Raw genomic sequence first — 72,089 nt, forward strand, 5'->3', positions numbered from 1 at the left:
TAATTTGGAGCAGGCCCAGAACATGTGACCTAGTGAGGCTGGGGCTTTTGCAGCGTTCACAGGTTGGATCATGCCCTGGAAACATTTTGAGAGTTTTAGTCGAGACAGATGTGCTCGATATATAATTTTGAGTTGTATAATTGTATGCTTTGCACATATGGAGCTCGAGTGAATTCTCTGCATTGCTACTTTCCACTCCTTTTCTGATATATTAATTGAGAGGTCATTTTCCCAGTGTCCTCTTGGATCTTTGAAAGGAAGGGATTGTAAAAGGATTTTATATATTGTAGAGATGGAGTCTAACTCCTTGAAATTGAGCAATAATTTTTCCAGCGTGGATGAGGGTGCAAGATGAGGAAAATCTGGAAGGTTCTGTTTAACAAAGTTCCTGATTTGAAGATAGTGAAAGAAATTTGTAGCTGGAATGTTAAATTTGGAATGTAATTGTTCATAGGATGCAAAGACGTTGTCTATATAAAGATCTCTAAGCAAGTTAATTCCAAATTTTTCCAGATATTAAAACTGCATATGTTTGTGAGGGTTGAAAGAGGTGGTTCTTTTGCAGGGTGCCACAGAAAGAAGCTTCTCCGTCTTAAAATGCTTTCTACATTGGTTCCAGATTCTAAGTGAGTGGAGCACAATTGGGTTATTAGTGTATTGCCGATAACGTGTGTTTATTGGAGCACAAAGCAAGGAATACAAAGAAGTACTGCAGGATTTTACTTCTATTGCGGTCCATGCCTGTGTATGTTCTTCTATTTGTGTCCAGGTTCTTATCGACTGTATATTTGCCGCCCAGTAATAAAACTGGAGAGTCTTCTGCCTTTTGTCTTTGTAGGGTCGCTCTTTTGATGCGTGGATGTTTAGAATTCCAAATAAATGAGGTTATTGTTGAATCTAATTGCTTAAAGAACGATTTATTAATGTATATTGGTATGTTTTGAAATAAAAAGGAGCTTAGGAAGAATATTCATCTTAACAGTGTTAATTCTTCCAGCTAGTGTGAGATGAAGGGTTGACCATCTATGCAAGTCTTGTTTAATTTTTTCCATGCAGACGACGAAATTTTGTTGATAAAGAGCTTTATGTTTACTTGTGATGTTTACCCCGAGGTATTTAAACTGTTCTGCAATGATAAAAGGAAGGGTGTCTAATCTAATATTATATGCTTGAATTCACCGGAAAGAGTACACTTTTATTCAGATTAATTCTGAGACCAGAGAGCTTTTGAAATTCTGTGAGTGCTGCTAAGACTGCAGGCACAGAATTTTCTGGGTCCGATATATACAGTACCATGTCATCTGCATATAATGAGATTTTCTGTTCCAGTCCTTCTCTGCTAATCCCCTTTATCTGATCAGTATTTCGACAATGTATTGCCAGTGGTTCAATGGCAATTGCAAACAGCAGTGGTGACAAAGGGCATCCTTGTCTTGTGCCACGTTCTAGTTTAAAGTAGTCTGAGCAAATGTTATTGATGCAAACTGAAGCTTCTGGGTTAGTATACAGTAATTTAATCCATGCACAAATGTTCGGGCCAAACCCAAACTTCTCCAAAATAGTAAAAAGGTATTTCCATTCAATCATGTCGAATGCTTTTTCTGCATCCAATGATAATAATATTTCTGGGGTGTTTGATTTAGTTGGTGAGTATATTACATTAAACAGGCGTCGAAGATTTGAAGATAAGTGTCGGCCCCTAATAAATCCAGTTTGGTCTTGTGATATTACTGAGGGGAGCACTTTCTCCATCCTTCTAGCTATGATTTTAGAGAGTATTTTAACGTCGTTATTCAGAAGTGAAATTGGTCTGTATGATGCACATTGTAATAAGTCCTTATTTTGTTTTGGAAAGACAGTGATTAGTGCTTGGCGAAAGGTTTGTGGAAGAGATTGGTTATCTCTGGCTTCTGTAAATGTTGCTAATAGGAGGGAGCTAGCTGAGCGGAGAATTTCTTGTAAAACTCTGCAGGGTAGCCATCAGGGCCTGCTGCTTTTCCACCTTGGAGTGACTTTATAGCATCCAGTAATTCTGATAATGACAGAGGTTTATCGAGCTCCTCCACACTAATAGCGTCAATTTGTGGTATCTGTAATTTATCCAGAAATGCATTAGATTGTATATTGTCTTCTTTAAACTCAGTAGTATATAGGGATTTATAGTAGTCTCTAAAAGTGTACATTATATTTTTGTGTTCGATGATTTTATCTCCATTCGTGTTAGTAATTACCGAGATTGCGTTGCATACATCTTGCTTGTGAATTTGTTGCGCTAAAAGCTTATTAGCTTTCTCTCCATGTTCATAATAATGATGTCTGGATTTGTAAATTAGTTGTTCGGTTTCTTTAGTTGTCAAGAGGTTTAATTCTGAATGTAGAGCCTGCCTCCTCTTATGTAGAGTCTCGCTTGGTAGTCTGGCATGTTCTTCATCTATTTTAGTAATTTCGCTTTTATCTCTGCTACTTTCTTCGCTTCGGATTTATTTCTGTGGGAAAGATATGAGATAATCTGTCCTCTTAAGAAGGCCTTAAGAGTTTCCCAGAGTATTCCTGCAGAGATCTCAGGGGATGTATTTGTCTCTAGAAAGAATTCAATTTGTTTGGATATAAATTCAGTACAATTCTCGTCAGCTAATAGAAGCGGATTGAGACGCCATCTGCGGGTGAGTGTATGGGGCTTAGTAATTTCAGCTCCAAGATCATCGGAGCATGGTCTGAAATAACAATAGCATCGTATTTACAAGATTTAATCTTAGGCAAGAAGTTATTATCTATAAAGAAGTAATCAATCCTTGAGTAGCAATGATGTACTGGTGAGTAGAAAGAATATGTTCTTGAATTTGGGTTTAAAAACCTCCAGGGATCTGATAAGTTGTGATCAGTTATAAACTTTGTAATTATCTTTGCGGTGTTAGTTGCCGTTCCCCCTGTGGAGGAAGTCTTATCTAAAAGTGGATTTAGAACACAATTAAAGTCCCCAGCCATTATAAGTTTATGAGTGTTCAGATTGGGAATGGATGCAAATAAATTTTGTATAAATTCCTTATCATCAACATTAGGTGCATAAACATTTATCAAAATCATTTTACAGTTAGATAAGTCTCCCATGACCATCACATATCTCCCTTCAGGATCCAATACTACATCTGATGCTACAAATGGTACTGTTCTATGTATGAGAATTCCCACCCCTCTAGTTTTCTTTGTAAAACTAGAATGGAACATTTGGCCAGTCCAGTCTTTTGCAGCCGGAACTGATCCTTACTTAGTAAGTGGGTTTCCTGTAAAAATACTATTTTAGCATTTAGACCTGTTAGGTGAGAAAGTACTTTCTTTCTCTTTAATTCGTGATTCAGGCCTTTAACATTCCAGCTTACGAAGTTAACTGTCCCATCATGGAGACACTGATTCTGAGTTTTTGGTGTCATATTATAGTCTTAACTGGAAGTGAAATAGTTTAGGTCTTAATTTCCTATTCCCCCAAGAGTTGTTGCCATGCAGCTTATTATTACGTTGATAGTTATAATTATAAAGATTGAGATGATAGATTAGATATAGATCAAGCCTGCTCTCTTTCTCTTCCCCCCTTAACCCCCCACCCTCCCTTTTTGCCTCCCCAGGTGAGGCTAAAACCCACTTCATGCAGTCCCAGTCCTCTGACATACCCAGAGACAGAGAACGCCCAAAGCACATCAAGCCCCCATGCAGTGGCGCTTTAAGGTTAAAAGATAGAGATATCTGTTACCAATATAGTCTTTAAAAGAGGAAAAAGAAAAAAAAGAAAAGAATTTTGCTTAATATATATATATATATATATATATATATATATATATATATATATATATATATATATATATATACATATATACATACATACATACATATACATATAATCTTCATCAATTTTAGTGCATTAAGATGATATCCCCAGATAATAAACCCAGGTGATGGTGTTAAAGATGTGTCCAAAACAAGCATAACAAGTCTTAATGCAGTAATAGCAATAACAGCAAACCAAGGGTATGATATTGAACAGTCTCATTTAGGGTACACATGAAATAATTAGAAAAGAAAAAAGAGGAGGAAAACGTAATTAAGCACAATAAAACATAAACATTTAGCCCTAGTAATACTAAGTAATGATAAGTAATAAGTAAGTAATAATAATATAAGAATATGAGAATATATGCTGATAAAAACCCGTATTTTAAAACAAATAGATCAGACAGTAGATTATTAATCCTAGCTTTATCATTTACCGCCATGACTCACAATTATGTATCAGAATAGTCCAGGATCAGCTTTCTTAACTCATTTTCTGCCTCCTCCTTGCTAGCGAAAACATAGAAATGACCCTGCCATTCCACTTTCAGTTTTGCCGGATACAGGAGGCCGATTTGACATTGGCTTGCCGTAGCCGCTGTTTAATATTATAGAAGGCGGCGTTTGATAGCTGTTGCTGGAGAGAAGTCAGGGAAGACGCGAATGTGGCAATCTTCATATATAATATCTCCCTTTTTTTCCTGAGGAGTTCCATCACCTCTAACTTAAATGATAATCGTTCAAAACGAACTATAAAAGATCTTGGTCGGGTCTGACGGTGTTTGATCAGCGTGACGCTGTAAGCCGCTGCTATCTCAGATTCTGCTTTAAAGTCGCCCCGATTATTTTAGAAAAAAGTTCAGTTGCGAATTTCACCGGGTTTAAACTTTCTCGATTCTCCGGCAGGCCTTCAATTCTGACATTATACCTTCTATTCCCATCTTCTAAAGCAGCCAGTCTGTCTCCAAGTTTTTCTCCGAGTTTTTACATTCAACTGACATTTACTGCTCTTTCCTCGGCACTGGCAGCTAGATGTTCGGCTATTTCGATCCGATTCGTGAATGTCTCACTAAGATGCTCCAATCGATCAGCAAGCGTGCTCAGTTTACGAGTTTTTCTCAATGCGCTCTTCAATTTTACCCAGCACCTGTCGAAGTTCAAGTTGTACCTCTTGACGCAGCCTTTCATTTGCCTGTTGGATTCCTGTCGCAGCCTTTCATTTGCCTGTTGGATTTCCTGTTTTAATTCCTGTTTCAGTCTCTCAAGTGCCTTTGCCGTTGCTTTCTCATTAGCCTTCTCGCTTTTCTTTATATCTTGCCTGAGCTCAGCGAGCAACACTTTCAGTTCAGATAGCTCAAATGTGCCTTCTTGTACCGTAGATGAAGCAGCAGACTCTGCTGAAGCGGTGTCCCGCTGCTCCAGTCCCGCGATTGCGTAACTGAAGCCGCGGACCTCCCGCCTTTTCCAGTTTCAGGTAATCCTCTCCAATCGGCGAGCTATCCACATCTGCACTCACGATCGCACCTTCGCTCCCCTTTTCGCTCTCAGCCGGCGACGATGTAGCGGACCGTGGTCCCGAGGAGTCTGTACTTTCGCCCATCTGATCCAGGTCTGCCTCTGAGAGGCCGTATCTCGAACTAGGGCTTGCTGATCGCAGCTTGGATGTAGCTTTAGTCTTCGATTCTTTCGGACCCCACTTCTTGTTGGCCATGTTTATATGTGTTTACATATACTGTAGCGGTCCCTCTCGGGTTGAATAAATACAGGATATCTCAGAATAATAAGCAAATAATATGAAAAATAGCACCACTGCTAGCGGAGCTCCACTTCAGACGTCCATCTCTCGCATCGGACGAGACCAATCTCGTGATATATATTTAGATGTGCTTATATTTAAAATCCGCGATAGAGTGAAGCCGCGAAAGTCGAAGCGCGATATAGCGAGGGATTACTGTATATGTTAAAATCTTAAAATGCAGCGTAAAGTAGTAATGGCATATATAACTGCTGTCAATACAGAATACATTTTTCAAACAGCATTTCTAATTTTTTAATGAATTAACACATGTACTTGAATACTAGATTGTGTTTGAACATTTGTCTGACTTTCCCTTTTTGTGAGATGTTGTCAATGGTATGACTGAGACAGCACTTAGAATGCAGGTACTGCTCATCTGTCTCACCAAGAATTTCAAGACACAGTTTGACATCTTCAGAGCACAAATAGTGCTTTTCTATCCAAAACATTTTTTTTCTATTGCTGCAATCCGAATGTGCAAACCTGAAGACAAGACTGTATTGCTGTGTTTCGATGAGATGTTCTTTCAACAGGAGATGATTCAGTTATGGATCAACAACAAGATCTAAGCTAAGTTCAAAGAAGAGGAACTGTGCAACTAATTGTAAAAAACTTGCCACTTACATATTGATTATGTTTGAAAATGTGTTAGACATGATTTTCAATGATGAATCTCCTTAAAGGTGAATTGATAATACTATTTGGCCATACGTGAGTGTGAGTATGGGTGAATCCATTCATGGAGATTGCAATGGACTGGCTCCTTTTTGGGGCTCTTTCTGCTTTGAGCTTGCGGCTACTGGGATTGGTTCCTTTAACTTTGGACTTTGGGAGAAATAGTTTGCTTTGATTACTAAATTGGAAGAAGTGCTTGCATTTGTAGCTATAGAGGCATTAAAAATGTGTTCAGAGGTTGAGGAGCAGCCTAATTTTAATCGGGTAATACACCCAAATGAAGGGATACCTAAAACTTAATTTCTTTGAGGTGTAACAGTTTTGCGTCTCATTGCTTACTACATTTTACATATCAGCTCAAAACTAATGTGTAAGGTACTTTAGCTACTTTCTTGACTTTTACTTTATCATGGAAGGTGATGATGTGTTGCATGTTTTCCCCCACAAGATCATGAAAGGGAGGCAATTAGGGCAGACAGGGTGCACCAAGAGATAAATGTTAAACAAGAATAACAAGCCAAAGTGAAAATCAGAAAGTCAAATAAGCTTTCAACAAAACTAGACCACAAAATTGTCAACAAAAAACTGTAGGAAATCAGTAACCTGAGATTTTTTATTTAATAACCACATACACAATCTCATAAAAGTTATTCACAATGTTGGACATCGGCTATCATGTAGCACCAGCTTAAAAGGTGTCAAAAATGTATGGTCAAGCGTTGCAAATTCTGGGAACCATACCCCCAGCAACTGAACTTTGCTTACTGCCAACAGAGCCACAAAATGGCGGCAGCCATGAAAAGCAAAATGATGACACAGTATGCACAAAACATAAAAAAGTTATGTTTATTCTTAGAAGATAATTTTCAATGAAAACTAACAGAGAAATTAGATTCTTTGAAGTTCAGATCCTATAGGAAGCTGATTCTGAGATTTAGAAAATGTTTATTACAACAGCAGAAAAACATTACAAGTATCAAAAATCACAATGGCATGTGGGGTGCAAATTCAAGTAACTTGTCAATTGTACCCTGTATTTGTGACACTACTATTACTACTTTCTTAATATATTTTCCATCAAAGCTAATAATAATAAAATTAATTTCATGTTTTTCATTTGCAATGAAAGGGAGGCCATGACAATGAAGTACAACATACAGTGTGGTCCCCGGCCGGGACGCCCAGGAGGACGAGAGGAGGGCTTGTGCCTCCTCCAGACCGCGAGGGGGCGTCCGTCCTGGTTATGTTGGGGGCCTCGGGTAGAGGGCTTGAAAGCCCAGCCCTGTAGGGACCCGTGGCCACCGCCAGGTGGCGCCTCGATGCCGGTTTATCCCGTGTGGTCCTCGGCCAGGGCTGAAGCCCAGCTGGGACGCCTTGGAGGACCAGAGGAGGGCGTGTGCCTCCTCCAGACCGAGAGGGGGCGTCCGTCCTGGTTATGCAGGAGGCCTCGGGTAGGGGGCTTGGAAGCCCAGCCCTGTAGAGACCCGTGGCCGCCACCACCAGGCGGCGCCCCAGTGCCTATTTATCCTGGGAGCCCGGCACTTCCGCCACACCAGGAAGTGCCGGGGGGAAGACGACAGGGGACACCCGGACGGCTTCCGGGTGCGCAGCCGGCACTTCTGCCACACATGGGTGTGGCTAAGTTTAATTGCCGGGAAGCAGCTGGAGCCCATCCAGGTTCCTATAAGAGCGGCCGCCTCCCTCCAGTCATTAGCGGAAGTCGGGTGGAAGAGGACGGAGCTAGCGGAAGGACTGGGGGCGGCCAGGAAGAGAAGGCACAGAGACTGTGAGCCCTAGCCTTTGGGGGAATCGGTGCAAGAGGCACTGGGGTTGATGCACTACAAACTTGTAAATATTGTAAATAAATGGTGTGTTGGGTGAACTTAAGATGTCCGTCTGTGTGTGTCCGGGCCAGCGTTCACAACAGGTATAGTATTTCCTCCATTTTCAGCAACATACAGCAGAGCATCCACATATTGTACACCCAGTCAACATTCTCTAAACTGAATAATTTAACATGTCCAACACAACATTAAGCAACAAAAGACTAATTTAACAAGGCATTTCTACTAAACTTTTTATTTCCTTTTCACCTACTTTATTATGTACTTGGAAGTTTTAAGTGCCTTAGAACAAACATGTTTTATCATTTCTTTTTTCCCAACTAAAACTCCCAAATAAAATTAGCCCATCAACCATAACAGAGGAATCTTAACAATTCAGTGATAAAAGGCTGTCATACACCATTATCCAGATCTCATCACACCTCCCTCATATGCTTTATGTCTCTCACATATTCAGAGGAATACAAATTATCTGATACAAGAGTTGTGAGTTTAGGGACAATTCTGTTTTAAAATGGTCATAAATTAATATCTCTTTTATTTCAAAACTGTAAAATTGTATATTTCAAACTGTAAATTCAATTTTTATTGTGATGGCAATTCAGTTTCTGCTATTATTTCATTTTCAGAGTGTCTTTTTAATAGCAACAGGACTATAATAAAAATGAAATAAAAAAGATTTCCAGTATGAGTAAAGGAATTCTCCGCCCAAAAAAAATATTTTAATTTGTTGCAATTGTGAAGACAAATTGTTGATCTCATGTTCCAATAAAGAATGAAGAAAGGAAATGTACTGATACAATTGGCAGCAACAGGAATCGACAGTGAACATCAACAATCAATATTAATATGTCCATAAAAAAGCTTACTCGTGATGCTTCTTATGAATAATTAAATCATAACTGAAGAAGACTGTAGTAACTATTCAATCCCATTCTCCATTTCTTCAACTAATCCTTTTCAAAATTCCATCCGGGTAACAGAATATCTGAGTTGGCTACTAACCATTCAAAAAAGGTGTGTGTGTGGTTGGACCAAGGAGTCACCCATATTCTACAGTTCATAGACTCACTATGGGATGACAATGTATTGCAGGAGTGCTTCTCAGATTTTATTGTTTCCTCATTTATGATAAAAGCTGAAAGGAAATTTGCTGGAGTTGTCACCTCCTGCATGATTTAGTTTGTACAGATTATTTAAGTATCAGGACATATTAAAAATAAATGTTAACATTGTTTATAACATTATTTAACTTTGCATTTGAAATTAAAATAAAAAATGTACATCTTGTAACTAGTGATAGCTTTTTGTTGTTTAATAACCTGTACTTAAATCTAAATATATACATGCATTATATGAATGTGTGTGTATGTGTGTGATGTAAACATTATTAACAACTCTCCATATCAAGTTTATCCATCCTCTGTATGGTTTCTTGAAAGAAGAACTGAATACTGCTAGGAGATATATATCATTCATAGGGTACCAGTCTCAGAGTAACTGGAGAGCACTTCATAATGGTGCACCTCAATGTACGCCCTCTGTTGTGGTACCACTAGGATCCAAAAATACAATCATAAGTTCATAGCAAATATAATTTTTTTTGTAATAAATTTTTAAACCCCTCAGAATGGCAGGTTTCACTGGAAACCCGTGTCTTCTCACAGACCAGAAAACGATTCCCAGTCTCCCAGAAATCCATCCTGGAATCCCCAAGGGTGCCCATCAGGTTGGAAATCCCAAATGCCCCACCCCCACCAAGGATGCCAATGGGAATGGAAACCCCAAGGGGGATAACAACCCTGCTCACATCCTCAGTCCCTTTTCTAGATGCATATCCCTGCTCCAAACTTCCCTGAAATTAATTCTGCAAGGCTGGGATGCCTGCATGCATCATAAATCAAACACAAGACAGATTTACACCACCTCATAGCATACAGGGTCTGTCTGCCTGTCTTTTAAAATAGTATGTATAGTTATTGGGCGACATATAAGTTTTGGAAATGCTGAGCAGTATATATAAAGAAATAGAGTTTAATGCCTGATATGGTTACCTCAGCACAAATGATCTTTGAAAAAGACTAATTAGGTACCAGCTTGAACTTATAATAATTAATATATGTATGAATTCACACAAAATGAGACAAATATATAATTTGCATTAGTAATACACCTACATCTGTTCATTTTGTTTTTGTTTTGATATCCATTGTACGGGATTGTAAAGCAAGCTAAGTAGCATCTCTATGAAAAATTGAAAACAATTAAATTATATCATATTAGGTCACTGTTTAAAGCAATACATGAACAGGAATTTATAATAATGCTTTCACTATCACAGCAACTTTACTTTATTAGCTATCCATTTAATGGGTTATTGAAGCGAAGCATTTGAGGTTTATAGGCTGTTTTCTTTGTAGAACAAAAATGGCAATATTCTAAACATATATTGTGCTATTACACATTTTACCTTAAATGACAGGATAAAATATGAATTTAATTATATATTGAAACAGGTTAGAAGCATTATTTCCAATCTTAAGTAATATGCTAAGTCTGAATTCTTTACAACTATTAACCTATGTTGCTATAACAACAGGAATTACAATATTTTGTCTTTTTTTATATGTGCATAAATAAATCAATGTCTTAAATTATACAACTCACATTGCTATAAACAATAGTTGTGTAAGAACAAGTAACCTGTTTATTGGCTATTTATAACTAGTTTAACTGTTTATCTTTGCTCCAAATTGCACATAACTAATTTAGAATCACCAACTAAGCTAACAAGCACATATTTCGAGATCAGAGTGGAAAATGACAAACAGAAATAAGAACATGTAAACTGGCTGATGTCTTGGCACAGGACTTGAACCTTGGACACAAATATCTACTACCTAAATTCAGTTCATCATTTCAACGTTGTCTTGCATAGTGCTGCTTGCTAGAGTACAAGTTTTTAATGCTTGTGCATATTTATAACTAGGATGTGACAACATTAAATTATTAAGCCACTCAACATTTACATACATAATCTCACTAAGTTAAACAGAGGGTTCAACAATAATGAATAATAGTGATAACATAACTAAATTAACATAATGTGCTATTAGTACAGTATAATATCTAGGATATAACCAGCTGACAATTTAAATGCAGAAAACAAAATCTTCTGTTTCTTATTATACAAATACATTTTTATTTTGTTATTTTTGAGTTATTACATGTCATATTTTTATGTATTTTATAGTATGTCTATTATTATGTACTGGCCTTTTGAATGTGCCAATGTTCCTTGTTCTTTGTGAGTGGCTCCTCAGGAGGTGGGGCCACTCTATCATTAAAGTAGCTGGGACCTTCTAACTTTATATTCCAGCAAGAAACAACATTTAGCAGTAGTGCATTTTAATTATTGTTGAAGTTTGAGTTTTGCCTGTTTTTTGTGAGTTTTATTGTTTGGATTTAAGGGTTTCCTGACTATTTCTTGGTTTGTATTAAGGCTGATTACTAGATTTAATTTTCGGGCTTTGTTTGTTTAACATTGCCTTTTAGACAACTCCTATGTTCCTCTTTTGTCTCGTTCCTTTATTTATTTATTTTTGCTATTTTATTTTTTCCCTATTAGTCAAAGCTGAAGATTGATAGTTATCCTTCATCCTGTGGGGCTTTTGCTATATTTTTGTGATATTTATTCTGTAGGTGTTTTTCCAGCTCCCATTTTTGTACATCCATCCATCCATCCATTATCCAACCCTCTATATCCTAACTACAGGGTCACGGAGGTATGCTGGAACCAATCACAGTCAACATAGGACGCAAGGCAGGAAACAAACCCCAGGCAGGGTGCCAGCCCACCACAGCATTTTTGTACATGCACCAGGTAAAACCAGCAGGTAGTATTTGAGGCCTAGCTGGTTTAATATAAGGCTTTGCTGGACAGAACAAGGTTTTCACCAGCTTAATGAGTTTTTTGGAGGCCTCACACACCCGTTTGCCTTGTTTGGAAATCCAAATCATAACACACTTATAATCCTATCACTTCACATTCCCCAAATATGAGATGCAGGCCCCTCAAAAATCAGTCTTGCCCTCATCATAGATCAGAATACACTGAATATATCTCAACTTTGGAAGCCTAACTATAAACTCAAAAGGCATGGTTTTGACCTGTACAGACTAAGACTTTTAAACAGCAAAATTTCAAAAGGCCCAGAAATCAAGGAAAGGGAGAACATCTGGTCCAAGGACACACAGAGAGATCTCCTTTAAATTAAAAGATTTGTTTTTAAAAAGTCAAAAATTGCCTGGCAAAACTTAAACCTTAATTCAAAACTTTACAAGCAAAAGCAGGGATAAAAGCCAGCAAAAAGTGGCACAAAACAAAAATCAATAAACAAGCAAAGCACTTACATATTCCTATACTGCTGTAGGCAGTCTCCCAGATAACCACTAGGTAGCCCTTAGACTCCATATGAAAGAGGCAGTGTGAAAAACAGAGGAAACTAAAACAAATTACTCAAAAATGCAAAATAATTATTAAAAAAGTAATATTAAACAATATATAGGAAGAAAAACACCAAAAAATGTAATCAGTAGCACAATCCATCCATCCATTATCCAACCCACAGGGCGCAAGGCAGGAAACAAACCCCGGGAAGGACGCCAGCCCACCGCAGCAGTAGAACAATATATAAAGTAATAATTAAAAGATAACCAGAAGATCAAACAAAGAAAACTTATGTTTAAGCCAGGATTGAAAATCTGGCAGAAACAAAATGCTTACAGTGTTCTGGGAAAAAAATAAATCTCTGGTTGGTCCACAGCCAGCAATAACATACTAAATCACAGTTTTCATGGCCAAGGCCATTTGGCTGTTCTGCCCAACCTGGGCATTCTACAAAGACATGTTGCATGACTATAGTGGTGATACTCAGGAACTGCAACAACAACAACATTTATTTATATACCACATTTCCTTACAAATGATGTAGCTCGATGTGCTTTACAAGATGAAGGAAGAAAAAAGAAAATATAAAAATAACATTAGGCAATGCCAAGTAACAAAGAATAAAGTAAGGTCTGATGGCCAGGTTGACAAAAAAGAAAACAAAAAACTCCAGAGGACTGGAGAAAAAAAAATCTGCAGGGGTTCTAAGGCCACAAGACCCCCAACCCCCCACCAGGCATTCTACCTTACATAAATGATCTCAATCAGTCCTCATGGTTTCCAAGTTCATATGGAAGAATTAAATGCTGATGGTCATGTGGACATCTGACCTTCCATCCATCAATGTAGGGACTGCTTAGTGCCTTGATCAGGTGGTGGTAGTGGCACAGATCGCCACTACAGAAAGGAACTTCTGGCTAACAAGTTGGTAGTGACATTATTCGTTGGAATTACAAAAACCTCTCATGTAAAAACTACAAAAAGGGCAAGATGTTAACAAGAAAACCAAGGAAGAATTCATAACTGTGAAGTCAGAAAACACGATTATCAAAACAAAACTCTAAAAGCAACATCATATTCAAAAAGTCAATAGCACTCAATTTGTTTTGCCAAGAACACTAACTACAGACAAATATTTGCATCTTTCTACTGTAGGAAGTGCACAGCATGGCCTTTATACCAACAAGTTGGTGACATCACTCATATTTCTGAACTGTTTACTTACTTACTGTTCCAGAAAATGGTGGCACCCACGGTAAACAAAATGAGGTCAGAGAAGATGCACACTTAAATAAATTCCAAAGAGAAATCAGTTTATGGAAATGGGATCTACATGTTTCAAAACTTAATATGGATCTCTTAAATTCCACCAAAGTTCTCAAGGAAGGCCAATAAAACATTTATAAAGATCCCAAATTATACAAATTCTGATCTATTTTATTTAAGTATGGTATTATAGTCCGGTCTTAAAATAAAGCGTTCTAGTCATCAACAGCAGATGAAAGAAAACCAAAGAGGTTACTTGGAAATGGACACCTTTATATGGTGACAATTACTAGAAAGAATTGTAAGTCTAGTACAACAGAGTTCTCACCTCTTGCATGTGATTTTGGGCTCAAATATTCTAAATTACTGTATCTATTTCATTGAGATGGTCCACGAGTATGAGACAAAGGTATCTGGGCAAATATATGTACACACTTGACCAATTCAACTTCTTCACTCAGTGAGACTGTTGCTAATTCAGCCCAATGTTGTGTATTTCTATCAGCACCTTACAAATTCAGTGCTAGATTTTGCAGTCTCCCCGAAAATTACAGTCTCCCTTTTATGCATTGCTTCATATTTTTGAAAAGAGGTTACAGTATGTGCCACATGCAGTGGTAGTTTCATTGTATCAGCCTAATTAGATGTGCACTGTTTCCTCCTGTTCTCAACACAACAATTAATTTTATACGATTCATAAACCATTTATGGTAAGCTAAGCAGTTTTTTCACTTTGATGAGGTGAGTTAGCACATGTAAAAGCAGTTCTTGGAATCATTAATGCAATATAATTAACATGAATATTTCATAAATACTCAAAGAATTTACTTAGAAAATGTATGTAGAATAGAAACAGCAGGGACCTTCATTTTGTGCTTTGAACAAAATGTACTTTGCTGCATCTGGATTTTTTTTCCTTGCCTGAGTTTGTCAACATTTCAAAATCTGGCTCATAAGCTTTTCTTTTAGCCTTTGCAAAATGAGTTGTCTGTGTAAGCAAATTTTTAAAATACTGTATAGATCTTTTATGAAGCTGCTCTGATAGAATGCCATATGGTACAGCAGTTATGCTTATTTTAGCTTTTCTTGGTTGTCTGCTTTGCAAACACAACTGTATATATCTGTTTCATTTACATAAAACAGAAAATTGAACCATCTGTAAAAAATTAAATAAAAAAGGAAACTGAAAACGGAAATGGCAGATCACATATAAAGTCAATAATTAATTTTGTTATACATTAAAAGAAGAAGAAATATTTTGTGCTACTTTCATATGTATGTTATATATTTAGAGCAGTGCCTTTTACCTCTTGTGTTTTATGTAATATTTAGCATTTACATAAACATGCACTCCTTATTTTACTATTGTTTAGCATATTCAACTTTGTCTTTAATTACTACTAAAAATACATCCTTTTAAAATTCCTTAATGATTCAATTGCTTTTATGTCTGATCCTTTTTCATTTCAGTGGCCCACTAATCATATATTACTGAATGAGTAACACTGGAACAACAAGGCTCCTTTCAAAGACCAAAACAGGAGAGATTTTTATTATTAGGTTGGGAGCCACACCCTGTACTATAGCCAACACAGTGTCCAGCATAGTCACAAAGTGCATTTGATCAGAAATAATTACATTCATTTATTAAAAACAATGTTAAATAAAGGGTGAGATGCAAGCTGCTTGAATTTGGAGATCAGCCACTGGATGGTGTAGTTTAGCATATTTCCACTTCTCCCTTTAGTTTAAAGCAATTGGTTCATTCTCAGGCATTTTTATTCTGCATTCTGAGAAAATGAGCAAAAGAAAAATAGCTAAAACAAAAATAGCATTCAGTCTATTAAGGAATTGTAAGTGTATTTTTCCCTGAATACTTTCATAGCTAGTATAAAATACTGCAATTTGAATCAGTACGACAGTAGTAAACTTCAAGCAAAGCAGAAGAAATATACAGCTGAAGCTAGGCACGCTGTCACTGGTGATCTTGAAATACAGACTTCTTATAAAACTGGCTATGGTTTAGACTTCCTTTATAATTGAATCATAATTTTTGTCTCTCAAGTTAGAAAGAGCTAAAGAGTAACTTGCTATTGAAGGAACTTGAAAACACACCTCAGGCCATTTACAATAAATAATGTTACTGAATTTCAAAGGTGTAACACTTTATTCATACAAAATTTAATAGAAATTCACAGGTACACAAGTATGATATGAAAACTAAATTGATTATAAGTAATAGGGTGTATTATACTTAAGACATTGTAAATTAGTATTGACATATTAGGCAAAACCTTATTAGCATTTAGACTTTTAAACGCAATATAGGTATGACACCAAATCCTCATTATTACCTGATTGTACTGGAGAGTCTGCTAGAGAAACCTACATTGCCTATTTGGTCTTGTGTCTCAATGATTGCCAATGGTTTAACCTATATGATATTATCTTATGTGAATTTTCAAAACCAAAGTTGCTAAATAATTTTTTAGAAGTTACTAAATATAAGCTTGTATTCCATGTGGCAGCAGTTTGTTACACTAACTATAAAAAAACCTTCCGAATATGTTAGGACATGCATCTAAAATGTGAAAGCAATGCAAACATAACTGACTACACATACACGCACACATATAATAATTGTCAAGCTTGGGTCACAGAGTTGTACAAGAGACAGGAAGGAGTAACCAGTTTACCCAGGAAAAATATCTTCATTGTTAAGAATGCATAAACAATCTCAAGACTTTATTCAAAATAGGAGTTCTTTTCTTCAGCACACAAGCACAAGATATGAGCAGTGATGCGGGCAATCATCCTGCTTCAGCAAAGCCTTCTTCCTCAAGCAGGTTTAGCTGCTGGAAAGCACCGACTGGGGCAGACACAGTCTAGAGAAGAGAGGGAAGGAGAAAGAGCAGCAGGGCAGGTAATAGCTCAGCATTAAATGTGCTGAACGTTGTACAATGAGCACTTTACATGGAAAGTATTACTTGCAAAGGGCAAGTAAAGAGTGTGTTTGATATATATATATATATATATATATATATATATATAGAGAGAGAGAGAGAGAGAGAGAGATAGATATAGATAGAGAGAGAGAGATACGTGTGTTTGGGAGTGAGTGTATGTTTCTGTTTAGGTTAGATTCAGTTTGCCCTCTTCTCTGAAAACCGTAGTGGATGACTTTGCATGACATTTTCAGTCTCTTAGGAATCTTAGACATAGAATAACATTGTCTTGATGCATGCTCAATAATCCAAGTAAGGAAATTCTAGAAAGTTGATTCTGTTCATCTGGACATAGTTTTTTTTTCGATACATTTCATCACTCATCCAAGTGACTTCCTCAGTCTCAGTTGACTGCAGGTTTCTCCAACCTTATAAACAGTACCTTGGCCTAATGACCGAAGTAGCACCATTGACTAACAATGGGCCGTGTGATCAATGATATGCAAATTGTCCATTGATCAATGGCCATGAGTACTATTCACAGAGAGTTGAGGAATGGCTGCCATCACCACATTGTAAGATGGTGAGAGAAAGATGATGAAGATGTGCACATCCTGGACTGGCAGGAACACTGGTTTGAGCGAGGAGTCAAAGAGGCCATTTATACATATATATATATATATACACACACACACAAATACATATATATGTCTGAGAAAGTCAAAGTGTTAAAACATTCAAATAATTTCAAAGGTATAACTAGGAGCTAAGGCTCTAACTAGGTTGCCTTTAAAACTGGCTAGCTTTTAAATAAACTGAAAATGTTCTTCAGTTATACACAAAAACAGTGGTCCTCTTCCTATGAGTTACACAAACAGTTATCAGGTGGTATGCTAGGGAAAAAAGAAAAGAGTAAAAAGTGGGACTTAAAAGGACTATTGGTTACACAGCATGTGGATCGATTCTACCATGCTGTCTCACTGTGCTCCTGCTGTTAAGACTCCTGTCTTTCTCACCCCTGTTCTCCTGTCCATCAAATCAAATCAAACTCTTCCAATGCTTACACTGGCTTTGGGAGAACAGCTCCCTCTCAATTTCACATCTCTTTTCACCCTGTGCACCCACACATGCAGTCTACATAGTCTGTCTTTCTCTCTCTCTCTCAGGTCCGGTGTCCAACTAAGATTTTTAGTTGTGTTAAGTTTGTTTTTTGTTCACAATTGACTGTGTTATTTTTCTCCTTTTTGACTTGAAATTATATGTAATTTGAATTATTTTGATCTTTACTTCTTTTGATCTAGAGTGTTTAATCTTTGTAAATTAAAAAATATGGAAATATTAGGCTTTCTAATTTGTATCCGTCCATCCATTATCCTTCCCGCTATATCCTAACTACAGGGTCACGGGAATCTGCTGGAGCCAATCCCAGCCAACACAGGGTGCAAGGCAAGAAACAAACCCCAGGCAGGGCACCAGCCCACCGCAGTCTAATTTGTATTCCTTATCAAATCATATTACTGTTCTGTTTATACATTAAAAAACAATTAATTAAAATAAACATTTGATGTGCATATGAAAAGCTAAAAAACATAACACAACCATACAAAAACCCACTGTAATCACTTGTTAAAATCTCCAAAGGCAGTATTCAGGTGGCATTTAAGAAATCTCACATTCAAATGTGCCTGGCAGGAGTTCAGTACTTAACAATTTGAGACAGAAATAAAATGGGGATACTTCAAAATATTTCAATTCATGGAGGTTATACTGTACGTCAAGCTGAAAACCCCTGGCATTTAGTGCTGTAGTTTAAACTTTTGCTTTGAATAATAAGTCTATTATACAATGTCATGCAGTGGGGGCATCTATTAGCAGTAACCAAGATGCAATATCTTGCTTTACTTTGCAAAATTGCCTTTTTATTATTGGGAGCCAATCCCATCCTTACCAGATGGTACTATATTTTATTTGTGCTTGACTGAAAGTTCATGGAACCCTGAGCCATTCCATTAACAATCCAGCCATTAATGGCTGAGAAAGATACAATTTGTGATGGTTGCTTTTGAGTTAAAACTCAAAATTTAAATATCACAGAAGTCAATGGCTTTTCACTTAAGAGCAAAACATACACGATGCATTTAGTGAATGTACAGCTCAAATTATATCCAGAAATTAAACTAAATCTAAAGCATTTACTACAACTATTTATTGCAAAATAGATTGCATCAGAATGCAGACCTCTAAAAATAATTGTAGATATAGGCCTGAGAGACACCATTTGAGTTCTGACAATTCTTACATATTACGTTCACATGGGATGATTGTGCCATATCAAAGATTTGTATGAAATACAGATGGTTAAACATGCAATTAATTGTTGCCAATTGAGTGACTTTTTGTAATTCATCATGATTAAAACCTTTAATTGCTTGACAGTCCAAAAAAAATTATATACTGTACATATATATATATATATATATATACAGGTAGTCCCCAGGTTATGGACAACCGACCTACAACAGCTGTGATGCATGCGCCTTAGTTACTGCTGCTCCGTCATCTTCAGCCCGGGGACGCTGCAAGCGGTGGCTGGACGAAGGCTGGAGGGGGGTCGATCTCACTGCTCGCGCAGTGTGGTGTCCGTGGGGTGGCTCCCGGCGGCAAGCAGTTTCACTGCCCGCCCCTTGCTGCAAGTGGTGACCCTGTTGTGGCTGAACGGAGGCCATTGAGGGTGAACAGGGAGGCGGGGGGTAGCATTGTAGTGTGCCTTGGATGGCTGCGTGTTGAATGGGTGCGGTGGTGCGGCGGGACACTGCAGGCAGCATACTGTAGTGGAGGTGACTGTGATGTGGACTGGTGACGAACCGCCCCTCGCTGCCCCCATTCATTCTCAATAGCAAGCCTGCTTGTACTGTTACATACATAGCAGGAAGTTGTCTCTTGTCAGTACAGGGAGGTCCAGAGCTAATTCTGCAGATCCAGATCGTCTGGATGACTTTGATTTATGCGGGGACGATTCCAGTTAGGTGCAAAGACAATTCTTCATGTGGTCAGTTTGCACACTTCTCGATGGTCCGGGATTTTTCGGGTGATTTTTATACATCAGACGTGTTGACGACTGGTGTCTTCCTGCTGTGAGAGCATGTACAATGCCATACAGAAGAGCTCATCTTAACCTTTTGTCTTCACCCTTCAAGAATGTCTCTGAAACACAAATCTGATGCAAGTGCTGGTGCTACAGTAAAGAAGAGAAAAACCATCACCACTGAAAATAAAGTAGAAATAATAAAAAGGTCAGAAAGAGGTGAAACTCCATCATTCATTGGCAGAGCACTTGGTTACAGTCGGTCAACAATAACATTTATTAATGTAATGTACCTGTTTCAACTTACATACAAATTCAACTTAAGTACAAACCTACAGTCCCCAGTACGTAACCCGGGGACTGCCTGTATATATATATATATATACTAGCAAAATACCCGCGCTTCGCAGCGGTGAAGTACTGCATTAAAATTTTTATTAAGAAGAAAATTTTACCTTTTTAAACTGAGGGAAAATATGCCAATAATTATTTGTTAAGGATCTCTTTGTATACCACATTGACAGTTCGGCCCTCCGGTTGTAATATGACCAAGCTGTGCACTGAGCTTACTCTTGGGCATGTAACTTACAGTTGGCCATGTGAATAGTAATCTTGTCTCAAATCTCACAGCTTGGATTGCTGCTGTCATAATCAGTTTGAGTTTCATGGTTTGTTTCAATTACGACAGGATTTGTTGTGTTGAAGTGACATTTGGCATCTGTCAAGCGTTATAATCACACAACAGGTTTCATCGATAAAATCACATCCAGCTTTTGAGAGTTTAAACATTCATAAACATCAAAGTGTCCACTACTGAAATCGTCACCTGTGAATCTAAGAGTTTTAAGAGGCATTGACGGTTGTCGAAAGGTGTAAAATATTTGGCTATTTCCGTACACTTGAAAGCGACAACCAAACAATTCAGCGGCAGCCATCAACTAACATGCAGAACCATAGGTGAGAAGCTTAAGCATTTCACTCTTATAGTGCTCCTGTGTAGTATAATTATCTCCTGTACCGTCATCAGTCCACACCTTGAACCTGTCCCAGTCATTCAATACATAAGACACAATGTTCCTCCGGATATCAAGAGTGAGCCTGATATGGCCGTGCAATATGTAACAAAGAGAATGGAAAAGGTAGGTGGTATCTCCGGGCATGGAAACCACTCAGTAAGTGACAGTTCTTTGATCGATAGTGATCATCTCGATAGACATGGTAATGGGGGTTGGAATGATAAAGGAAATGGGTACCTGAACAATGTAAAGTAAGTCTAAAATACCTATACAATAACTATAATTGTAATAAACGAACAATACAACAGCGGAGAAGCCGTGGATTAAATAAAAAGGCTGTAGTTATCAGCAGGGAGACGTGAATCCGTGGCGAAGCAAGGAAGGGAATGTAGAGACTGGAGCGACGGGCGGCCTTATATAGGCAGGCAGCCAACAACGTGGGAGGTGTTGGGATGGGGGACCCAACACTTTCTCACACGGTGACCAAGCTGCAAGCTATGGACGTATATATGTACGTAAGTAGGATTCAGTTAGCGTTGGGAACCCGTGTACGAAATTTCTTGAAGATGGGCCCATAAGTAACTAAGACCGTTGAAAAGTTCAATATGGCGCTGACAGTGGCATCATACCATCGAAATAAGTACCAAATTTCAGCCTTCTACCTAAAAGGGAAGTTGGAGAATTAGTGACGTTGGACAGTTCAATATGGCAGCTGACAGTGGCATCATACCACCGAAATAAGTACGTACATTGGTTTCGGTTAGCGCAGGGAAGCCACCTACCAAATTTTGTGAAGATGGGGTCATAAATAAAAGAAAGTTCCAACATGGCGAACGTTGTCAACCATTATGACCGTTACACGTAGAATTTCGAAATGTAAGTAAGCTGTAAGGAATAAGCCTGCCAAATTTCAGCCTTCTACTTACACGGGAAGTTGGAGAATTAGTGATGAGTGAGTGAATGAGGGAGTCAGTGAGGGCTTTGCCTTTTATTAGTATACTAGCAAAATACCCGTGCTTCGCAGCGGAGAAGTAGTGTGGTAAAGTAGTAATGAAAAAGAAAAGGAAACATTTTAATAATAACGTAACATGATTGACAATGTAATTGTGTTGTCATTGTCATGAGTGTTGCTGGCATATATATATATATATATATACACACACACACACACACACACACAATATATATACACATCATATATATATATATACATACATACAGTATATACATATATACATATATATATATATATATATATATATATATATATATATATACACACAGGGCCGCTGCTGGCCAAATGGGTGCCCTAAGCAGAAATTTACTTTTGTGCCCCTCCCCCAAATATTATGGAAGTAAAAATAAAATAATAAAAAAAACACCTACTATAGGGGCCAAAATAGAACTTTACTCAAATAAAAGTAAATACATAAATAAATTGTATCATTTATAAATTACAATTGTATCTCTACAGCAAAAAATACAAACTAAAATTACACTTTAAATAAAACATTTATAATAAATAAAATAAACAATAATAAACTGAAATAAAATCAACACTGTCATCTGCTGGAGCTTTCCAAAGTTCAAAATTTACAAAGGCACACTTGCTTTTTCTTGAGGCAAAGTCGTAAATGAGCTCTTCATATGATAAAGCCTTTGCTAATTCAGAGTTGATGCTGACAATTGCCAGACCACTCATGCGCTCTTGTGCCATAGATGAGCGCAAATGCGTTTGATGAGCTTCATTTTAGAAAAACTTCGCTCAGCAGAGGCAACAGTTACAGGGAGCGTCACTGCTATGCGCAGAGCAATCCAGAGATTTGGGTACATGCATGGGCTTCATCTTGGGCTTTATTTTCTTTCGTTTCTCGGTGCCGGACTGTTGATGTCTCTTTCCAGGAGCAGGCATATTGTTCAATTATTATCATTTTTGGCCAAATAGGCAGCCGTAACAGAGGTGAGGGCGTGCGCGTCATCACGTGTGCTTAGGCTACTCTGCGTTCACCGTAAAATGCAATATATACATTTATATTTTTGTTTATTTGTATATGTATATTATTAATATTAATTTATTATTATAATATATAAAAACAATTTTTTTGAGCAGCTGGGATGGTGCCCCCCTGGGAGTTGGTGTTGGTTGATGTACCAGGAAATCATGCATTGACAAAAGTTCCCCTTTGCTTGGAATTGAAAGTGTGATTAAATGCGTTATTTTTTTTAACACGTTATGGAGTACATGCATCGAAGCTTCTCAGCTGTGCTAGTGCTAAGAAAAGGAAACATTTTAAAAATAACGTAACATGATTCTGCATGATTTTATACATCTGGAATCAAGGGGATGCGAGGGTAAAATGAATCAGGAAGCACGCATACATACTCAGTGCATCCCCTCTCGGGAATCAAACCTCGTATGCCAGCACTAGAGGCGAAGCCTCTACTATTGCGCCACAGCGTGTGGCTTGTCTATTTGAGAGTATGTAGATCGGGGTATATATATACATATACGCGAAATAGTGTGTTAAAGAAGTTATGAAAAAGAAAAGGGAACATTTTTAATATAACGTAACATGATTGTCAATATACAGTAATTGTTTTGTGAGTGTTGCTGTCATCAAGGATTTGATCATCATTATTTCTTGCAATCAGGTTCGTATTTGGAGGATGTGTTTATTTAATGTTAGCTAAGACGCGGCAGTTAAAAGTTTCTTGCTACAGCAATTTTAACTCCGTTACAAAGTGATCCAAAGTCTCGTTTATACCTCGTGTCTTCTCAGTAAACTTGTATGTCGCGAATACCGTCATTCGTCGTAGGCATGACAAATGGCAGCGGGAGTGTGTCTATAAACTTAATGTAAACTTACGGTTCATGCCATGCTTTGTTTCCGCAGTAGCTGCACTTATGAATATGCATTGGCCTCACTCACTGAGTGCAAGGGAAAAAAATAAAATGTAGTCTATAAGTTATTAAGTAAAACATTAACATTTTGTTCAGTTTCTTGCTACAGCAATTTTAACTCCGTTACAAAGTGATCCAAAGTCTCGTTTATACCTCGTGTCTTCTCAGTAAACTTGTATCTCGCGAATACCGTAGTTCGCCGTAGGCATGACAAACGGCAGCGGGAGTGTGTCTATAAACTTAATATAAGCTTACGGTTCACGCCGTGCTTTGTTTCCACAGTAGCTGTACTTATGAATATGCTTGTATTTATGAATACGCTTGTATGCATCACTTGCTTCATAATCTTTTTCTGCCTTCTCAATTGTGAAATGGCATTTTTTGTTCAGCGCTGTTTGGAGGTCTTCCTTGTTCTCTATGTACTTACGTAGGAGGCGTGATGATGTCACACGAAACTCCGCCCCGACGGCCATCCAGCTCAACTCCATTACATTATATGGAGCCCAACTTTTGTAAGTAAGCTGTAAGGAATGAGCCTGCCAAATTTCAGCCTTCTACCCACACGGGAACTTGGAGAATTAGTGATGAGTCAGTGAGTGAGTGAGTCAGTCAGTCAGTCAGTGAGGGCTTTGCCTTTTATTAGTGTGTATATATATATATATATATATATATATATATATATATATATATAGTATCTGATAATTATTGTAGCATTCATAATTGCTGGTAATTGTTCCTATTATATTTTCCTCTATATTTTTTAAACTTTAAGTCTTCAGAATTTGAGATGCATTAAATACACTTTCATAGGCTTCGGTTAAGCTTTGGTTGTTGCATATGATTAAAGAAAAGGCTTCTCATTTACAGTAACAGTTTAAAGGCATCATTGGCTGAAACAACTGGTGAAAAATATTTTCATAAAATCAGAAATTATTCCTTACCATCTTGACTATGTTTAATGTACATCTTGTTTTAGAGATGCTACACATTCTCTAATAAACTTATAAATACTGTATATAATAATTATTACTATGACCACCTAGTTTACCATAAAAAAATTCAAAAGGAAATTCAACAAATATAAAACCAATAGTAACAAGAGGGTGATTTGTTAAAGAGATTGGGAGACATCAACATTATAGTGGATTAAAGGAGGTATACAGTAGAATTAAAAATATATGCTGGTTAACTTCTGGCAAGAGCATCAGTACAGTTTTGGCGAGAACAGGACATTTATCTTTATTCAGCTTGTCATTTCCTATCAACCTAATGTTTCTTAAAGACAGTCTCCAAGGTGCTCCTTTAAACTACAGTACTCTAGGCTTTTTGAAAGCATCTGTAATCCTCTTTGCAAAGAAATATTTGTGTGAAACTTACCCTTAACCGTTTTCCATCTTGTGTTCTCGTTGAAAAAGTGATTTTAAAATAACAGTTGGCATCCACCATACTTAAGTCTGTTTATAATTGTAACCACTTATGTCATGTCATCCCTTAAACATTATTTTCTTTTTTATTGCTTTCAGAATTTCATCACACACTGCACAAACAACTGAACAGTAAATCAACCAATGTTACAATTTTAAAACCCTTTCCAACTGCAATGTTCAAATATCCTTTCCCAAAACACCAAGATACAGCAGACATAGAAAATGAAGTAAAATGAATTTGTCATTCAAAAGTACTGTTACAGCTGGATGGTTGGCAAGCATTCTGCCTGTTCAGATAGTTACATACTGTGGTGTTTTTGGTATGAAAATTCTGATGAGGCCCATATGGACCTTAGGGAAAGATGCTGAAAAGGTGTCAGGCAGAGAGAAAGACAGAGAGATATGGCCAAGCATTTAATGAGAAGTACTTGCATGACCCGTTCCTCTACTTAAATCCATGGCCTGGGCATGTGGATGCAAGCATTGTCTCAGGCACAATCCTGGTGTGAATCAGTTCTCAGAGTTGGTGAAGGTATGGGCAAATAGTGTTGTTTCTGTTTCCAAGTGAATGTCATGTGATGGAGTCATCAGCATGAACATGTAGACAGGGAATGTGGCAGAGGAAACATCACTACAGCTACATGGAAGGACCTGTGGAAGTGCAGTGGCACTGGAAACATTCTCCAGCAAAATCATGTGAGAGAACTGGAAAATAATGATAAACTATCAGGTGAATAATGCCACAAAAAAACCCCACAAAAATGAAACATTTTCAACATATTATTTTGCCATAAATTACAACCACCAGAGTATAATATTAAAAATAAAACATCAACATCAAATACTCAACACCAAATGAGAAATGCAATTGAATATTCATAAATGTCCTCATTTTTTTCAATTGAAATGGTGCTAAATTATGTTGTGTATAAGAAATTGAAATGATTCACAACAATAATGGTGACTGTTCCGAAATAACGAGATGTGAAAGTTCATACATCCCCTACACTGCATCACAAAAAAATTAATCAATCAATTTGAATTTGGTGTAATCATTTTGACAATACAATATATTACTGAGCCAAATTTACTACATTTTTAATATTTACAAAATCTACAAATCAATGGGCAGTGTCCCAGCTGCCCTTAATGCAGAGATGCCACATACAGTATACCACTGATATTGTTGTTGACCATTGCTCCTCGTAACAGCAGGGGAAAATAGCTGAGCTTTTCAGTTTAAGCAAAACAAGATTAAGTGAAGACGTGATTGAAGTGTTTAAAATTGTAAAGGGTATTATTACAGTGGATCAAGAACACAGAGATACAGTTGAAAACTTTTTAAAGGTAAATTTCACACAAATATTACAAAGTTTTACTTTCCACAGATAGTCATAGACACATGGAATTAATTACCAAGTACAGTGGAACCTCAGTTCACGAACATCTCTGAACACGTACAAATCGGGTTACGACCAAAAAGTTTGCCAAACTTTTGCATCTGTTCACAACCACACACTTGGTTGACGAACAAGCCAGTTTTCTTTCCGGTTCGTATGCGCCGATGATTTCTGCATGTGTTCAGTCTCTCCCTGTACTGTACATTGTTCTTGGTGCATCACGCAGAGGGACTCTCCCTCAAAACTGTAACCTCCTCTCAAACCAGCTTCCTCCTGTGGTATAGCGGGTCCACAGCACTTGCCAAAAAGGCCAGTTTTAATAAATAATCACCACACTTGTGGCTTAGCGAGGGGGCGTGGTGGTGTGTGGCCAAAGCAGTTCCTGAGGAGTTTGTGATATGGGCGTTTCTCACCTAAGTGCACAGGTGAGAAGCGGTCCGCATCTATAATTGTTCCCAGGAGCTGCTGATTGCCACGACTACCACGCCTCTTCATAAATAAAAGTGTGAGTTGGCTAAAGGGAAAAAGAAGAGAACAGGAAAGAATGAGAGGAGAAGTAGAAGGCAGGAAGCAGGAGGAGAAAGCCGGTGCAGGAGAGAGAGACAGAGAGCACGAGCGAGAGAGAGAGTGAGAGCGACCGCAGGCTCGCGTGCAGCTGAGAGCGAGCGAGCTGCTGAGCAGGGAGCCTGGGTGTTTGTCTCAGTGTTATTCAATGTTTTTACATTTAGTTTACTATTACACTGTGCATTCTATGGTATAATTAACTATTTTTGTGCTTAAAAATCTTTAAAGAAAATATATATACATACAGTTCGTACGGTCTGGAACGGATTAATTGTATTTACATACAATCCTATGGGGTGAATTACTTCGGGTCACGACCAAATCTGGTTCCGACCAGAGTTGTAACGAATTATGGTCGTGAGCCGAGGTTCCGCTGTAGTGTGGTAGACCATAGGACTTTAGAGACCTTCAAAACTCGACTGTACTGCAGAGCTTCCTGTGTTTGAGCGACACGGGCATGCTCAAAAAACACACATGTAATGCCACGAAAAGTGCACGCAGACACTTCAGTTCGCAAGCATTGATACAAGAATGCAGTCAGACTTCTTTTTAGGGCACATACACCGTCTAGATGTAAACATCAGCGTGGAGAGTCGCTTGCAAACTGAAGAGTCTATAGCTGCAGGTGGAAGCTGCCGTCGGTGTACTTTGTATATAAGAGCCAGATCGAATGTTATTTACTTATTTACCTTGGTTCATTTGAGTGCAGAACCATAGCGCGTCTTTATGTGAAAACAGCAGTGTCAGATTTTTAGGATCGTGAACGCGACCGAGAGAATGAAACTGAATAAAAAAAAAAAAAACAAAGCTAACCTTTACAAGTATCATACATTTACACTGGCTGTTACAGACTCAAATAAAATGTATGTTTTTATTCTAAAATAGTAAAAATAAAAGCAGCTCACTTCTCAAAATGGACTCGTCAGGGATCAAACCCGTGAAGTTTTGATTACCAGTCAACAGTTGATACCATATAGTCCTGCATGAGCCAACCCACTATATTTTCTGTTGATTATTAGATGTATAGTAAGTGAAGGGGACAATTATAGACATACTACAATACAGTAAACAAAAGCTACAGTTGTAAATTGAAAATAAATATTGAAGTGATAATAGGAAAAATAATTAGCTTGTACCTTAGTTTTAGTTTTTGAGGTTTGCCAGTTTTAATGTTATTTGACTAAATTTGTTTTAGTATTTGTAATGTGTAAATCTGCCCTATATCATTATATTAATATACTAACCACTTAATATAGTTGTGCTAGCACAGTAGGTTAATGTTAATACAGTGAAAGCTATCCATTCTGTGTAGTGTATGATTGGTCCAAAACTGTTGACTGGATGAAATTCATTAAATTTGGTTTTGCTGGCTGAATCTTCATTTAACCTACAGTTTTAATATAGCAAACAGTTCAGATAATTGGAAAACAAGCCAACTGATGCTGTGTGTACTTCAGCAAACCAAGAATGATGGAGTAATAAAAATATTAACTAAAATCCACCAAAGATGATAATGGGAGTGCATTAGAAGCCACATGATTTTAGCAAATTTCACATCATTTGTTTTTTGAAGAGCTTTCTTTGTGTCAGCTTGCAGAATCACTTGTTCACTTAATCTTGTCTGCCTTTGAATTTCTGTTCAGGAACAAGTTTGCACCTTTGTTTCCACAGACTCCTGTATGACCAGATGAAAACCACTGCTCCCAATAGCTTCTTGTTTCACAGGGGTTTTAATATATATAACAGATAACCTATTTACAACAGAAATATACATAGGAAATAATACAGCAATAATTAAAAAGAAAAACTGCATTGCTTCAGCTACAACATAAATTGTAGATCTAAATTTGCCCACCTACAGAAGCCATTTAATCATTTTTAGTTTGTCAGAAACATATTGGGGACATCAGACTACTATTGATTACTCATTAACTTTGATTGTGTTTAATATATTGCAGCTCTGCCACAATCTCATAAAGGATATTATTTGGTTGTGAAACAAAGCAGTGTAGTGTGAAACTAAGATAGAATTGTCAATTCCATCTGGAAATATGGCTTACCTCTGGGATGACTGTAATCAGATTATAGCAATTGAACTGAGTCCATGACAGTCACACAAAGAAGGTGCTAGGGTGACACATTGAGAAAGTGTGATCAGAGTAAATACTTATGTTTTTATTTATGAAAAATCAGAATTGATGGTTAAATATGGAGAGCTACTGCAGATGGCAGAATGCTATCTATCTCAAAAAAACACTTGCTTAACAAGAGGTTAAATATCCACCCACTGAACATGACAATTAAATGTATAATGGCTCAGTAAACTGAAGAGTTTGACTGTAAGTGAAGGTCTACTGCAGGCACTTTTGCTGGGTGAAGGTGTAGTATAATGGATAGCCCCTTGTTTAAGTGCAGTTAAATGAAGAATACAAAAATGCCAGACTGCATTACTGAAACGGCTAATGCATTTTTTTCTCCACTGTGAGGAAAGCGAAGCTACATGAATGAATGCCGCTTAGAAATACATACTAATAACAGAAATGTAAAAGCATAAAATATAAATATATACATTGTTAAACTTGAAAATGAAAGCAGAGATATACTTTGGGATGTCTACTATCAGGAAGACATAAGAACAAATATTTTTGAGGGTATTGTCCTTTATTTCTGGAGGTTCAATAAGGACTTCTTCTGTTTTTATCAGCTAGATACCTAAAGGTTTCCTCTACTGTATTTTGCCATGAGTATTTTTTCCATGCTGTATCTCTTATCCCTTTCTTGACTCTTAAATTAGACTATCAATGATTTACCATTAGGGCATTAGAACATTCTAGGTGAGATCAGGCCATTCAGTCCAACAAGTTATCTCCACTTAATTCTTCTAAAATAATATCAAGTCGAGTTTTGAAAGTCCATCAAATCCTAATGTTTTACACACTACTTGATAGTTTATTCAAAGTGTCTCTGGTTCTCTGTATAAAGAAAAACTAATGTTTGTGCAAAATTTATCCTAAACAAGTTTCCTGTGTTCTTGATTAACTCATTTTAAAATAACAGTTTAAATCCACTGTACTAATTCCCTTCATCTTAATCTTCTTTTGCTTAAATTGTATAGGCTCAGCTCTTTTAATCTTTCCTCATAATTCTTCCCCTGTAACCCTGGAATCAGCCTAGCTGCTCTTCTTTGGATCTTTTCTAGTGCTGCTATGTCATTTTTGTAGCCAGGTAACCAAAACTGTACTCCAAGTGACTCTTTTGTTCTACCTTTCATGTTTCTACTCCTACAAAACACTGTAAAACATTGTGTAAGTTTTTACTATTGTGTTCTAAGAATATCACCACTTGGGTGCCATTGAACAGAGGACTCTATAGCATTGTTTTTAGGAGAAGGTAAAGTTTATGGCTGAATTTAATATAATAATGACATTTCTGCCTCATACTTTAAAGCAGTCACACTCTACACATGCAATAATTAAACTCTCTACAACTACCTAAAATAACTAAATGTACTGGAGCCTGCTAGGGGCTATTTGAGGTTGTCCCAAACCCCAAAAGAGAAGTTTTTCTCCTTGAAGCACCTCTAAGACCTGTGGTCAAACCAAAATTGTAAGTGGCTTGAAGGGTTCTCTGCCATCATCTATCCAAGCTGACTTACCTGGCATTCACAAATTATAAGTTTATCCCACACTGTAAATGTTCCAGTCTGTATCCTGGACAGTATATTTTTGGATATCATCCAGGGAATGTACCAGCTGGCATTCCATGTGAGTTATAAACTATCCTGCAACTCCCACTACCAACATAACTTATTTCACAATACTTATATATATATATATATATATATATATTCTATTATATACTATATAAAATGTGTTTTAAATCATTAGATATGGACAAATGCTTATACATACTGTATTATTTAATGGTGTGACATTTGAATCTATAGTTAAAAGTACCATCTGTAGAGGATAATTTATATCTATTATCATTTATGAAGTGGTAAGTTATGCTCAGACTCAGTCCATGATGGAGATCTGAAGCAATAATTGTTATGTCAAATATAATGAGAAATTGCAATATTTAGCATTCTAGAAAAGCAATATTAAATCATATTCAATTAAAATGATTAGATAGATAGATAGATAGATAGATAGATAGATAGATAGATAGATAGATAGATAGATAGATAGATAGAAATGTATTTGTCCCCAGTAGAAATTTGGCTTTTACAGAAACTCAATAAATATTATTACATTATGACAAACAATAAAACCGGAATGACTAAAAATAAAGAAATCTTCTGACTTGGCAGTCACAGTTACAGTGAGGCATTATGCAGGCATATTACTGTTGGTATAAAGAGGACCCAGTAGCGTTTCTTGACACACTTCTGTTGAAAATTCATCGGGTGAAAAATACTCAGTGTTAGTGTGTCAGGGAGAGGATGTGCGGCATTGAGAATCAAAATAAATAAGTTTTATCTCATGAGAATTAATTTTGGCATCTACAGATTTATTTATGCAGGCAATCATCCTCTTTAATAAAACCCCTGTGTGCGTCCAGGTGTCCGTGTGTGTGTCTTCTGGTGAAGTGCGCATGCGTGGGGCCACACGGCACGTGTTCAGTCTCTTCCTGTGCATTCCCTGTGTGTGCAGAGAGAGAGAAAGACACACACACAGGTGCGTGCGCACAAGAGACAGACAGACAGACACGCAGGCCCGCCCGAGAGACAGACATACATACACACACACACACACACGAGAGACAGTCAGTCAGGCATGCATGCACACACGCACGCACGCACGCAGGAAAAACTCACACACACGCACACACAGACAGGCCTGCATAGGGGAGAGACATCCACGCGCACACACACACACACACGCAGGGCCACCACAGAGACAGACACACACGCCCGCCCGCATGCCCGCCCGCACACACACACACAGGCGCACGCGTGCATTGTTGCAATGTTCCTTTTCTTGGTTGTTTATTAGATTACGGATTTTTCAAATGTTCATTTTTTTCCCTATGATTAAAACTCATTAAAAAAGATGTTTTTAGCAAGCGGGTCATAACGCTATAGCGCAAACTCTTGCAGTGTTAGTTTTCTCTGTTGTTCAAGGTTTTCTTAGTGTTATTCAATGTTTTTACATTTAGTTTACTATTACGCTGTGCATTCAATGGTATAATTGACTATATTTGTGCTTAAAATCTTAAAAAATATATATATTTACATACAGTTCATATGTTCTGGAACAGATTAATTGTATTTACATACAATCCTATGGGGTAAATTACTTCAGTTCCACTTGTCAGGGATGCCAGGGGCAACGACCCAGCCGAGACGCCATGAGGGACCGGAAGAGGGTCAGAGCCCACCCTGGATCACGTCGGGGCCGCCTTACTGGTTGCTCTGGGGGCCACGGGTACAGGGCATGGAAGCTCCACCATGTAGGGGCCCGTGGTCACCGCCAGGAGGCGCCCCAATGCCTTGGGGACCTGTTTCCCCAGCACTTCCGCCACACCAGGAAGTGCTGGGGGGAAGATTTAGGACGCCACCCGGAGAGCTGCCGGGAGGACAGCCAGCACTTCCGCCACGCTGGGCGTGGCCAAGGGAGGAATGCCGGGAACACCTGGGGTTCATCTGGGGACTGTTTAAAAGGGGCCGTCTCCATTCATTCAGCGCTAGAGTCGGGTGGAAGGAGGACAAGGCAGAAGAGAGTTGAGGCGGCCCGAAGAAAGGCATTTGTGGCCAGGACTGAGTGTTGGGGTTTTGTGCACTATTTTGGACTGGGTCTTAGTGACCATATGGTTGTAAATAATTGTGTGAATAAATGTGTGGTGGTGAATTACAACATGTCCGCCTGTCTGTGTCCGGGCCGCGTCCACACACTATATTACTGTCTGAAAAAATTACAGGCATTTTACGAAAATACAAACCAGTATTACTGAGAGAGAAAATTAAAGGCACACAATACAGTTACGCATATTACAGCCACATACAAGGTCTCTTACCATTTAATATAGACTGTTCCTACTAATGTTTATGCACTACTGTTCTAGCGCCCATTATTGTAACGGGCTTAATGTCTAGTACAGGGGTCCTCAATCACGGTCCTGGAGAGCCGCAGTGGCTGCAGGTTTTTGCTCCAACCCAGTTGCTTAATAAAAAGCACTTATTGCTAAAGTAACATTTCTGCTTCACTTTAGTGATTTTGAGCCCTTATTACTTAATTTTATCTTAAACAGCTATTTTAATTGCTCCTTATTATCAATAACATGCAAATGACAAGAGAGAGCAGCATTTCTCCATTTAGCTTATTTACATTTACACCTGTGTGTATTTATCTGCACTATTGGGTTTAATTAAATACTTGGAAGAAAAATGAAGAGAAAAAAGTGAAGGACTGAGAATTACTCGTCCATTTTAGCCTTCAAATCATTTGCATGATAGAAAGGGAAAGAAAATCTAGGATATGAGAATGACCTGACATAGCAGAGTTAATTTAATTTCATAGCTTGTTAGTGCTTTATTGGCAAGAATTGCTTTCTAATTAAGCAACCAGGTCAGAACAAAAACCTGCAGCCACTGCGGCTCTCCAGGACTGGGATTGAGGTCCCCTGGTCTAGTAGAACATAAAATGGTAAGCATCTGCAACCCAAGAAAAAAGCTGATTTTCTACAATGTTACCTAAGACTACTGATTGCCAAAACAAGCAATTTGAGCAGAATTTTTTACAGCATTATTTTGAAGTATTTTAAACATTGTAAAATTACTTATTTATGGAGAGGGTTGATTCTACAATGATTACACTGGTCAGAAAAAATGAGAGCATTTTATGAGAACATACTGAGAGCATTTTATTAGTATTGATTGAATTTACTTGGCGGAGCTCAAGAACTGATTGAGAAAACACAGAGAGCTGAGTGGGCACTCTCTGAGGAATATATGCATGTGAGAATAGATGTTAGAGTGTAAACTGGTATTAAATTACAAAACACTTTATTAAAATGTATTTTTAAAATACTGCATTAAGAAATAATAAACTTGCAAAAATATTTAATATGAAAATGAATATTTAATTTGTATTTTACCTTCTATCTGAGCATAATACTGTATCTTGCATATAAGTATAGATGGATAAAATGCATGATAGAGGCTATTTAGAACACAGAATTAGAATTATTTTACTAAGGAAGTAAGAATTGTAATGATAATTGTATTTATTATTGTATTTTACATACATTGTTATATCGATGTGTATATGTTTTTATATGTCTTGTTTATGTAAAATAAAGGCTCCCACTTAAATATGTCAAATTCAGTTCACAATGCAGTATTCTAATCTCCTAGAAAAGGTATGCAAGGGTTTTGTGTTGATAATAAAGACTTATTTAAATGTACTTTTCACAAAATATTAATATTTACATTAACATCTTGAGTAACGTATACAGTCCTTTTTCATAGCTCCAAGGACCAGTTTCATTCTCATCCAAGTCACTGTTGTTGTAGACTGTGTAGTTTGCAGAGCACTTGGTGCTGTCCAGTGACTCATGTTCCTTCCAAAATACTACAGATGTGCAAGTAAGCGTAACTGAGGCTAATCTGGCTCTATGCTGGTGTGTCTATTAGATCTGTGAAGGCCTTGTATTGGTTGTTGTCCAGCTGGGCTGTGGTCTTTGCAAATCTGGTCTGGAATAACTGGCTTTAGAAAATGAATGATTGAGGATAGGTATGTATTTGAGTGGGCTCTTTCATGGACCACTGTCCCATTAAGGTTAGGCTATTTGTGCATGTTGCTGTTAGGATGGGCACTTGTTTTTCAATGCTCTGTAATGCAGAAAGTAGAGCAGCTCATAAAACTGATTGAATGGTAAATAATAATATATTCCCTGTCAAGTCTCAGTCAGGGTTCCTCCTCTGGCTAGGTTTAACTACATGTTTTACGTCTCTCGTGTTCATTTTTAATTATTTACTTTATGTTTATTATGTACATAATTCTTTGTTGTTATTTTGTCTTTGTATATCATTTGTTTTTGCTGTGTTTCATGTGTTTTGTGGGTAGTTCCCCAAGAGGCAGGGCCACTTGCCAATAACCGCCAGGAACTGCTCTCTACTCTATAAATCTAGTCACAGTTATATAAAAACCAATCACAGTTCCTGATTGGTCATTTCGAATGTGCCTAGGAGTGGTGAGTTTACATGTGTTTTGCTGTGCTTACTGTGATTACTGGTTTTTCCATTTTTGGTTCTATTTTTGACTTTTACGTTAGACTGTGTATTTGGATTTGTTAGCGCTGCCATTGCTGGCTATTTCTTTTTACCTTGTGTGCTCTGCAGAGTTTTATCTGTATATATTTACAGAGCTTTTTGTGAAACAATCCTTTATACAGATTTGATGCTTGCCCTTATTACTAGCTGGGGATACACAGTGATATCCCTGTCTAGTGGACATTATAGGAAGTGGAAATTATTTTGGATTTATGTTCTTTGGGACAAAGCTGCTTGTAACTTGTTCCAACTTGTGTTACAGCTTCTTAAGTTCCCTATTTTATAATTAAAAAAAAAACATCAATGTATAATATTGTTATCTACAGTATAACAGAGAAAATGGGTACAGGAAGCAAGTAGCTGAATGGACTTGTCTTCTGTTTAATAAATGGTAAGATACTTATGATAATGAAATTAGAGGATGGCCAGGATAACCCTTGACCCATGTGATGACCCATATGACTCTAAAGTGGATCAAGTGGCTATAGAATTAGATGGAAAGACAGATACATTCCTTGAAGCCACAGGCAATAATGCCGTTTTCACATCACGTACAAATCTACAGCTATTATTAATGGCACACATCATGGTACATTACTTTTGTTTTGCACTTTTCTTCTACTATATAATATTCAATTTGCTAATAATGTGTACCGATTTACAAAACAAAAGTTATTCTCTCACAAGCTTACCCAAAAATTGTTTTCTTACGATTAATATTATCACCAATTTCATTAAATATAACAGCAATTGCTCCTTGATCCCTGGATACGTATCATTTAATGCTAGAATTACCAGAGCCTACGAGAAAACTCAGAAATCCAGCCCACCTTAAATCCGTTTGCACCGCTCCATCAGCATCTTTTGTCCTGTAAATGTGCCAATTACGACAAGCAACAAGCAGCCAGCTATTCCATCCCCCCACCGTCGTAGAATGTTCACAACATTCTCCCAGCTCATGCCTTGTTTGATTATCTGGGAGTGAGTGAACTGCTGGAGTTTTAGAGTGGAAATAATAGATCATTATTTGGAACACATGAATTTCATGTGTGTTCAGTTTCTACAGTAATCTGTGTAAACACATTGTTAAAACAGAACCTTTTTCATATTTTAGTAATAAATGTTGCAAAATGTAGGCATAAACTATAGAATGTGTGAAGCCGGAAGTCCAAAGATCAAAGAAACACTTTCACAAAAGGGTCAAGCATGTTACAACAGCTTCTGTGGTGTAGCGGTAAGATTTGCTGACTTGTAATCAAGGGGCCACTGGTTCGATCCCCACTGTCTCCTATATTTGCCATTTTCAGTAGTCAGCTGCTCTTATTGTTAATATTATACAGTACACACATACATTTGGTTTGCATCTGTAACAGACCGTGTACATTTATAGTACTGTACTTGTAAAAGTTACCTTTTTTTTCACTTTTATTCTCTCGGTCACGATCACCATACATATACCGCCCTAAGGATCTGATGCTGTTAGTTTTTATTTGAAACTGGGAATAACTGTGGATGTGAGTAGTGTTTTGAAGCAATGGAACTGGACATTCTCTGATCTGGAGGGATAAAAGCTGACATACAAACAATGCTGAATCTGCCTTCTTTGTATCTCACCGTCACTTTATTTTTTTTAATTCAGTTTTATTGAGTGTTCCTGCTGCACTGAATAAGCTCACACCTTCCTTTTGGTGCACAATGTCGACGCAGCATGGAGAAAAAAAAGAAAGAGACAAATATATTGGACATTGGGTATAAAATTAATCATAAAACATCATCGCACTAATGCAATATTATTTGAAAATGAACAGTGTCAGATCGGGTGTGAATTTACGCTGGTGCTGTTACTTAGAGTCAGATCAGGAGAGGCATTGTTAGAGCGTGATCCTGATTGAGAGAATAAAACTAGAGCTTATTCAGTACAGCCTTCTGGTGCACGATGTCAACGCAGCATGAAGAAAAAAAAGAACGACACAAATATATGTAATCAGAAAACCTCATTGCACTAATGCAATGTCCCATATATTTGTCTTTCTTTTTTTTCTCGACATCATGCTACACCACAGAAGCTGTTGTATCGTGCTTGATCCTTTTGTGAAAGTGTTTATTTGATCTTTGGACTTCAGGCTTCACATATTATATAGTTTATGCCTACATTTTGTAACATTTATTACTAAAATACAAAAAAGTTCCTGTTTTAACAATGTGTTTACACGGATTACTGTAGAAATGGAACACACATGAAATGCATGTGTTCCAAATAACGATCTATTATTTCCACTCTAAAACTCCAGCAGTTCACTCACTCCCAGATAATCAAACAAGGCATGAGCTGGGAGAATGCTGTGAACGTTCTGCGAAGGTGGGGGGATGGAATAGCCGGCTACTTGTCTTAATCGGCACATTTACAGGACAAAAGACGCTGACGGACTGGTGCGAACGGATTTAAGGTGGGCCGGATTTATGAGTTTTCTCGTAGGCTCTGATAATTCTAGTGTTAAATCTTTACATTATTAGCACAGCTGCAGAAAAGTATAAATAACATTAAATATAGCTCAAAAGAAAATATTAAACTAGATACATTAAATTGCATTTAGGTTTCGTTCTTTCATAGTGAATTTATAGTGTAAGCAAATTATATGAATAATCAAAAAAGTACTCTATACACATAGGACAACAATAAAAAATATAAAGTTTGCTTAACATTTTGTACAACAGTTACTACTCTGTAGCTTTCTTTATAGTATTTGTATTCTTGCTGAGTTGTAGGATTGTTATATAATTGTATTATACTCTGTACATTGTATTGGTTATGGTATTACCTCTCACAGGTAATGAGGGAGAAAATTTATTATGGGTCAGTATTGAAGGTGAAACCTTAGTGCCTAAAGAAGAAATTGACTTATATGTCAGCAGAACCTCACAAAGGCTGTCTAATTGATATTGGGCTTCCTACACAACTGAAAATAATGGCCACAGTGCTCCTTCACTTTTAATCATCAGAGAACAGGAGCTGAGAGACTGTGAGCTGGACAAGAGGACTGCAGACAATGAGAATTAAACATTTTAGGGAAAGTGCCTTAGGACTGAGTGTTTGTTGCCTAAGGTCCTGTTTTATGTTTTTGCTTTTAGAGGTTGCATGTCCATTCTATAGCTGCTGCTGTAAAAGAATAAGTCTCAACACACTGGAAAGGTTTGGGGCAGTCACCTGTATATTGTTCCTGGCTGCAAAAAGGTTTTGAAATAAGCACTGATGTGTATGTGTTCAGTTCCGGAGTGAACTGATCTGGTGGTGGAGAAGATGGCAGTTTTAAATGGTGAGGCTGGAAGTGACGTATTTCTTGGTGCCAGAACCGGAAGTGACATCATGCTTGGCGGTGGAACTGGAAGCGACATCATGCTTAGCACTGGAACTTGAAGTGTCGTCTTCTTGTCACCTGAACTGGAAGTGGCACTGTTGTTAAATCAGGCAGGTTTTCCCGTATTTGGCCTGCAGAGATAACAGAATCCAGTCAGCTTCCTCCTAATCGCAAGTATGTGACACTGCATAGTTGAAGAGATTACCGGAGCTACCTGAAAATCTGTTTCTACCAGAACAAGTGCACAAGACAAGTACTAAAAGTTCATTACCAGCTCTTAGCATTTCTGTGGAATAATAGTTAGTGGTTAAATGTTGGAATAGACCATTGAGGAAGTACAATAATGAATTATTGAATCATTCGCAACAGAATTGTTGCACCATTTTGCTACTTTTGGGCATTGTTTAGCTTCATTCACACATTTTCACATTTAATAACAACAAGTATTCTGTTTTCTTCCTTAATGTCACACACGGTGTATAATCCAGCATTCAGATTTTTATATTTTTATTAATTTCTTGCAGTATGCACCATCAGGGACCAGCAGTATTATACTGTATATACCATATTATATTGAGGTAGAAAACAGAGAGCTGCAAAATCAAAGCAAAAACAGGGAGGGCAAGCTGAAGTCGATATAACCAGCCTGACTTAGACAGCAGTACAAACAAAGACAACTGATAGATCTTGTGGGAGCAGACACAGGACACAGCGAGCCGACTACGAAACAGTACATGAAACAAGCCCAGCTATGGTTGGCCCTTCAACTAATCTCACTGACCACCTTCAACATCATCTACTAGATAATGAGAGTGTACATACTGCACAATTTGAAACTAGAAATAATTTATTTTCTAGCACTATCACAAGTGGACTATCAAAATGTTTGTGGTATTTAGCATACCAAGAGAAATATAGTGGAGTGGGGTGATGCTTCATAGCTACTATTAAAGTGCTAATTCAGCAGCACTCCTGGTAAACCATAACTGCTGCATATATGACTAGGCATAACAGTGTTTGGGCGGCACGGTGGTGCAGTGGTAGCGCTGCTGCCTCGTAGTTAGGAGACCCGGGTTCGCTTCCTGGGTCCTCCCTGCGTGGAGTTTGCATGTTCTCCCCGTGGGTTTCCTCCCACAGTCCAAAGAAATGCCAGTTAGGTGGATTGGCGATTCTAAATTGGCCCTAGTGTGTCCTTGGTGGGTGTGTTTGTGTGTCCTGCAGTGGGTTGGCACCCTGCCTAGGATTGGTTCCTGTGTTGGCTGGGATTGGCTCCTGTGACCCTGTGTTTGGATTCAGCGGGTTGGAAGATGGATGGTATGGAAATATACCATAGGGGGAGTTTTTATCTCGTCATAGCCCATGTTGCTTTTCAAAGTCACACATAAAGAAGAACTAAAAGGGGTATTTTGAAGCAAATGTTTATAAGGAATTATTCAAATATTTGTGCGGCTGTGAAATGCAAAACTGCAGATAAATTATTCCATTTAATGACCCAAACACACTTTTTACTTATACTGTATACTGTTTTCTCTGTACAGTATGTATATATTTTTTACTGTAAGTAGTTCAATTTTTTACCTAGTTAACAATTGAAACAGGAGAACCACCCAAATACCCCCTAACATCCTTGATGAGTAGTAAATGTTAATTAAAGAAAACCAAAAACAGCACTTTCTGACCACAGGAAAAACTACAGAATGTTATGTTTCATAATGAAGCATCTGTCCATCCATACATTTATTAAACCAGCTAGTTCAATTACCAGGGTTATGGGGCAACACTGAATGTTATATATAGACTACAATCAATACAGAAATATATAACAAACAAATAAGCAAATCAATTGTCATCATTCACAAAAAACTTGGAAACTTAAATCATCAGTTCCTAATATTCAATGTGACCCAGGGTATACTGTTCTTTTAGCAAGGGCAATAGTATGTTGCAAAGACACTTCATTACATAATCAATCAACCTCTATGCAACAAAGACAGCAACACTGTTACAGAGCCACCCCTAAAATGATTCTTTACATAGTATACAACAGCAAATAAGATAAAAAAGGTTGAGCAAACATCCAGCATTAGAATTACATCAATGAGATGTTGCCAAGTTCTGCTCTGAAAATACTGAACAGATTCTTGTAAACAGAATTAGATTTTTTTCCTAATTGAGATAATATTAGTTTTCTGCATACAGAAAATATAGATGGTTATAAATGGTCAATTGGGATTCTTCCAGTTAAACAGAATAAGTCTTTGTGCCAATAGTTTGGCATATGATATTGCAAATGATTGTTGAAAGCATGTGTTTAAAACACCCTGGGAACATTTTAGACAATATTAGATGACACATATGTGAACAATGAACAATTTTAAATGAATTATGGCATGCTTGGGACATATTGAACTAGAATTTATTTTTATAAATGGCTAGATTCCATTCCTTTTCTGAAAATTTAATTGAGAGATTCCTTTCCCATTGTTCCCTTACTTCATTATGAGGTAAATTCTTTTAGGTTTTTTTTTTTTAAATACACTCAGGAGATGCTCTCTAAATCATCATTTAGCCTAACCAGTACCACCTCAGGATTAGCTATAGGTGAGAGATGAAGGAAGATGGGAAGTTTGCTTTTAGTACTATATATTACAACTTATACTGTATGTGTATAGTGATCATCAATGAATGCAGGCCTAGAGTGTTTAGTGAACTTTCCAATTTGACTGTAAAAGCAAATTATGTGTCACTAGGCAAATATGTTTACAGTGTAATATTTCAAATATGCTAAAACTATTTTGGCTACATTCAGCCATTCAGACACACTATTTTTCTCATGGTAGTGTTCATGTATACACCATAACAGCGCAGAGTAAAAAAAAAAAAAAAATTAAGTTTCTCTCAAAATAAACATTTTGTGGATTCAATAAAATAGTGCAATTCTTTTAAAAGTTAAATAATTAGGTGGGGGCAGCACGGTGGCGCAGTGGTAGCGCTGCTGCCTCGCAGTTAGGAGACCCAGGTTCGCTTCCCGGGTCCTCCCTGCGTGAAGTTTGCATGTTCTCCCCGTGTCTGCGTGGGTTTCCTCCGGGTACTCCAGTTTCCTCCCACAGTCCAAAGACATGCAGGTTAGGTGGATTGGCGACTCTAAATTGGCCCTAGTTTGTGTTTGTGTGTGTCCTGCGGTGGGTTGGCACCCTGCCCAGGATTAGTTCCTGCCTTGTGCCCTGTGTTGGCTGGGATTGGCTCCAGCAGACCCCCGTGACCCTGTGTTCGGATTCAGCGGGTTGGATAATGGATGGATAATTAGGTGGACATGTTTTCATTTTTTTTCTTTAAATTGGAAAACATCCACCCATCCACTCATCCATTATTGAAGCCGCCTGATAAAATCCCAGCTTCTAAATTTCCAGTTCCCTCCTTTATCTTAAAAATTTGCAATCATGAGTTTTTTTTACTAATAGCTTCAAAATGAATGTGTGTGCTCTATGATGGATGAACTACACCTAAAGCCTAATGTTTCTATGTTATTTGTAGTACATAAAACATTGTAAGAAAATTGAACCTATAATATAGGACCCAAAACACACATCTGTGGGATGCTCATGCAATATCTTGTGCTGACACCTGTGCTCTTTTTTTGTCTAAAGTTTAATTAACATCAGTATGCACAAAGGAGTATCAAGGAAAATATGCTTTGGGTATTCACCTAACAGAGAGCCGTTCAGAGTTCATTTTTAATTAATTTTCCCTAGTAGTTTTTAAAATTCCTAAACCTTACTTTGTAAATTCATTTTCATATAATGCTAGCCCTGTATAAGTGATCATTGGCATGTGAGTGATGGAGTAGCATATCGTCTATGGTTGATTCCAGTCTTCTGCCTAAGTTGAGATAATCACCTTGATACCCTATATTGGATTAAGTTGTTTTATAAAGTGAATGAATGAATTAAACTATATTAAGTGCATGTTTTTTAATTTTGTGAGCTATGTCCTCTTTTCCTATTTTACTTTTCTCTACTGCTTCACCAATTACTGTTGCAGTTAGGATAAATATTGTTGTTTCTTCCACAAATATACTTTATAGGATGCTACACATAAACAACACATTTATGGTTTGATCCCACATAATGTGTCAATAAATCAGTTTTGTTCTTACTTACTTGTTATCATCATGGTTGCTGAAACATACTGCACTGCGTTAAAGCATTCAGTGCCCTAAGTCATTAATTCTGTTCTTAGTGTTGCATCGGTTTGCTCACAGTTGTGCCCCAGCTGCTCATTAAATAATTTTGTTTCCAAACTTGCTTATGCCTATACAGGCAGCATCAGGTGCAACTTGTAGGTCTCTCTCTGTGAAAAGAACATATAATTAGAAGTGGCAGAGGCTGAAATACACCAACTATACTCTGAAACCATCAGTCATCAAAGTAACTTTCCTACTATAGCAAAACAAGATGCATAGCTGTAAGAACTTAGTTTGGGAACCTTAATTCAAATAAATGTAAATAAACAACTAAACATATTTGCAAGACAAAAGTCTTTATTTTTTAGTACAAACAATAAAAAACCAGGATTCCTCAATCTTAAATATGACAACAACCTCAATCTAATGCTCTTAAATACAAGAGTGTCTAATGCACAATTAACTGATGCATGTACATCGTTATTCCTGCAATGGGTCACTTCTTCATGTTAGCAAAGATTCAAAGAAAGGAATTTAAAAAACAGTATATTTCAATTGAATGAGATGAGAAAAATTACCATAAACATTCCACAATAATTTCAACAGCAGGAGATCCTGGCACAAGAGAAGGAAACAAATCTAGGCATTACAATTGCATCCTGAGTTGTTCCCTTCAAAGCTGTAAGCATGCCTACCATGTTAAAAATGCTAAGCACAGACTACACCCAGTGTGATTTTAAATTGCTGCAGTTCTTAAAATATATGTTGTCCTTACTTCTGTCAACCTTTACAAACACTATATAAATAAGTTTAAAGTTAAGGATTAGTAAGGAATCACTTTATATTTTCTTAAAATGTTTGCAAGGCACTTTCATTTAAAATATGTAGGGAAAAAGCTCTTAAAAGGAAGCTGTGGTTGTGCAAGGTACAGAAATTGGAGGGAAGAAATGTTGGGGTGCCAACTGGGTCATCCTGTTTAATGTTAGTTATTGCAATAAACAAAAATGGCACATGATGGCACAATAAAAAAAACACAGAAATGCTGGGGGTCCAGCCCTAGTTTTTATGCTCCTCCAACCAGATAGCGCGGAGTCAATTACCCTCACTTGGCATCTTCTCCTGGTTGCAGGAAGGCAAAGGAGACAATACCATTAATAACAGCACCCCTTCTCGTCCCAGGGTGGGACTGCTTACCCAAGGTGATTCAGGAGGGTGATCCTCAGACATACTGTACATGTGTGACAAACCATTTATGAACATTTAGGCCTGCAGTGAGTTTTCACATGAAGCAATCTGCAAGGACTTCCTACAAAACAGACTAAAATTATTGTAAGGATAAAACTGAAAATGGCAATCATAGTAATTCATGTTTTAAAAGTAGTGGCTTTAAAGAACCAATTCATAAAGAAAGTTTAACTTTATTTGAAAGTAATTTGAAAACAATTTCAAATGAACATGTGGTATTAGTGCAAGGCACTTATTTGAAATGTCAGGCATTATTTCTTCCATTTATGTATTATGTATACTTAGGCAGACGTGCTTTATGCCAGAGGAAATCTTTTGCCTACTAAGTTAATTCTTCATGAAATATATTATATTTGTCCTTGTCAGGTTATTTTTTTTTAATCTGACTGTGTTCTTTATGACTTTCTACTTTATACCTTTTCTTCCTAAAACTTTTATCCATTAGGATAATAAATAAACATATAAATTATAGTCAGAAATAAAAATTCATAAAGACATGTTTTAAATAATAAAACCCAATTAACTCTCAATTAGCAAATCATAAATAACCATGAAACAAAGTGAAACTCATTGTATCCATGATTTTGTCATTAATCACCATAGTAAAAATTAATCAAGTGAACATTATTAAATCCAGTCAGTTTTCCATGACTTTCACCTCACTGTCACATTCTTATGTATGAAGCAGTGCTGCCTGGATGCAAAAAACACTCTAATGGCCTTTTTTATGTCTTCAAATTTGATACACCATTTAAATTTTTATATTTCGATATTAACAAATTTTACCTAATCACTCTGGTGCACACACATTAAAACTATAAATGTAAACCAACATATCATTTAAAATATTTAGAAGGAGACAAGAGATGCCTCAAGTGACTTTCATGTATGTGTTCTTAATTAATGATTTGCATTTGGCAAGGAATGAAAATCATTTCTAGTGTAAGGGTTACATTACTTCTTTCTTAATTACTTCTCAGTACTCTGAAAACTTATTCATTGTGCTTAGCCTTTTCCATTACACTTTTTGTACCAAAATAAATTGTAAAATAAAAGGCAAACACAGAAGAAAAATTTGAGTCATATTCTTTATATGTGTGTGTGAGTTTGTGAATGTGTGTGTAACTGTACACATTGTTAAGTGCAGGCATTTAGGCAAGAAGGTGGTGTAAATATAGACGCAACAGGAATTTTCAAAAATATACTGGAACTTGAAGAGAGCAACCCCAAATGCCACTGTATACAGGCAGGGGTCAGTAGAGAACATGTGTATAGGCTACAGGCTTGAGCAGTGCTAAATGAATATTCTGTAGACACTTAACAGTAGAATTACCAGAGCCAACGAAAAAACTCGTAAATCCGGCCCACCTTAAATCCCTTTGCAACTCTCTGTCAGCGTCTTTTGTCTTCTAAATGTGTCGATAAGCCCAAGCAGCAAGAAGCCTGCTATAACATCCCCCACCCACCCCCGCCTCAGAACGGGCAAGAAGTTCTTCCAGTTCCTGCCTTGATTGATTATCTGGGAGTAAGCTACCCAAAATTGTAAGGGGAAATAATTTGATGTTTGTTTTGTGTCTACAACAATCTATGTAAACATTGTTAAAACAGAAATGTTTTTCATGTTTTAGTAATAAATGACAAAATGTACACATGAACTGTATAATGTGTGAAGTTCAGAGGGGCAGTGGGGGCATGGTATAGCAGGCTGCTTGGGCTTATTAACACATTTAGAAGACAAAAGACGCTGACAGAGATGTGCGAAGGGATTTAAGGTGGGCCGGATTTATGAGTTTTTTCGTAGGCTCTGGTAATTCTAGTGTTAAGTATGAGAGCGGCCATAGAGGTGTCCAGAAGACTGAAAGTGTTTCCCCAAAACTGTTAGGAGGACAGGCAGTATAACAGCTGCCAAGGATGCTTGGTCCTGTAATGGTAAGTTGGTACTCAGGGTTGCAAGGACATGTGAGTCCACCAAAGAAATTTAAGAAAAGTATTTCTATCTAAAGAAATATTCTAGGGATGGTGTTTAATGGCCACTACCTTTCAAAGATAGTAGTCAGAATTACTAAACGGAAAACAGAGCAAAAACTTGAAAGCGGGCTATCAAATGAAGCAGAAGTAGAATCAAAAGAGGCTCCTGAACCTATGGACCTTGGGAAAACAAGTATTGGTTTAATACAAGAATGAAAACACTCGTGACGATACCCAATAAAGAGAAGCACACATAAAAGGTTTTAAAATGTATCACAAGCTTGAAAAACGATTTCCACATGGAACAGGTTTAAGTAGCACTGTACTGATGACATGATACAGCGTGACTTCTGAAAAGCATAGCATGGCAATAAACACTTGGGTTTTGATAACCAAACTGCAAAATGACAGCACCCACTTCAAAAACAAAATGGTGTCTCAATTTAAAGAAAATATAACGAGTAAGTAAAACTATAAGATAATAAACAAACATCAGCATGAAATAAGTTAAACTGGAATCTAAATGACTTGGAAAAAGGCACGGTCTTGAATAAAAATTAATTATGCCCAAAATATTTAACAAAGTTACAAGAATTATAAGAAGTGTTAACTTACCATTTCATGCAGTTGGTTTGGAGTGGTTCAAAATGATTATGCACAGCATATATAGAGAGTTCAGATATTTCAGAAATTTTTTGGGTTGTATTTTTTACACAATTTAAAAATATGTTTGACATCTTTCACAAAAAGCAAATTTTCAGAAAAAAGTGGGCCTTGAAAGAGTTCATTTTGGAATTTGGAAGTGAGGTGAGGCAAAAGTTGAACCGGTTGGAAGCCACTGTGGTGATACTAAGGGTAAATGAATGAAACACTGTTACCTTGACCTTGATTTATTTATACAATAAGTAGTAAGCACCATATACTGTATATTATACTGCATACACTGTGAACAATTGGGCAGCATGTTCGCTTCAATTACAGAGAAAACATACATTCAGTTAGATACTGATTTTAAATTGCAGCATTAATGTGCAGACTTGTGCAGTTCTCATATCACATGGTAAAAGGAACCTATCAAGCCAATGGGTTTATTATGCTGTAGCTTGCAACACGGCTGATGCATGATGGAGATGCCTGTAAATTCTGTTAATTTCATTTCATTAGACAAGGATATGCTCCCAAAACAACAGACACTCAAATAAGGAGACTCAGACGAGCGTGGTTTGCATATCGGTTTTTACAGTATACCAAGGATAGCAACTTGTGCATTATTTGTATATATTTTCTTTTCATTAGAAGTACAGATGTCTCGTAGTTGTGGCATTGTTTTGGTTGAGGTATTTTATACATTAGGTTTCTGATAAACCTTTTTTTTTTGCATATGCACTATTATTTTTCTTCTTGTAAATATTTTTTGCGATTAATTGGACTTGGTTTTGTTCTATATCTTCCTGACTGTTTTTCTTTCTTTAGGAAGACTACAGTTTTTGTGTATATATATTTTTGTCTTTGATTATTTTCATTTTGGGATTGGCAGGAAGCACTGTAAATATTTTTGACTATTTTTGATAAGAACATTGCTTTTTGTGTTTTTTTCTTTGGGCACCTGTAAATAAACCCCAATTATTGTTTTGAAATATCATCTTTTTGTATCTGTGTCTCCATGTCTTCAACCTTTCAATTCTGAGTCCAATCAGACCGGTGCTATAAGATGCCCACTGTGTAGTCTGGTACCAACCGTGCTACTGCATAGGGTGTCACAAGCTGATGTCCTGTCTGGAAAATAAGTGACTTTTCTTGGGACTTTCTGTTGGCATCCCCTCCTCATAATAAATGCATGCAGGTCTAATATACTAAATGCTCTGCACTTCTTACTTTGGTCATGGCAGGTAGCTAATGAAGACACTTGCCCTTTTGACAGGCAGACATGGCCCGAATTGAATGCGTGTCGAGCCCAACACCAGTGCCACCTTGCATTAACCTGCTGAAGCCAAAGTTAAAAATCCTCGTGGAAACACACCCCCACATTTTGACAATTTAAGCAGGTAAGTACTTTAACTTTACACTATACTTAAACCTTTTTTCTTTAATGTAGTAATGCCTTGATGTTAAACTGAAACATACCAACTTCCTTGGATTGTTGCAGACCACAAACATCCCTTCATGACAATGGTATTCCTGGATGGTATAGCTCCCTTCAACAGGATAATTTGCCCTACCTCACGGCAAAAATTGTTCAGGAATAGTTTGAGGAACATGACAAAGACTTCTAAACTTTCTACTATGGCACATAATTATATTGTCAGTTGAAAATACAATAGAAGAGAGTAGTGTATTTTAATTAATAACCATAGATTGCATGTCATAACTAAAAGCAAAGCAGATGTATCTCATTTTGCTTAACAGATGTTCAATGTGAATTGTATTTTGATTTGAAACCATGCTGTAATCATGCCAAAACGAAATGTTCTCAAATGACCAATCAGTGTTTAAAGGTGCCACAAGGGGCGTCAACATTTGGGGAAGGCATGTAAACACAAGTTACTTTTTTTTAAGCAAATAACCTATTGGCAAAATCTAATTGAATAAGCACTGGTTCACTCCAACCATATACTGGCCCATGGCTAGCTGCACTACTCCAGCAAGTATAATGGGCCATTTCTATGAGCCCATCTGTATATAAAAAACTATTTTAAATATTGCTTGTTAGATTTTGTCTTTTCACTTTCTGTTAGTACTGATTGTTTGTACTACCACCCCAAGGTTATTTTCTCCACGGATGCTACTGAATAGAGTTTTTGTTTAACTCTCCTCCATTGTCAACTAGCCATATCTAAACAATAATGTTAAAGGACATACAGTACATTATATTGTTAGAATCCTTTCACATCATTCAACTTTGTTTTACTGAGAGTGTTAAGTAATCTGTATTTTTTATGTGTGTGCATTTTTTTTAGGCTGTTCCACAGACCCTTATTTTTCCTTGCTCCCTCTGTTTCACCTAAATAACATCTATAGTAAATTCTGCTCAATTCTGTTAGTTAATATTCTTTGTTAGCCTGAGCAAGCACCTGCTTTTTGGGTCACATTAATTAGAACTAATAGGTTTCATACTGCCACTATACACCTTATAATTATAACAAAAGATAATAACTCAGAAAGATAAAGGACATTCCCTAGTTCCCAAGAGCATTCCGACTAAATATATTCTTTGGCATATAAACTGCATTACATTAAGATTTTTTAGTACTATAACAATACAAATTGGTATAACTATGATTTAATAAGGATTACATGTACTGTAGTCTATTGGATAATGAATTGGACTGTAAACAAAGAGCCTGCCAATTAACTCATGACCTCTTCCTCATTTCCTAACTCTGAGAGACTCACTTAACACACACCCATCACCTCCCCTGCTCCAGTTAAAGAAAACATTTAAACTGAAATTCTATATTTATAAAGTGTCTTTCACAACAGAAAGGGACTGTATAAAGTAAGTAAAGGTTGTTTAGCTTACACAATCTACTATGTTACGAAGCAACAGCTATACTGCCGTAGACAGAGATGACAGGTTTCTGAAAGGGAAGGAATCAGAAGATGAAACACTGTCAAAAGAAAATAGGCAATATTCAAAACCAGAAATTCAAAATGCACTATCAACAAATCCAAACAAAATCCTAAATCAATGTCAAAAGACGAAGCTAAAATTCTAATTCCAGGAAACACTAACCAATATTTATCACAATCAAAGTTCCGAGGCAGTTTATCTAGGAAGTGAATTTGTGCTGCACTTTAAACTATGCCCCAAGTGAGCCACAGGTCACAACCTTCCATACAACATCCCCTAATAGCAGGTCACCCTGATGAAATCCATCCATACATTATCCAACCCGCTATATCCTAACTACAGGGTCACGGGGGTCTGGTTTGGTCCAGTGATACAAGAAAAATAGATTGTTCATTCTATGGCAGCTGAATAGAATTGTGAATGGCTAGTGCTAATAAACAGGGTACTGGTGAGACTTTAGTAGGTTCAACTTCCACTGAATCAACATTTCATAATTGTGAAGACTGGTCACAGTTGCTCATGCATGTTCACTGTGCTGTCTTTACAGTTAATATGCAAGATTGGCTGTGGTGGGCTGGCGCCCTGCCCAGGGTTTGTTTCCTGCCTTGCATCTTGTGCTGGCTGGGATTGGCTCCAGCAGAACCACATGACACTGTAGTTTAAATATAGAGAGGTTGGATAATGGGTGGACATACTTTACTGCATTTCATCTTAAACATTATATCAAGGGCTCCAAGAAGATATCACTTGGAAATCTAAAACGACTTAGAAGCCAGTCGTCATCATATGTAAATACGTGCTTTATAAAGTAACTCAGGTTGTGCAATATTATAACTGTATCACAAGTTTACAGTGAGTTAATTGTACTTATAAGTGCAAACAGTTCTACCAGGAGCACTTGATGGACTGATTGAGTGTGTTTATAGTTCCTGGGGTGAAACTGTTTCTGAACTACGAGGTCCCTGCAGGAAACGCTCTGAAGCGTTTGCTGTATGGGACAAGTTCAAATAGACTGTGTGCATAGCTGAGGCAGCGTGTGCATGATGCTGTATACTGATAATTCTCTTTCTGAAAATATGGTGTAGAGCTGTGATTCCACACTCAGATACAGTGGGATAAATACTGCGAGTGGTGCAGTGAGAGTAACAACGTTAAAACAGCTATGGTATTTGGAATAGTTTGGCCATTCTGTGGACCATTATATTGTTACAGGTTAATTAACAATCAGATGCCTTAAACTAATAAACGAAATGAAGTTAATTCCAGTGTATTTGATAAAACCGCATCAGAGATGTGGATCTAAAAAAGAAAGGGAAACCACACTGGACCAATAGCATTGCTTTGACGCTGGGTACTGCCAATTTGCAAAATCGAGTGGGGAACTTGTGTATGGAAGGGATTGAGTTGGCGTGAAAATGTGCGTGGCTTTACGCCAAGTTTACTTTTTTATACATCACGATGTGAGCATGGAAATGGGCGTATGCAACATTTTTGTGCGTACGCATCGTTTATACATGAGGCCCCTGGAGAAGGTCTTTTTTGGAAAGATTCAATTTCATGTATATGCTGTCTTTATCTCCACAAGTTATAAAATGATTTTTTCAAAATTTCCCATATATTTTTCTTTCTTTTTTGCCCGTGCTGCACTGACATCATGGACCAGAAGGTGTGAGCTTATTCAGTGCGAGCAGAAACACGCAGGTGGCCGGTTGTTTGTGTTATAACAAGCTTGACCTGGATGCGATGAACACACATGTGCTGTGCAAAGCTGTGCAAAGAAGAGTGTTCATGGCTCACCTTGCAGAGGAGCTTTGTTGTCGCTTCTTGCTAGAAAAGGCGATGGATAAAGCAAGAGAGGATGCAACATCGGCAAGCTTCTGTTCCAAGACCGCCACTTCCCCAGCCCCTTCAGTGTAATAGTAAACACACAGCACAGAGAGAAGTGTGTACATTGCAACAGGTACACATGTCGTAAATGTAGAAAGGACGGTCCTTGGGTGTATGGCAACTGCTAACATTTGAATCTGATGATTGCATATAGCGCAGAACTGACATCTCTGTACTATTCTTTCCTCTGCATGTCCTAGAGTACAAAAGAAACAGCACCATGCAGCAACATGTGAAGACTGGCAAGATCGGGAAAAAAAAAATGTGGTCACTGATTACAATCACAAGAAGGCATGCAAATAAATATGAATAATATTAATAATGTTGCATCAGTGCCACAATGTTTTCCAAAATGTACTATACAGGTCATAAAACGAGTTATTCCAAATATCATATATACCTATGTCTTTGTTTTTTTGTCAGTGTGGCTTTGACATCATGGACCATAATGTGCATACTAATTCAGCGTGAGCAGGAACACTTAATAAAACTGAATCAAAAAAAATTAAAATGATGTTGAGATACAAAGAAAGCAGATTCACCACCATTTGTGTGTCAGCTTTTATCACTCCAGAACAGAGAATTTCTAGTTCCATTGTCTCAAAACACCACTCAAATCTAGTTATTCCCAGTTTCACATAAAAAGTAACCGCATCAGATCTGGGGCGGGGGGTGGGTGTTGTATCGTGATCGTGACTGAGAGAAAAAAAGTGAAAAAAAAAATGCTAACCTTTACAAGTGCTATAAATTTACACTGGCATGTTACAGACACAAATCAAATGTATGTTTTTATTGTATAATGTTAACAATGAGAGCAGCTCACTACTCAAAACAGTAAACTTACCGGGGAGCTGGTTCTTACTGCTGCACCACGGAAGTTGTCGTATTGTACTTGCATCTTTTGTGAAAGTGTTTATTTCATATTTGGCTGTCAGCCTTCACACATTATACAGTTCATGTCTACATTTTGTCATTTATTACTAAAACATGAAAATGTTTCTGTTTTAACAATGTGTTTACATAGATTGTTGTAGACACAAAACACACATCAAATTATTTCTCTTTACAATTCTGGATAGCTCACTCCCAGATAATCAATCAAGGAAGGAACTGGGAGAACTTTTTTTCTTGCCCGTTTTGAGTTGGTCGAGGATGGTATAGCAGGTTGCTTGCTGCTTGGGCTTATTGACACATTTAGACGACAAAAGACGCTAACGGAGAGGTATGAAGATATTTAAGGTGGGACGGATTTACGAGTTTTTTCGTCGGCTCTGGTAATTGTAATGTTAAATAGACAGTTTTTTTCTGATATCTATTGGGGGTCGACTGTCCTCTTGTAATTTCTTACAAAGGAACCTTTAAAATTTCAACAACATTTCAAACAATCAATTTTAATTTAAATGATAAAAATTACAGGTAGTAAGAAAGAACACGGAGATCAAAACACCGCAAAGATAAGGACAGAACAGGCATTAAAGGACTGTTGGGCTGAATGTTCTTGTCTAAAATTTTCTAATGATCTATTGAATAAGATTAAATACAAAAAATATTAAGAGCTACAGAATTTTAAAATGACAGCTATTGCACTTGCCCTTCAACATTATTCAAAAAATTACACTTAAGATGTATACAACCATATTTTAAATTACTCTTTCATTAATTAAATAATAAGTAAAAATAGATGTTTATTAATTTAAAAGATTTTTTCTTCAAATAAATAGTGTAATTCTTCTACATACTGTTTATTCTTTCTTATCTGCATTGAATTTTTTCTTTGAAAACACACTGTGTTCCTGATGTCCTTTGTGAGCTTTTAACAAATTATGCTGATTGCATGCTAAACATTGCATAGGGATTTTTTTTCTCAATTATTTTTAAGTAAAAATTAAAATTTTCAAATTTTATTAAGTCTCTGCAGGGTAAAGATTAGGTCTATAACAGACAAATTCTAGAGAAAACAACCTAACTGAAGTGTAATTCTGATTTTCTCCCATTCATTTTTAGCCATTACACTGTAAATTACATAATAGTCTACTGTCCTAACATTGCACACATAGGCAAGGATTACATAAGTCAAGGTATATTTTTTGGTGCTAAAATGATGCAAGGTACAGTATATACAGTTATGTTTTCTCTCTATAAGCAACAATTCTTGGTTTTAAGCCATTTATTTTAAAATTGTAATACTATGTCAATGTTTTATTTTCTGATAATGAAAAACACTTACCTACCATAAATAGTGGGGACTCCGAAACTACTGTATTTTGTAGCAGTTGTCCTTTTTTAGAGAACCATTCCCACCCTTTATTCAAGTCAGTCTGTTCTCTGCTCTTACTGCTTAGAGTTGAAAAAGATGTCTTAAGATGTGTAATTAGCCTTTGTAAAAAGTACAAAATGTTTACCAATCATTACACATAGTGATGACTCAAAGAACTGTGGACTTTTTATTAAATTCTATTACATTTTCAGATTTTTTTGTAATTTACTAATGAATATACTAATGTTTATGGTTTGTAAGATTTTTTAAGCATTATTAGTGGTGCCCAAGTTTAAGATTTCAATTTTACTTTTTCTAACAAGTAGGTTAGATTAAGGTTAGGTTTATTATCCCAGAGGGATGCAGCAGGAAAGTACAAAAACATAAGGCATTGTTACGCAGACTCAATAAAATAAAGATAAAACAACTGACAGCCAGTGTTATCTCACACACACACACATACAGATTAGTTCAAAGAAGAATTAAATAATTACTTTTAACAGTTGTGAAGGACAGCCGGGTCCCATGCCCGGCAGGGACGCCCTTGCTACTTATGTTCCGGGGGAGCCGCCATGGGCTTATTGACACATTTAGGCTGCTTGGTGGCAGCCTCCCTGGCCGACGGTGACTCCCCAACCGCCCGCAGGGCTCCATGGGAGATGGAGTCCTCCACAGCTTGGTTGGGGTCCGGCGTGGCCACTAGGGGGAGCTGCCTGCTTCCCACAGCCCGGCTGGACGAGCTTTCAGCCCCGCCCAGAAGTTCAATTAGGACCAGGTGGTTAATCACCTGGAATGCTTCCGGGTGGGCTATAAAAGGGCCCAGCCACCACCACACGGGAAGCCAGGGTTGGGAGGAGGAGGACTAAGCTTGCAGAGGAGTGGTGGAAGAGAAGGTGAAGAAGAATTGTGGTTTGTGTTTTGTTTGGTGCTTTGGGACTGTATTTGGGCTGTGTGGCACGGGGAAGACGTGTCACACAGCTGAAGAAAAATAAAAACCTGTGTGTTTTGTACACGTTGCCTCTGCGTGGTCTGTGCCGAGTCGGGTGCTATATAGCGCCTTTTACACAGTCCACATAGTAATAATTAAGAATTTAGCATTTAGCAACATCCCTAGAAGTAGCAGAATTCAATATGCTTATAGCTCTGAAAATAAACAAGTTCTTAAATCTGTTGCTGTTTATCCTCAGAAAACTAAATATGCAGCCTGATGGCAACAGCTGAAATTTAGTAAAAAAGATGGCGAGTCTCTTACAGAACTAAGTCAGACTTTTTTCTAAGCTGTTTGTAAAATAGGTTTGATTCACCTTAGTCAAGAAAGTGAATACTTTTTTTGATGGTAATTTGAATTTCAAATAGCTTGTCACAGGGCGGCACAGTGGCTCACAGTTAGGAGACCTGGGTTCGCTTCCTGGGTCCTCCCTGCATGAAGTTTGCATGTTCTCCCTGTGTCTGTGTGGGTTTCCTCTGGGTGCTCTGGTTTCCTCCCACAGTCCAAAGACATTCAGGTTAGGTCCACTGGTGATACTAAATTGTTCTGGGTGTGTGGGCTGGTGCCCTGTCTGGGGTTTGTTTCCTGCCTTGCACCCTGTGTTGGCTGGGATTGGCTCCAGCAGACCCCCATGACCATATAGTGGGTTGAATAATGGATTCAACCTTTTCACAGCATCCCTAATGTCTAAATGTCAGTAACAGGTTACCCATTTTTCTTTTGGTTTTATTATTTGTTTATAATTTTACTACCATGGCATTGTAAGACATTTTGTAAGATTTTTTCTTTGGAATCACTGTTTTGTGCATGTGATTCATTTACTATATGACCTGTGACATCACGACAGCAACATTGTTAAAGATGGTCAAATGGTTAAAGTTGTGTCCGAATTTTGTTGGAGAATAAACAAAAATTTTGCTTTTGAACACTCTTGTTTTGTCAGGATATTCTAGTTTGTATTTAGTTTTTCTTATGACTTGGTGCATCATATTCAAAAGAGATGGACCAATTGCAAAATTCAATCTGTTCATTTTTATTATTTCTAACTTTGGCTTTGTGTGACTTTGTAATGTGCTTTAAATCTCTGTCACTTGATTAATAAATTCAGTCCTTCAGACTTTTATTTTACCTGTCACTGGTCTCAACAGTGGTCTCTCTAATTTCAGGTACTGGAATCATTGTGATAACTTGTGTAGATAGATAGATAGATAGATAGATACTTTATTAATCCCAAGGGGAAATTCACATAGAAACTCTTCTCTTCCTCTTCACCTTTTCACACTTCTATGTGTGATTGATATGTTTGATCAAACTCCAATCCATGATCAAGATACAGCTTGATCTTGCACCTCTTCTCTAGTCAGACTGTTTTCCTTCAGATTTTCTTTTACTTTATCCATCCACCTCTTGTTTTGTCCTCTCTCGCTTTTTCATCCCCTTTACTTCCATTCCTATCACTCTTTTGCCCACATATTCATTGTCTTTGCTCATCACATTTACTTTCCTGTACTTTCTTAGAAACCGCTCCCAACTTTGTTGTACCCTTGATTGTCTCATTTCTTATTCTGTCCTTTTTTTGTAACTCCACACATCCTTCTCATTTCCGCCACATCTAACTTCCCCTCCTCTGTTTCCTTTACTTCCCATGACTCAGCTACATGCATTATTACCACCGTCTTAAAATCCTTACCTTTAACCTTCATGTAGAGCATAATCTGAAGTTTAGTACACTAGATTAAGGACTGATTCAAGAGTCAATAGTCTATCAAAATGTATATAAATGTGAATTTCTTTACAGGGGAGATTTTGCCTTTCATTTACTTTCCTAGTTTTTTTCATGCATAATTTGTTCCAAATTATGTGGAGAAATCAGTTTTCACCTTCAAGGGTATCATTATTAGTATTATTAGTTATTAGTTTTTAATAGCTAATTTTTGTAGAAAAGGCACTTTATTCTTTTCCTTCTACGTTCAAGTGCCAAGTATATGGTGCAGAGGCTTAAGAGACCAATCCTCCTGGTACATGCTTTTTGCTGATGACACTGTGTTGTGCAGTATCAGAAAAGAGGAAGTGGATATTGTGAATGCTAGGTGGCACTGTTGCCCCTTCAAAACCAACAGACAGACACTCAGGACACCAGGTAAAAGCACCAAGAAGTTGTTTTAATAATTCTCCTCTTGACAGTGCTCCCCAAGTACCACAGCCGCACTAAATAGGAAAGAAAAAAACACAATAAACACAATATTCTTCTCTTTTCTCTTCTCCTTCACACCTCCCAGCAAGCGTTATCTACAACCTCCCAGCTCTGGCTCACTTGCTGGGTTCTCAGCAATCCATTATATATTGTCAGATGGCGAAGTCAAGTTTTCCGTCTGCCTGGAAGTACTTCTGGATTTCTGTCACCATGACTCGTTAGTACTTCTGGGCTATGTAAAAATTAGAATTCCCCAGGTCCACCTGCAGTGTCCCCTGACGACAGCAGGGCTATGAAGACGAACTCCAGATCCCAAGGTGTCCTGTGGGAACCTGGGGCAGGGCTATGCTGCAGGGACGTCGCCATCTAGCATCTTGGGGAAGGCAGTGTCCCAAAGTAGCTGTCTTCCCCCATCCTTCGACTCTTTGGGCGTCCTGGCTGAGTTGAGCTGCCATCACAATATGAAGTTGGAAGGATGGAAAAAGGCTTCGGAAGATAGAGGGTTGAAGATAAATAGGAAGAAAACAGAATATATGAGGTTTAATGATGATCAGGATTTAGAAGTTAGCCTGGAGTGTTATTGAAAAGAGTGGATACTTCTAAATATCTGGGATCAGTGATAGCCCAAGATGGAAAATTTAATGCACAGATAACCCTTAGAGTGCAGTGTGGATGGAACAATTGGAAGAAGGTATCAAAGGTATTGTGTGATCGAACAATTAAGGTGAAGGTTAAAGGTAAGGTTTTTAAGACTGGTAATAATGCATGTAGCTGAGTCATGGAAAGTAAAGGGTTAGATCTAAAAGTTAGATGTGGCGGAAATGAAAATGTTGAGAAGGATGTGTGGAGTTACAAAAAAAGGACAGAATAAGAAATGAAAGGAAAAGGGTCTGATTAGAGAAAAGGTGCAAGATCAAGCTGTATCTTGATCATGGAGTGGAGTTTGATCAAGCATATAAACCACACATAGAAGTGGGAAAAGGTGAGAAGGAAGAGAAGAAGAGTTTCAACTACAAAGTAAGACGCATCTGTGAATCATTTTAGTTGAAAGACAATTCCATGCTACAAAACTACAGACTTGTATTTAACTTTAAGAGTATACATTAATATTCCAGAGAACTACAAATTGGCTCTATAGCATTCATCACAGACTTCTGATTACATGAAAACTACATTCATGCCAATTTCTGTGAAGAGAACACATATACATTCCTATTGAAAGTATAAAAATATTTCTAAAAATTAATTATTTCTAAGATTGTTTTGTTGCCATACATATTAGTAAATTTTAAGGCTTTTGTTTCAGACTTCTTCGGGTTATTGATTAGCTGCCTATTGTAAGCTACTGGTAGAGATTTTTTAATTTTGTAAACTTAATTTAATAACTTGACTTTCCTGGACAAAAACACCAAAGTTATCCTTTAAATCTCAGGCACAGATGAAATAAGAGACATCATTTAGTCCAGTGTCTGTTGCCTTAGGGTGGAAGTGATTGTTTGTGATCTGGGTTCCAAAATCAAACCACAGGTGCAGTCTGTCATAGTAATAGTAATTCTTCGTGCTCAACTAAATTGTTTTTGTTCTCTTATGGAATCATTGAACAGTGCAGCTTAGATCATTTGGAAGTGCTCACCTTCCTAGTAATTGGTGTGCTGTACTGTACTGTACTCTACATCAGTCAGATACTAGGCAAGGTGAATTTAAATCCTTCTTTAGGCTGGGAGATGGGTATTTGGAACAAATGCAACACCCTGGAATGGAACAGTACATAGATATTTAAAGCTGCATATTGTGAACTTCCTACTGGATACCTCACTACATTTTCTGTGGTCAAAGATGTATTCCTAATTAACACATAAATGAGGTTTTTATAAAACCAGGTTACTCACCTCATCCAAGTTTTGTGTGTGGATAAATGAACTCATAGACTCAACAACAGAAATTATTCACACTGTTACCAACATTCTAAAGATGAATCATTCCGGCCCTGGAATTTTGGTGGTGTCAACCAAGGGAACTTAGGAGGAAACAATAACAAACTATACGTATCTTGTTTCATTCGTGGGCACAATAAGCTGGACCTGCTAAATGCCTTTAAATATAAACCTGCATCACATCTAAATTGTACTTCTGGTTATGAGCTTGTTATTAGACAGCAACAACTGTCTTAGAAGAATATTTTTTGTGTGTCTTTTTGGGGAGGTTGTTGCTTATTATAGTATTTATAATTTTCTTGAGCTTCTGTAAAGTCTTAATTTCCCCTTGGGGACAAATTAATTATTATATACTGTATCTATGTACATATTTGTTAGTGTGACTATTATAAAGTAATTTCTACAATATGTGCATAATCCAGTTTTATGTGATCTTTCAACACTAACACTAGCTTTTCTAGGTGAAGAAATTATATAGAAAGTAATAACACTATTCAAATAGTTTTTGTAAAGAACATGAAGTAAGTTTTCTTTTAGCTGTGTATTTTGGCTAGGTTTATTAGGTGTATATTAACAACACCTTCTAGTGACACTCTGTAATAACCTATGGCACAGCAAATACAATATAATTTTGTATTGCACAGTGTTGCAGTTTTATAATGGATAAGTTGTATTTTAAAAATACTTGGACTTTGTACAAGAAAATGTGTTGCTTTGAATAAGAAAGTAACTGAACTATGAAGAAACATATGTAATGTACGTAATGTCAATTAAGCAATCATTTCAGTAACAGGCAAAGTTCACAATCTGTAAAATGTGATAAGTAAAATGAGCATAAGAGTTAATCCATTTTATGGAATCTACTGCATATGGCAACCAAAATGAATAATGCTTTGCCAAATAAAGGCTGGAAGAATATTACACTTTTGCTGCCGTAATCCAATTTTATTTATTGCTTATGTGAAGGTCAGCTCATAACTTTTCAATAGCCTACAAAAATTAATTTAAAAATTAATTTCATTATAACAAAAAAGATATTCAAACTCATAGTAGTTTCTTTCTGCCATGCCACAGTTGTAATGCTCATTGTCTGTTTATTTCTAACACTATGAAACAAATATTCTTCTTTCACTTTACTTTTGTAATATGGTTTTCAGTCCCAGACTCAGCATTTATTTATTTATTCAATTTCCTTTGCTCTCTGTCATTTTTTTCTGTGATTAGGTAGTTTATAACCATCTGATGAAATGTATGTACACAGTCTATTTTTGTTTCAGTAAATCATAATGTCTGTCTGGGTTTTTGCCATAGTCTATGAAGTATATGATATTGCAAAGGAAACAACCCTTTTTTATATTTAGTGAAGGTCTATGCCAGTCCACATCTGCAAAAAAGAAAAAATGTTGAAAAATGAAAATAATGATACCAACAAAATGTTTTGGCTGTTTAACCTTACACATAATACTCAACCTCTGTGACTTTGAGGTAGGGTGATGAATAGATGGAGGGCTTCTTGACAGAAGATAGGATTGGCACATGTTATTGCTTTACATATCCAGCCATGAGGTTGCAGCAGTAGCTATAACAAAGAAATAATGGTAAAAAAATTGGGAAATTGCACAAGAGAGAGGAGTTGTATCTATTCAATATAGGGTACACTGCTTAAATATTTATGTATTTTTAGTACATAACAAATGTTATTTGCAAATACTTTGTAATTGTTTCTTTTACTCAAGGCAATGGTTAATGTTAATGAAAATGAATTTTACATTGAAAAAAAATAAAAAGGTAGTAACACATTGTTTTGCCTTTTGGCTTTCATCAGCTTAACAGCCAGAACATCCATCAAACACCCTTTTTTATAGTATTATATTATACTGTAGAATTATACCTCATCATTTTTTCATGTCTTTTTGACTGCCTCGGTACTGAGCTATCCCTTATTAAATGAGTTAATACTAGCATAGTATGCCTGGTTTAAACTAACTTTTGCTAACTGACTGATGCAAAATGATAACTATACACAATAATGTTTCATATTATTTACTGCATTAGTTGTTTTATCTTCAAATGTTTTAACATTTTTTAAACAAATGAAATAATACACAGCACACAGCAGAAAAAAAGACAACAGGCACTCAGAACCTACAAGATCACGGATTAATGATGTAGTTGGTACCTCTGTTTGCTTCTTTATGGGAGGTGGGAGAGAAGTCAGTTGCTCCCACTATTGAAACTTCAGAAACTCTAAGCTGTCCTTCATTATTAACTTCCTTTCTTCAAAGCTAATAGTGCGTGAAAGCGGGGTAGAAATATGTACAGTATGCCACAAAGGGGAGATGAGTTACAAAAACTGAACAATGGTATTAGAATATGCAGCTAAGTTTGCACATACTTTAACATGTTTAATGTTGGTACAGCTCTTTAAATAACCTTTACACCAGCTGTCCAACATCTGGTATTTCCCACAGATTAAAATGGCTTACTTTATAAATAAACTCAGTCCAAATGCTACTTTCTTGTTTGTCTTTCTGCAAGGGCAGAGAATTTTTGGCACTATCTACATACCAGGATGCCAAATTATTTTTTCCATATGGCATCTGTTTTGTGGGCATATTAAAATCATTAAGAGGTACTGTAATAATGAAAAAAAGGGAAAGAGCTTTTCACAAAACTCCACTTTGTATGTATTGTAAATCTTATAGGTCTAATGCACACAAAAACTTTTTGTAAATGAGAGAATGATATCTTTAATTGAGAAACTTTATTGAGGAACAATTAAGTAATAAATGGCCTTATTCAGCATTGCCAACGAAAGTATTTCTGTCTCCTTGAGACAGTCATTATAAGAAATGAGAAAGGTTTGTTAAAGACATTTGATAATAAAGACAAATGATCATCACCTTAACATGCACAGAGATCAAGTGTTTCAAAAGGTAATTGCTTCCAAACTCAATTAATACCATGTAATACACATTAATTACCATGGCATTAACACATTTAATAAATGTAGACATGTAATTAAACTTTATGTACATACAATTTACTCAAAGAAGAACTGATTATTGTAATGGGATGATTAAGAAACAGGTAGAAGGAAATTATTCATGCAAAGTCAATTGATTATGCAATTCCCAAAAGATGTGCATCTCACATTCAGCAAGCTTTCTGCAAAGTCAAATAAAATAAAAGGCTCTGTACAAGAAATTTTGATGACATACTTCAATGAGACTAAGAGTTATTGGTTTTTAGCAGTTTTGTATGTGTACCTCATTTTAAAGCCAGGTAAAATATAATCAAATAAAAGTGACCCCCAAATACAAAATTTAGTTAATTGTTTCTTCCTAGAAACATAAGCAGTAGTTTTAATTATACATAGCATATCGTTTCATTAGTTTTTGAATGCTGACCCTTTATCACAAGATTATTAATCAGGTATGTGAAACAAGATGACTGGCGGTTTTATAATATTCCAGAAAAGTCATATGCTCAGAAACATGTCTATTTGGTGAACTTTTTATTTATCCTGCAGAGCACTTCAAATAGTATCAGCTAGAACAGTAAATATAAGATGATAAATTAGCTTGTGTGACCCACTCTTGTGCATTAGCACTTGATTTTCAAGTGTATATATAATTTTTAAAAATAATTTAAATTAGAAAAAGCATGACTGAAATTGCAATAACAATTTTAAAAAGTGAAAAATAGAAATATTAATGAAGTACTGCATCATTCACTCTTGAGTGCACAGTGTATATGAAATAAAGATTATTATGAAATGGCACACAGGTGAAGTGGATAGGAAAGTAGTTTCACAATGTCTGGACTCCTGTTAGCTTCACAGCTAGGATGCCTTCTGTGCAGAGCTTTCAAGGAATTCCATTGTGGACACCTATGATCTCCACAGTCCAAAAATATACTGTATGTCTGATTGTTGGCTCTACATTCATTTAGCATGGGCATGTGAGTAAGGTTATTCAGGAAACGTCTGATTCCTTTCCTATACTGTAACTACAAAATCATTACCCAGAAATACTGCATATGAGTCATTCAACTAACATCTAGCAGAATGAAAACATCTTTGCCAGATTATGATTACTATAGTAATTGTTAAATTGTGATACTTTGCTCAGGTCTTGTTATCACGTAACCTTTTATTTTCATCCTGCCTGTCTGAAAACCTTAACCTCCAGCACAGCATTTACAACAGTCTTTTACATCATTACAGTTACATTTAAAGCAGTTGTAAGAATAATAGGACACTATGAGAAGTGTTGGGGCACCCATGAACAAACCCTGTATAACTGAAATTCAAAACAAACAAAAAATAAAACATGATTAAATATATTGAAGAAACTTCCTGTCAGATGGGAGCTCTGACTGACTTGAATGGCAGAGTTGTGGTTATGTGGACATCTGGTGGGAAGAGGTGGGTCCAGGCAGATAGACATCGGAAGTGACATTGGTGGTGGAACAGCCATCAACATTCCAGTCTGCAGAAGGACGAAAAGAGAAGGTGTTATCTCACAGCCCCTGGAATGACAGAGAATTAGAGAATTACCATCACCAGAGCTCTTCAGCTATCCCCTATAACCACTTTTTATGACAGTTCATACTGAAGTACCTGCTTGAAGTGAAAACTGAATTCTTCATAAAAGCTCTGTTTTAACTGAATAATGATGCAACACAAAGATAACATGTATATCCTACATAAAGTGAACTTACAAACCTGTATACTGTACTATTCCACATATGCATAAAGACAGTAGACATTCACCCAGTTCAAAATGAGTTTTGCTACAGTTAGCAGTGTGGGACACATATCTATAGATAGATGCACAGAACCTTGATTGTCACCAGGGAGAAATTTGGCTTTTTACAGTAGCTCTATAAATAAATACATACACAAATTGGTAAAAAAATAAATAACTAAATAAATGAAGTATAAAGTTTACTATTTGTTTGGTTTGTTTGGTCTAAACAAACAAGAGAATTAAAAAGAAAGAAAACTTCTGACATGACTGTCACAGTCCCAGTGAGGCCTTATTTAGATGTATTGCTGTTGGTATAAAGAAGCCCCAATAGCGTTTCTTGACATGCTTCTGCTGAATAATTCATTGGCTGAACGTCCTCAGTGTAAGTGAACCACAGAGAGGATGTGCAGAATTGTTCATATTGGCACTCACTTTTGTTTTATATCTTTCCTTTGCTACTACTTTCGGAGTTCTGAAGTGCATCCTATAATTGATCTTGCTCTATTAATTTACTTTAGTTACCTATTTAATTGGGTCAGCCTGCGTGGATTGCATTCAAATCTGTCTCACAATGTTTTATTCTGCTAATAACTGTATATTTTGAATCTTGTCTGCTGCTTAAAACAGTCTTATAATCCCCAGAAAATGGCAATTGCCACTGTACACTGGAATTGAGCTGTGATCTTTTTAAAGTGCTAATAGTTAGTAAAGTGATGGAAGCTATTCTGTGGTCTTGAGCTCTAGACAAAATACTCTGATGATTATTTCTGGCAAGTAAGTAAATATTAGCACTATCCTCTAGTGACTGACTTGTCTTTATTTTTCAACACACATTTCCAATACCTTTGAACTAAGGTATATAGCTTGACAGAAAATTCAGTGTGTTTGTCTATCTTTTTTATTAACTACTAGCTGTATAAGCTCATTCTGTAAAAAGCCTGGGGTTCTAGAAACTATTGAAATTGTCAGAAAAAAAATGGAATTGTAGAGATGTCAGGTAATTGAAAGGAACTACTCTGGGCATCTCTAGGAGGATTTGTTTTGCCAACGTGCTTGCATTGCTTGTACATTAGCAGTGGGAGGAAAAGTAAAAGGAATACAGTTTTACCAATGTTAACAGCTTAGTGAGTTTGTCTTTCTTCTGAAGTTTTGTTTTGCTGATGTGCTGGCCTCGCTTGTGTTATTAGCAGCGAAGCAAGTTGTCTGTTTCCTTGGAGGTGAACCCTTTGCCCTGACTCCACCTCTCACTTCCGGGTCTGACAGACAGACACACACACTTTCACGCATAGACGTTTATATATAAGACTTTCTTATATTATACACCATACTTCCCATGTGGATTATATATAATTGTTCTAAAGCCTCTTTGCATTTTCTGCTATGATAATGTTTTTATTGTTGTCATATTAGGAGTTTAAAGTTCCTGTGCCACACCAAAATGTCAGCAAGCACATCTCACATACTTGGTTGATGGTGGAGGTGGGGGTCGTGTGTGGTGTGATAAAATGTCAAAAATTCAGGCAACAGTATACTGGAAAATGAGGGTAGTGGAGTTTAGCCTGGCTAAATGACACCATTAAGTAACCACAGAGATGTTAGGATGACACCACTAAATGATGTGTCTGTGGCTCCACTAAATCCTGAATAATGCACAACAGAAGTTCTGTTTTCATAATATTTTTCTGGTTTTGCCTTTTCTGTATGCATTTAATTTGCTGCTTTGGCTCAGAAGTGTTTTGACAGAGACAGGTTTACATTTGTATGCAGCAGCATGGTTTGTTTAGAACGGGTGATGTTCTGCAGCACATTATATTTGGGATTAGAATAAATACATGGTGCTAAAGTAAACCCTGATTTTAACAGGTTAAACATTTCAATGCCTAAGGCAATTTTTGCTGTTGTCAAAATTTTTGTTAAAAGTTAATGATTATATTTGATGCGATTGCAACAGAGGAATCAAATGAAACTGGTAGATTTCATCCCAAGCAGCTTTTAAATGTGAAATTTTTAGTAATCATTAACTGCTTTTGAAGACAGGGAGGTACGGCGGGATTGTATTGTTTGTCTAAGTGGTGAATTCTGATAGGTGTGCCCTACATGTTGTGTTTATATTAGTCTGTTTGCATTCTCCTGGGGTATGGGGGCTACAGAGCTCTGAGCTTTCATTAGGATATGCACTGTTTAGAAATGAATTGCATTATATTCTTTATCGGCCTTAATCTTATATTATTTGTGTGTACCTTGTCCTTGCTGCCAGCCACAATTTGCTGCTTCTATTCAGGGCTGAAAACTGAATCTGTGTCTTTAACCATGTAGGTAGCTAGTGCGGATACTAGTGCCCGATGATTTCTGTATTAAATTGTTTGTCAGACATGTGAAGTAATAATGGCACATTCACAAAATCCTGTTTTTAAACATTGCTGTTTGTGCAGCAAATCTAACTTGTTCGAGTTATGCTGATTGATTTAAGACAACAGGGTGGAGATATGTGACCAGGAATGAGCTTGACATTGAGTCTTCATCATGTTGCTGAAGTTATTATGTTTATATGCATCATCATGTATTGTTTGAGTGCATAGGTACAGTTGCAAGCATTTTGTGCAAACTATTTTGTTTTTATCCTTTTCTTTGCTATTGTCTTTCTGATGACATTGTTCATCACTTTTAAATACAATTTGTTGTACAGCATTTTTTGTGTGCTTTTTGTCTATTATGTATTTTGTTTTTAACTATGTTATATTCATAAATAAAGGCAACATTCTGGGAATATCAATACAAATACACCATATCAGAAATTAGTTCAATTATAAATAGATTGCTTGTGTTACTGATTGTTTAAGTAAATTTATCTTAAATTTGAAAAGCTTTTAACTTATATGAATATACCAAATCTACTAATGCATGTTCTTCTTTAATTTTTTTTACATATAGTTAACAGTTTAGTAGTTGGCTTTTTCAGCAATATCTGGTGCTTATACAGGTAAAATACAAACAGTAAAACATTAAATTATTAGCAATATTGTCTTATATGTAACTAAAGCGCAAAAGCCATGAATAATTTGTCTTTTAAAATCATTTTGAAACAAAGATCTTGAAATATGCTCTGAAAAGCATCTTCTATAATGAAGTCTTCTGTATAGAAATCCAAAAGGAAACATCAGTACTCCTTTTTGATTTCCAGGCTTAGGCTTTTTAGCACAGTAAACATCTCTTAATGCAAATTTGGCATGACATGGCTATTAGTATTCCACTCATGAAATGAGCTGCACTGAATACTACGCTCACTTAATAGGGAAGATTTCCAATCAGCAGGACTGCAGTTTTGTTTTCAAGCTGTTTGTTCTTATTGAGCATATTTGCCATATGCTTGCAGAAGCCAATTAAATGACCACCAATTATTTTTCAAAACATATTTTTAATAGAAATTATTATATCTCTTTATTATAACATCAATGCTTATTTGCAGAGTGAAAATTAAGGATTGTAAATGAAATTATTTACCTATTTCTTTAATCTTGATGTGTATATATTTTCACTTGCAGGAAGTATATAAAAAGTGCTATTTTTTTCACTTGTCATTACGGAGTACATAGGAAGACCCCAAGAATGGATAAGCAGGTGTGTCAGGTTCAGATTCAGCTAGGAAGGTTCCCTCTTCCATTGTAAGGTGTGTTTCTTCCTGAATGGAAATTTCAGTAGGAAGATATGTATAATATACAGCATGTTTTTCATTTCTTAGTGCCTACATGATGTAAGTATACTGTGCTTACAAAAGAAAGAATGTCCTGCAAACTGTAGCCACTGTAATGAACTAGCAATAAAGGTACTAAAATGTACAATAAGTACTTATCTAAAAAGTGTTTACTGTATGCCTTTTGTATAAATGTTAAGCCAATGAAGGTAACAAAAGAGTATTTATACAAGTATATCTAAAACAATGTACAGTACTACTTGTACTAACTGTATTGATGTAATGGAATGAAAAGTGATTGGAGACAAGTGAAAAAACTTTATGGTTCCGTTGACACAGAAGCAGAAGAAAGCAAATGTCTGCTTTATCACTATCCTTGTACAATGCTTTCAAAGGCTATCAATAGTGAAAAAAATGTTTATTGGTCATTTTGGTCAGCTCCATAAACCAGAGTAATTACAGATTGGAAAAGTGTATTTCAGCTATCGAATATCTATATATATAATTCACTAAGGCTAGACAACCGTGGAAAGCACACCGGAAGGGGCATGGATTCACTAAGCCGCCGACAAGTGAGACACCTATGGCGCACGCAGGAAGGAGCCACGCCCACCAACTCCAAGACCATTGGATACAACGACAACTCACAGAGCCACGCCCACCAACTCGGATACGACGACACAGAAAAACCGGCGTCATTTATATTCGTCTGTCGTCGAGGTCACATGCAGCTCCAACCCACGTTGACTGTTAATAGAGGCATGTTTCTCGCGGAGGTGAATCACCATATGCGGCGTGTAAAACTGTTTGTGAGGGGTATCCCATGGGATCCTAAAAACGTTCCTTTACAACTGAGGTTAAAACACAATGAAGTGAGCAGTCTTTAAAAAACGAGTTTTCGGTTACGACGCATGACCGCGTGCACTATGGCAAACTGTTTTACACGCTACATACAGCAATTCGCATCTGCGACAAACATGCGTCTTCTTAGATACTCCTGCACTTTGTACACACCCCCCTCCACCGTGGTCGGATGTCTTGGTGGATTATATATAGAAAGGCAGCCAAAACCGCACAGAGCAATGAAAAGTCTACGTGAGTCACAGGTGCATCTGGACTGTGCAAAGACTCGAGTGACGAGTTGGAGGTGGGCACATGAGCAAGCAGTGCATACTGAACGAGAAACCAGCAGACTAGCATGACGGAGGGAGCGGAGTGGATGTCCTTCTCCTCTCCTCCCGTTCCACCCTGAGCGCCGCATGGACGATTGTGTGTTGGTTCGTTCCGTGCATTGGTTAAAACCCAATGAAGGAAGCAGTCTTTAAAAACCAATAAGCCCTGTGCCTCTGTTTCATTACCGTCTCACCTGCTTCACCAATGCAGGCCTCGCAGGCTACTCAACCGGGTAACCAAAGTCTTTGGGTTCAGGGGGGAGTATGGTCACAAAGCTGAAACTTAAAGGAATTGACGGAAGGGCACCACCAGGTGTGGAGCCTTTCGCTTCATTTGACTCAACGCAGGAAACCTCACCCGGCCCGGACACGGACAGGATTGACAGATTGATAGCTCTTTATCGATTCTGTGGGTGGTGGTGCATAGCAGTTCTTAGTTGGTGGATCGATTTGGCTGGTTATTTCCGAAAACAACGAGACTCCCGCCTGCTAAATAGTTACACAACCCAACAGTGGTCGGCGTCCAAATTCTTAGAGGGACGAGTGGCTTTCAGCCACGTGAGATTGAGCATTAACAGGTCTGTGATGCACTTGTATGTCCGGTACTGCACGCGCGCTACACTGAATGGATCAACGTGTGTATACCCGGCGCGGGAGGCGTGGGTAAGCCGTTGAATCTCATTCGTGATGGAGACCGTGGCTTCCAATTGTTCCCCACGAACGAGAAATTCCCAGTACGTGCGGGTCATACGCTCGCACTGATTACGTCCCTGCCCTTTGTAAAGCCCCCCATGGTCGGGTGACTTGGTGGATTATATATAATAAAAAAGCAGCCGGAACCGGAAAGAACAATGAAAAATCAATGTGGAAACCGACTGAGGCGGTGTTTGGAAAATTAACAGTCAACGTGACTCACAGGTGCGTGTGGACTGTACACAGATGAAAGCGACTCAGGTACGGAGTTGGGGGCGGGCACATAAGTGGGCAGTGCGTACTGAACGAGCCCCGTTCAACCCTGTCCTTCGCTTTGGAAGGAGAAAGCGAGACGGCGCTCCTCCGGTTTTCAGTCACGGACAATTGTATCTTGGTTCGTAGCGTGCATTGTTGCAATGTTACTTTTCTTGGTGGTTTATTAAATTACGGATATTTCAAATGTTTATTTTTTCCTCTGTGCTTAAAAATCATTTAAAAAGCGGCCTGATTATGTGGCTTATGCTACGCAGCGGATTGGCTAGTATTGAATATTCAGCTAAATCTGATATTAGAACTGGAGAAGTAATTTTCTTTTTGCTGCATATTATTTAATGAAAACCGTATACATTTCTACTTGTATTTTTTTTTATTGTCAATGAATTCCAGTGTTTTTGTGGTGTGATATAGATTCAAACGGTAGTTATGACATTTTTGGTATATAATACAAGGTGTGACATAGGCAATGCTTTACTAAGAACTGTGGAGCTGGAATCACTTCACAAAAACTGATTAACAATTAGAACATAATAACATAAGAAATGTGATCAACAAATGGAGACCATTCAGTCCTTCAAGGCATGTTTGTTTCACTAATAGCTATGCTGTCAGAAAATCTCATCCAGCTACTTTTTAAAGGTTATGCTTTAAGTACATATCTCGGTAGTTTGTTTCAGATTCCCACAACTCTTTGCATAAAGATGTGCTTTCTAGCTTCAGTCCTAAGTGTACCTTCTCTTATTTTCCACTGTTGCCCACAAGTACATGAATTACATTTTAGTTGAAAATATTTGGCTGCATCTTCTTTATCACTGAGAATTTTGAGGACGTAGATAAGGTCCCCAATCACTCATCTCTACTCAAAACTTAACTGGTTTAATTCTATAAGTCAATCAGAGTTCGACATGTCCTTAAGTCCTGGGATGCACTTTGCTGCTGTTTTCATCATGTCAAGAGCTGCTATGTCCTTCTTGCAGCATGGTGAGCAGAACTGCAAACAATACTTCAGATGTGGCCTCACTACTTCTTTATGTGGTCTGAGCATGCTGCCCCTTAATTTATGGTTCAACACCTTTTGCAACCTAACCTTGTATATTTTATTTTCCTTTCTAATAGCTTTTTCACATTGCTTAGATAATGAAAATGTTGTGTCAACATAAACCCCTAAATCATTATCAGGGATTGCTTTATTTAGGATAGTCTTCCATCTTGTATTTTTTATTAAAGTTCCTTTTGCCCACATGTAGCACTTTGCAATTTTCAACATTAAACTGCATTTTCCATCAGTTCTTAACCTTGTGAAAGTCTTTTTGAACTGCTTTTATTGCCTCCTTGGCGTCTGTTATTCCTCCAGCATCATCTGTCAATTTCAAATGTTTACAAACTATATCAAAAACTATATCATTAATATGCATGAGAAAATAGGACAGACTTTGCCTTTTATTAGTATAGATTTACAATATCTACAGTGTACCACTCACAACCCGGTGCCCCTGCACCACACACCCTCAGTCTGGGCCTCTGTCTGTCTTGCCTTCTTCACCGCCTCCACTCCTTTCCTCTGAGCTTCATCCTCTTCCACCCGACTCCAGCTTCCTGACTGTAGGAAGGGAGCCCCTGTTATATTCCCCTTCCCCTTCCGGTGGCAGTTCCTGGTGTGGCAGAAGTGACGCACTAGCACCCAGAAGCACTCTGGGTGTCCCTGGAATGTTCTACCTCCACCTGCCCAGGTATGGTGGAAGTGCAGGTTTCCCGGGCTCAACGACGCTCAGGACGGCCCCTGGCAGTGGCCACGGGCCCCAATGGGTTTGAGCCTCCATGGTCGCCTCCTTATCCAGGGTGGTTGCCCCCTCATGGCCCGGGGGACGTATAAACTGCCTCCCGGTCCTTCCAGGTGTCCCGGCTGGGGCTGCGCCCCAGCCTCCTGCCACAACTGATAATTTGCCTTATTTTTGGGTTAATCTTTTGCCAAAATCTACAAAAGTAGATTTGAAGTACAAATATTTTATGAAACATGATTTGAAAAGAATTTTATTTAAAGCTCAGATTGCAAAAGATTCCCTTGGAAAACATTTTATTATGTCACAGTGACATCAGTGACCTTTAAGGACCTACGCATGGCCAAAATGACAGGCAAACATATGCAACCTTATTGATAGTCAAAATGGCTCAAAAATAATAACAAATTCCAACAGACTGGAATATTAAAAATAAATGGAAAAAATCAATTCACATTCCAAAAAAACACAAAACAAGCATAAGATCCCAAACGTTGATGCAAAATATCTGAAATATTACTGGAAGCAAGATAACTCCTAACAGCACCTATAAGCAGGGACCTTAGTTTAATCAAAAGAGGCCATGCTTTCCCTTAAACATTGATACATGAGTTTCTTGTGTGCACCAGGATGCTGACCCACATGTCGAACGTGGAAGAGGAAGTGTAATGGG

The sequence above is a fragment of the Polypterus senegalus genome, chromosome 8, assembly GCF_016835505.1.
Source record: "Polypterus senegalus isolate Bchr_013 chromosome 8, ASM1683550v1, whole genome shotgun sequence".
Classification (NCBI taxonomy): domain Eukaryota; kingdom Metazoa; phylum Chordata; class Cladistia; order Polypteriformes; family Polypteridae; genus Polypterus; species Polypterus senegalus.